This window comes from Cottoperca gobio, chromosome 4 (genome assembly GCF_900634415.1).
Source record: "Cottoperca gobio chromosome 4, fCotGob3.1, whole genome shotgun sequence".
Lineage (NCBI taxonomy): Eukaryota > Metazoa > Chordata > Actinopteri > Perciformes > Bovichtidae > Cottoperca > Cottoperca gobio.
The window spans coordinates 17,106,558-17,178,646 of NC_041358.1; the positions used below are offsets into that span (position 1 = coordinate 17,106,558).

The 72,089-nt window shown below is 39.6% G+C and overlaps 4 protein-coding genes across 7 annotated transcripts in view; 3 read left to right on the forward strand and 1 right to left on the reverse strand.

Annotated features, from left to right (window-relative positions):
- Nucleotides 1-3,558, reverse strand: part of camsap2a (calmodulin regulated spectrin-associated protein family, member 2a) — a 46,874-nt gene extending 43,316 nt beyond the window's left edge. For 3 of the 4 annotated variants that reach the window (XM_029429077.1, XM_029429076.1, XM_029429075.1), the window contains exon 1: nucleotides 2,937-3,558. In XM_029429077.1, coding sequence (XP_029284937.1) covers nucleotides 2,937-3,075 — 139 coding nt within the window. In that variant the 5' untranslated portion in view covers nucleotides 3,076-3,558. The remainder of the gene's footprint in view (nucleotides 1-2,936) is intronic. The other variant, XM_029429074.1, reaches the window with a different exon arrangement.
- A 1,112-nt stretch (nucleotides 3,559-4,670) lies between these two features.
- ddx59 (DEAD (Asp-Glu-Ala-Asp) box polypeptide 59) lies at nucleotides 4,671-10,033 on the forward strand. Its single transcript, XM_029429078.1, is given in 9 exon segments — nucleotides 4,671-4,772; nucleotides 4,774-4,863; nucleotides 4,865-5,518; nucleotides 6,416-6,598; nucleotides 6,700-6,789; nucleotides 7,072-7,323; nucleotides 8,632-8,784; nucleotides 9,493-9,621; nucleotides 9,721-10,033. Coding segments are annotated over 9 exon segments (1,914 nt in total). The 3' UTR covers nucleotides 9,982-10,033.
- A 646-nt stretch (nucleotides 10,034-10,679) lies between these two features.
- On the forward strand, nucleotides 10,680-29,431 carry kif14 (kinesin family member 14). The gene is given in 30 exon segments (XM_029430523.1): nucleotides 10,680-11,978; nucleotides 12,630-12,884; nucleotides 12,999-13,086; nucleotides 13,606-13,704; nucleotides 13,877-13,929; nucleotides 14,041-14,071; nucleotides 14,359-14,466; nucleotides 14,583-14,699; nucleotides 15,136-15,254; nucleotides 15,631-15,803; nucleotides 16,881-17,028; nucleotides 17,430-17,493; nucleotides 17,585-17,769; nucleotides 18,004-18,106; nucleotides 18,258-18,415; nucleotides 18,547-18,694; nucleotides 18,957-19,103; nucleotides 19,638-19,770; nucleotides 20,099-20,192; nucleotides 20,320-20,461; nucleotides 21,299-21,405; nucleotides 23,095-23,195; nucleotides 23,594-23,824; nucleotides 24,158-24,345; nucleotides 24,764-24,916; nucleotides 25,858-25,980; nucleotides 26,172-26,246; nucleotides 27,661-27,808; nucleotides 28,091-28,302; nucleotides 28,304-29,431. Coding segments are annotated over 30 exon segments (4,911 nt in total). The 5' UTR covers nucleotides 10,680-10,914; the 3' UTR covers nucleotides 28,448-29,431.
- A 1,382-nt stretch (nucleotides 29,432-30,813) lies between these two features.
- LOC115006963 (adhesion G-protein coupled receptor D2) lies at nucleotides 30,814-52,132 on the forward strand. Its single transcript, XM_029429594.1, has 19 exons — nucleotides 30,814-30,847; nucleotides 31,998-32,231; nucleotides 32,553-33,191; nucleotides 35,170-35,367; nucleotides 35,667-35,740; nucleotides 36,290-36,589; nucleotides 36,941-37,052; nucleotides 37,480-37,653; nucleotides 38,836-38,938; nucleotides 39,242-39,353; nucleotides 39,783-39,838; nucleotides 40,438-40,564; nucleotides 41,090-41,193; nucleotides 42,537-42,639; nucleotides 43,884-44,037; nucleotides 44,427-44,560; nucleotides 44,877-44,992; nucleotides 46,809-46,929; nucleotides 52,070-52,132. The coding sequence occupies exons 1-19, from the start codon at nucleotides 30,814-30,816 to the stop codon at nucleotides 52,130-52,132; spliced, it is 2,958 nt and encodes a 985-aa protein (XP_029285454.1).
- The last annotated feature ends 19,957 nt before the right edge of the window (nucleotides 52,133-72,089 follow it).

Below are 72,089 nucleotides of genomic sequence, written 5' to 3' on the forward strand. Positions count from 1 at the left end.
CCCATTTCATTCAGTCCTGATAGAAAATACACAGAGGATCTGCAAGGAATCTCGTGTTTGCTGGGCTATTACAACACCGTGCATGGAATAATGTGCTCAGGGGCTGCAGTAGCAGAATATCATTGTGTCTGCACTGTTCAGACCAACAGATCTGAATTGGGATTTTAGGGGCTGATGAGTTTAAACCCATATGAACATTAAGCAGATAGTATCATAATAACCATACTAATGAGGATCAAAATGAATAATAGAATATAGGAGACGGAACAGAACACAGAGGAATAATCTAATAGATAGATTGTCTTGGGTTTATTTAAGTCTTGTACTTTGCATTTATGAAGACAAACTGACTGCGTTACAGGAGTCATGGCTGTTTCGGCTGTTACCAATACTTTCAAACTGAAAAACAAAGTCTCCCTGTTGTTGATTTAACTTGGTTCAACAACTCCCTGATTTAAAAGTTATTTAGCTGTTTTTTCTGAGGCCCCTCACAAAGCCTCAGGACTCGTATTTAGATTAAAATCATTTCCACTTCAGTGCAAGTGAATAGAGCAAGGCCTCGTTTATGTCCAAGCTGCTGCTCATTTTTCAGTGGAGCATATTTTGTTACCGTTATGTATGTTTTGAATGATTTGATGCGTCTCTCCAAACATCAATCAAGTTTGACTCTTAAGCCACAATTATAACTTGGATTCAGATAAATGACAAACTAGTTTTTAGTTACTGTAGTGACAAGATTGAAATAAGTTGTATACAGTAGTGTGGGTCACATGTCTCAAGGATATACATGTCACATGGGGAATAAAAGCAAAAATTAGGAATCATCATTTTTGCAAAATTCGGCCAAAGTTTGAGCATAACAAATAATCTTTGAGCTGCTTTAGATGCTATGAGATCATGTATTGAGATATTCCAGAATTAAATATTTCACTGTGCTTAATGTGAACACGGCATCTTTATAACAAGACTGTAATACGAACTAAGAATCAGTGGTAACTGACAGAAGTAACTTGAATGTGTGAATAGCCAGGGGCCATGCAGTACAGCTTTAATTAGGCCTTTAGCTCTAGGGCTACGCATAGTCAAAGCACAATGCCAATCATCACCTAGTATAAATGTCATGTGTGGTACTTTCACTTGAGTTCTAAGGGACTATCCTGAAAAAGAACTGCACACTGCGATTTCATAACACTCCCAGTGCCCACTCATCGTATGTTCATTTTTAGCTGCTTTAAGGGTGAAAAACAATGCCGTGACCATGTGACAGACGTCATAACATAGCACATTTCTACTCTGAAGGCTAAGAATCTTCATTCTCAAGTATGTTGGTAGTGATTACTTCTATAGTAGACACTTATGTTGAATCCCTGCTGCTTTTATTATGAAAATGTGACTTATATGCGTGTGTCAGTAACATACCATCATAGCTTAAAGTCACACTAATATGAGGGCGTTTAACCGTAACAGAGATATTGGAGAAAGAGATGAGATAATGTTACTGTAAAACCATGTTGATGTAATTCCAACTGATGGACAACAGAGGGTGATAATAGTTATAAGCTATGTTACACAAAACAGCTTTGGTAATTTGTGAAAGAGCATATCCATCCATCCATCATCCATCCATCTATCTATCTGCGGTACAATCAAATACATTTTACATGTTGGATACAAACGTGTGTGTCCCATTTTAATTCTTGATAAAAGCACCATTTTTTAAAATCATTTAGAGTTTAACACATTTTGAGCGGTTTCTCTGCCCTTTGTATTATAGTCTAACAAAAACAAATAAATGTGAAGAAAAGAAAAGAATAAATCAGTCTCAGGTAAACAACCACAGCACTACATTGGCCCTAGGATGACGATGTATGAGGTGAGCCTCTGAGCCACCATGTAACAACCCTCCTCTCTGTCTATGTATTATCCATACTAGCCAGATAATCAGACTGAATTGCCATTTTGTTTTCACAGCACTGTTGGGTGGTGGTTCAGAGGCAAAGAACAAGGCTATATGCATAATGTAACCCCCTGCATTAACATTGCTTCTCTCGCTCTAAAATGAAAGTAGGTCTCAGTTTAGTTTAAAAATCAATTTATCATCACCATGTTAGTTCATTTTAATATATCTATATACATACTAAAAAGGAAACTGACTTCTGACTACTTTTTCAAAATAGATTTGGCCCATTGATATGACACTCAGGTAAATACAAAATATCATGTCATATATAAGAATCAAGAAAGTGATGCAAAAATAAATATGAATAAGGTCCATAAGGAAAAGCATTAACTAACATTTTTGAAAGTACTGTTGATTTTTGTTTTACGACGGTTACGGACCACAAATTACTGTTCATACTGTTCATAAGCAAATCATTTGTGTAAAATAAATAAATATCTTTCTAAATTTGGATGCTGCTCCCTGAAGGTGACATCATTTAGGACACCTTCTTACCTCCATGTTTCCACACTGAATACTCCCTTTCCATTAAGTAGGACAACATATGTATTGATCCCTGAGATCCAGCTCACCTTATCCTCTTGGGATAATATTGATTGTCTTTTCAAATAGGCAATTCATTTAAGATGGTCCGCAATCAGCAACACAATCCAATGTTATTTTGTGGGCCAAACACTCTGATGTAGAATCACTGTGATATTTTGTAGTAGAGAAATCTGCCTGAGGTAATCAATGATAACTCTATGGTGAATATCTGCAGTCTATGATGTCTCTGCAGTGTAAAGCAGAAAAAGGTTTTGTATTTGTTTTGGTGTCAAAGCCTTTTAAAATGTATGCTACTACGGGCATATTTCACAAGTAGTGCAACAGGGTTTATATGAATTAATTAAAATACTGACAAATCATTTCAAAAACAAAACTATTCATGCACAGCATGCAGATAACAGACTATATGCAGGTACAGTAATGCACATACCTGTCCCGTATGCTTTGGCCACCAGCCAGGTGAGGCTGCAACAGATTTTTGCTCGGGGGAAGTCATAGTGCTCAAAAGACTTTATTGCTGGAGCAACGAAGGTCTTCTTAACATCCCTGACGTCCTGAACTTCACCCATATTTCTCCCTGAACTGTATTCTTGAACCCTATGAAGCAACACAACCCGAAAGCATCCCACTACTGGAATTTCTTGGAAAACAATGAACGGCTGTAAAATGATGAGATGCAGCGTCTTTCAGCAGAGTATTCACGGGTCCTTTCAGTCATAAATTGATAGTTTGGCTGTTTTTTTGTTGTCTTATTGAGCCTCGTTGACACAATGAGTCGCTAGTCTTGGCGCTTTTCATCCATACTGCTGTCAACCAGTGGAAATGGGCTTCGTCAGACCAAGCTGGAAAGGTTTCCTTGGATTTCAGGGGAAAAACCGCTCTTCAGCTGGAATGGAAACAGAAATATTTCCATTCTTTGGGTTCTTTGAAAGCAGACGGCTTGTCCCTTTCATGTCCATGTATTATTGTATGAATTACCTATTTGTTTGGCATTCCCTCCTCTATTCTATTCCTCGGTGCCGCGGTGCGGTTTTCCTGCCGCACTGTGGCTCTTCAGCTCTCCAAGTCCAGCACCTTTCCTGCGCAATACGCATGCGCGGACGGTACATTCAAGGCTGTCAGGAAAAAACACTTTTGTTTTAGGAGCATGTTGTTTTGACCATGTGTTGTATTTTCATACCATGAGTTTAAAGTGGTTTATTGTTGAGGACTGCACTTTATCTCTCTGACATATTTACCCAACGACACTAAACTTATTCAAATAGCTAATTTAATGTCCTTATACCATATGACTCCTGCACAGTTTTGGTCGAATGATTGTTTTTCGATGAGCATTTGAATGTAGCATGAAAAGGGGAACAGCCTGCCTACAATTTACGAGAAAATAAAAAACTGGAGGTTTTTAAAAACATATATCCACATGATCTCAACTAGACAGACCGAACTAGTTTTTAAGTGACTGACTACTGCACTGTACTTATTCCAGCAGTTGAATTACCTTGTAGACAATCGGTTCAATTATTCAGCCACACCCACACCCACATTATAAAACATGACCCCAGTTAGAAGATTTAGAATTTTTATGGAGCTAAAATGTTTAATAATTGTGTTGCTGATTTAATGAAAAACACATCAAGAAGGTCTGTTACCGACAGAAGGGAGAGCAAAAATTCACTGTTCCACAAACCACATTTCCCAGCGTGCAAAGCAATAATACGTCATAAGTCTGCGTCGGTGATTGTTTTGAATCGTTGGACGCGTTGGAAGGAGGTATGTGTAACGTTGTTGCTGTTAGTGTATAAAACATTCAGCTAATTTATGTGTCAGGCCAAAGTGTGTTATGACAAATGTAAAATAAACGAAAATGCGACAGATTTTGACTTGTTTGCAGTAGAAGACAGGATTTAACTGTTAAATGTGTCTTCGTGAAACTGTAATCCCGTTACTAAACAAATGTTGTACACAATAGCATTTACCATGAGTTGCAAATGTCAAAAAAGACAGGCGAATTACCTCAAATGTGTCAGTTGTTTGAGAAAGTACGTCATTGTGCTGTACATGTCCAAGTCCAATAACTTTCTGTTACAATCAAAACTATAACCTCGAAATCATTTACATTATTTGAATTTGTTCTCTGATGTCCACAGGTTCGCAATCCGTAGACATGTTTATGCCAAGATCCCTTAAAGTAAAGAGACCTGCCCAGGTCTCTGGCCAAGTTGTGAATAAGAAAAGCAAGGTAGGTCAGGAGGAGAGAAAAGATCACTGCAGTTCAGCTGACACCTGTTCAAAACGAGGAAGTATATGAAGACACAAAAACACAGGATGAAAAAATCCAAGAAAGTGGAGACTCTGCAAGGTTTGGCAGAGAGCTCAGTGGGTGAAGATGAACATAAGTCTGCCTCAAGTGGTACAGAGGATGAGGATGAGGAAGAGGAGGAACCTGTCAAATCATTCAAAAAGAGTCAGAGGTGGCCAGAGCCCGGAGAGCCCGTCTGTGTGATGTGTGGTCGCTATGGGGAGTACATTTGTGACAGCACTGACAATGATGTTTGCAGTCTTGAGTGCAAAGCCAAACATCTGGTCCAAATGGGGATGGGGACTGGGGCGGATGTGTTTACCCGTAAGGACAACAATGGAGGTGAAAGGACTCAACCTCAACAGTCAGCAGTTGACACTGGCGGACTGGGTGAACGTGAAGCTGCTTATTCCTACAAGGACGATCTGTTCATATCAGGCCTAACACAGGAGCAGGTGCAGCGGATTAAACAGGAGCTGGGCATTGAAACCCAGGGGGATGAAGTCAGGAGACCCATCATTGAGTTTGAACACTGTGGCTTCCCGGCCACGCTGAGTGGAAACCTGAAAAAGGCCGGCTATGAGGCGCCCACGCCGGTCCAGATGCAGATGGTGCCTGTGGGTCTCAGTGGCAGGGATGTGATCGTCAGCGCTGACACAGGCTCAGGGAAGACCGTAGCCTTCCTGCTGCCAGTGGTAGTGAGGGCACTGGAGGTACAGTCATGCCTTTTCGTACCCAGAGAAAACTACTTTTTATCTGTAGGAAACTTCTACATTTTACGTTTTACCTAGAGAAAATACATTTTGGCAAAACAAAGGCAACCTGAATTTTATACAACTTGGAAATACAAACACAGCTACAGTCCAGCAGCTATGGGGATTTTTAGCGGTGCATTGGTCACTTAGGCCTACTGCTATTGGCATGGAATGGAAACATTTGCACACCATCACCATGATTATGAATGAGTTTAAATACAAGAAGAAATATTGCTTCTGTCTTTGACTCTCTTGCTGTTTTATCAGTGGCCATTTTGTTTTTTAAACGGAACATTTACTTAGGTAGAGGAAATGTAAAAGGAAACTCTAAACTGAAGTAAACTTTTGAAAAGATCAGTTGGAAGAGATTTACTAGCTATCTTGAGAGCTGCATTGTAACCAGTTGTTACAATATAATAATAATAATAATGCTGAGTTCTACCAAAAGGTTGTATTGGCTGTTTGTTTGCTTAATTTCTGCTATTTTATTTTTTCTTAATTTACAGAAATATGACAATTTCTGTAAGTTTCTTACAGTAATTAAAAATATTGTAATTAATGATCAGCTGTAAGGAATCAGGTCAGGTAAATGTATTGTTTTGGGAAAAATCAAAAGCAACCTACAAAGTCTAGAGAAATATAAAAGGGTACAATCCTTTAAGTGCAGAACAATAACTTCAAATGCAACATACAGAAACAATAGAATAAGAATTCAACCTTTATCTACACATTTTAATTTATTTTTATTCGTGGAGGTGCAGTCGATATAAATGAGTTTTCAGTCTGCGGCCATAGCTAATGTCCTTTGGGCTTGCCTATGTATTAAGATGCTGTATGTTTTCTTTTCTTTTTTAGAAACCAGCACACGGTGTGAGTAGCCCCATGGCTCTTATCCTGACCCCCACCAGGGAGTTGGCCATTCAGATAGAGAGACAGGCCAAGGAGCTGGTGATAGGCATCCCCAACATGAGAACCGCTCTGCTGGTGGGCGGCATGCCGCTTCCTCAACAACTCCACCGCCTCAAAAGCAGCATCAAAGTACAGTCTTATGTTTATACAGTCATTTCATCCTTCCTCCTTTTTTTTGAGTCTTCAACTTTCCAAAGCATCATGTTCTTCTTCTATTATTCCCTTTTCAGATTATCATAGCCACCCCTGGGCGGCTCCTTGAGATCTTGAAGCAGAAGGCAGTACAGCTGGACAAAGTGAAGGTTGTGGTGGTTGACGAGGTACGACGAACACAGTGCAATCCAGATTTCACTTGATGAAAATGTACCCACCAAAGGCAGTAATGTTTCAGCTCTTTGAGGTTCTCTGCAACCAAAGAATCAATAATAACATCCTACAGAAAACCTTCATTTGTGGTGATACAGCAGCAGTTTAAAAAAACAAACATGTTTATGTCAAAATCGGGTCACGTCATATCCCGAAATTGTAATTATTTTTATATGCTGTTAAGTGTGCAGAAAAAAAAGTCCTGGAACCATATGTATCTGTGGTGTGTCCTGTAGGTCGACACCATGTTGAAGATGGGTTTCCAGCAGCAGGTGTTGGAGGTTTTGGAGCAAGTTCCAGAAGAACACCAAACTCTGCTGGCGTCGGCCACCATCCCGACAGGGACGGAGGAGATGGCTGCCCGATTGGTTCGCGACCCAGTCCGTATTGCTATCGGAGAGAAGAACCAGCCCTGTGCCAACGTGAGGCAGATCTTGCTATGGTTAGAGGAACCCTCCAAGAAGAAGAAGCTGTTTGAGATCCTCAATGTAGGTTATAGACTCGACGTTGTGATTTCTAACAGTGACTTGAAGAAGTAGACTCCTTTTCGTCAGCAAGTCGGGTTCTCACTTAAAGTCTCAAAGAATGCAGGGTGGAGTATCACTTGAAGCTCACTTTCACTGCCAACATAGGCGTTATTTCATTAAAAGGTCAGCAGTTCTTGTGTAAGACAAATTGTACTCTTGAGAACCAGAAAGTGCTTTAGTTGGGGGAAAAACGCCGAACGTGGGTTATTATTATCTCAATTTGAGTTTATAGTGGATTTATCACTGAGTGTTGATACACACTGGTACTAGCTTGGTATTTTATGAACTGCCCGTTTTTAAAGGTGATAATTCCTCAAGCTCCAAAGACCAGTCTCCCCACTACTCCATATTTAGACAGCCATTGCTGCAGCCCTGGCTCCTGTTGGAGGAAATGGGTGGGCCTTGGGCCATGGCCCCACTCCAGGAATCCCAGCAATGACTTGCACCATTTATACAGGGCAGGACAGGAAGGGTCTGCTTTAGTTAAGCCAGTGAAGAAGTGTTGTTGGACCATTGTGTAAATAATGGGAGCTACTTCTCTAAGTAGAAGGTAGTTGTTTAGCTACGTTATATATATATATATATATATATATATATATGTATGTGACTGCTGTTAGTATGGTGGTATGTGGTCTCTAAACAGGGAGAGGTGGTGGATGTGGCAGGAGTACTGTGGGATTGGAAGGTTATTACAATGGGATGAGACACTCTCTGGAGTGTACATGACTCATTTCACATGTTGCAGCTCTCACAGCATGGTGTATATGAAAAATAGCTCAAGCTAAAGTCTGAAACTCGTAGCATTTCTATCTCAAATTGGAGCAGCAGACTTAGAACTGAGAGATCATTATGGCCTCACCTACCCTGCTGCTCTAGGCTGAACCACTTTATTAGTCGATGTGGGACATTAATTAGGTGGAATAAGGGAGCAAGTTTTAGTTGCAACTGAAATATAGCCAAACATAATTGTGATGTTTTTAGGCATGTCAGCCAGCTCTGTTGCTGAATGTTTTCTCCTTCAAAGTGTGGCTGGAGAGTCATGGCTGCCATCTGCTGGGCGTTCTTCACTTTTGCTACGTGACATACCCTACCTATTAGATTTTACATTCCCTGCAGCCTGTTAAGCAAATCATAAATCAAAGTTAAAAAAAAAAGTCAATATTCACAGTTGCTCAATTTGCATACAGAGTTATTGAATATCTTAATGTAGAAATATAGAAAAGTAAAGTGTAAACATTTTTTTAACAGTTTTCCCTTGTGGCTTTGCAGGACAGTAAGCTGTACCAGCCTCCGGTGTTGGTGTTTGTAGACTGTAAACTGGGGGCTGATCTATTGTGCGAGGCGGTCGCCAAGGTGACAGGCCTCAATACTGTGGCAATCCACTCCGACAAGAGCCAGTGGCAACGCAACCGCATCCTCAGGGTGAGACCAGTGGCAGCCAGAACATGCACTGTCAAGCGGATAAATAGCAGCGCTCCCATGTTTGGGGTCCAAGAGTGTTGATCCCGAATAACGTTCAGCTAGAAGACCACAGACACCTTGAGCTGAGACTTAACATAGATATATTGAATGCAAAACCACAACTACTGTGAGTAAAACAAGAAAAAAAGGACAGGGACAAAAACTATCCTGGTTTAATTTGGATGCCATTCAACCTAGTAAAACAGGGGGGAGATACAAGTTTCTTTGAATTTAGAAGGATTCCTCACTTGTTCCAGTACGTCATCGAAGCTATTTATACTGATATTTATACAACAGAGGGAACATTCAAGCTGATGTCATTCTTATATGGCTGCATCATTACATCAGGGGGTCTTCTGCTTCATTTTTCATTCTGGACCATGTTGTAAAATAAATATCTGTGGTGTTATTGTTTGTAAAAGTGGACCAACCATTAAATCCAGCAGAGTTTATAATTACGTTTGTTAAAATCCTTCAGCATGCCTTTTTTGTTCTCAAATATTTAATTCTAACCACGCTAACGTTTATGTGAAACTTTACCCTGTGAGTTCCACAAGAAACAAGTTGCATATTGGTGAAGATTAAGACATAATGTTGTCAGTCCGTGTAGGATTTTTGACCATGTTTAACATGTCTGACAGTGTAATATTTACACTGTTTCATCCTCAGGGTCTTCTGGATGGAGACTTTGAAGTGGTGGTCAGTACAGGTGTGCTCGGCAGAGGACTGGACCTAGTCAACGTCAGATTAGTGGTTAACTTTGACATGCCAAACACAATGGATGAGTATGTCCATCAGGTAAGTTATACCCAGAGTAGAACTGTTTTGAAATGTAAGAGTGGTAAAGTTCAGTTTGTGTCTTTTTAAAGCAACATCCCTTAATTTCATCCCATACAGATGGGCAGGGCAGGTCGGCTGGGACACAGAGGAACAGCCATCACCTTTCTCAACAACAATAACAAACGGCTGTTCCTAGAGGTGGTGAAGCGGGTCAAACCCACAGGGTCCATCCTGCCCCCTCAGCTCCTTAATTCGCCCCACCTCCATGAGCAGCAGAGGAGGGAAAAGCAAAAGGCCAAGCATGGGTCTGATGACACGCTGGTCACTAAGAACAACCTCATAGACATCATAAGGAAACATGACCGTCGCAAGAAATAGTCTGATCTTCTAATCATTCTGTTGCTGTCTATTTATTTGATAAATGTTTATTTTCTATTGAAAAAAATAAATGGGAATTTGATCTATTCTGAATAAATGGCTTGTGTAATTAATGGAAGACAATTTATTAAAATAGAGGAATTATCCTCTCAAAACCACCAACTTCAACCAACAGGTCTCATGTGTCTTTATTGAAGACTGAGGTCCAGTAAAAAATAATACTCCTTACATGTCGTTGTTTTATAAAGTGTTTGAAGAGTAGATCTTGATTTTAAAATATTTCAAAAGGGTGGTTCCAGGTCAAGCACTGCGAAAGTGCCTACCTCAGAATGGTCTGTAGTTGACAATGTTGAATCACTCTGACTTGTTTCTTCCAATCCAGTGTGGAAAAGTTAATTGACAGAAAATTAAAAAGCTTTCTCTAACGTTCTCAGTCTTCCTCAGTCTTCCTCCGCTGACAGAGTTTGATATATTTAGAGTGTACGTCACTTTTTTTAAACGGTAGAGAGCTAATTTTAGAAAGGAAAACATGAGCAGCTTTGGCTACATAACATTATAACCTTGATTATACTGCCTCCCAGCGTCAGCCTCATGTAATTACATGTCATGACCATGATGTGACGTCACAATTTCAGAGAATTCAGCCAATCATCTGTCACTGGCGGAGACGATTTGAAATTGAAGCGGGCGAAGGCGGAAGAGATAAGGGGACAATAACAAACAGAGCATTGCATGAACACAACTCGGTTTTTATCCGAATGGATTTATATTTACATTTAACCAACATACTGAGCTGTACTTGTATCCGCCTCACATGTTTTTCATGTCGTGTATTGTAACGTTAGGTAGCTAGAGCAACCGGAGTGAAGTTAACGTTAGCTAGCTAACCCGGTAAGCTTATTTGAACGTTTTTGTTTTTAGCAGCCGACTGTCATGTCGTTATTTAGCGTACAAGCGAGGAAGCACACAGCTTATTATGACCATTTAATGTCAACAAGCAGGACACCGGGCAGAGACCGTCTGGATGAGCGAAAAGTGACGAACACAACGATAACATTAAGCACAAATGAGATAACATCCGGAGACTCTGCGTGTGAAGACAGCCGGTCATCTGACAAAAGCCGACAGGTAAACAGGACTTATGTCGTCTCTGCGCTGTCAAAAAGCAGCAGCGGGCAGCAGACTCCTTACCGTGGCCGACTAACTCTACAGAGGAGGTCGAGAAGGAAGACCGGGTCTGAAACAGCGGAGAAAACGTTGGTTGAAAGCAGCCAGAATACGACACCGGTCCCGGAGAAGAGACTGACCCTGCAGCGCAGGACCAGGACTCCCTCAATGGGTAAAAGCGCACACGGGCAGCGTGGGGTGAGCGGCACTGGTCTGCAGTCAACTCCAAAAGTTCTCAGTGAGCCAAACGGTAGGGCAGCTGGTGTATTCAGGTCTACGAGTTTAAGAGAAACTGCCTGTAAAAGCAAAGGAAGAGAAGCTGCTGCTCCTCATGTAGAAACCCAGGGGAGGCCGGCGCACGGCAAGACGCCCTCCAAATATCCTTCCACAAGTAGGCAGCTAGAGGACCAGGCCCACACCTTTAAAACACCTACTAAAAAGACCCCGTTTGGGAAAATCGCCGCCAGGAGAGACGCGTTCGAGAGACTGGCAGGGAAAGATGCTCTTAAACTAGTGGCAGTCAAGTCTGCAAGTCTAGAGAGGCCCAAATCCCGAGCACAGCAAGCGGCAGGCACACAACCTGTCCCAGCTCCTCGGGTCAGCAAGGCGTCCGCAGGTGTGCACAAGCCTAATGCAGCGCTGCAGGTGAGAAAGACATCCACCTCAAGCCAAATGGGAGACGTGACCCTGGCAAGGACCTCCATTCTTCCTGCTCCACCTACCGAACAGCTCCTGTCCCGTACCAGCGAGGCTCTGAAGCAGCAGGATTCTTTAAAGATGGAAAACAGTGCAGTGACTGTTGCAGTCCGTGTACGCCCTTTCAATGCCAGGTTTGTAAACTCATTGTTTGTCTTAATTGATGGAGGGAGTACATGATGTCTGCAAACATTTAGGGTTCTGGGTGTACAACATTCTGGTGGTGTCATCTGCCAAATTCAACTAATAATGATACACTAGGGTGTAATTTATTCAGACCCTGTGTCATTACACCATTGTTTTTATTTGGATGTAAGCAATAAAGTGTGTTCTGGACAAGCAAACACTGTACATTTGATTATTTCTCAGAAACGTAGACAGATGAAACACCTTACATGAATAACTATTTTAATTATTTATCAATCGTTGAAGTAATTTTTTAAGCACAAAAGTTCTCATTAGTGAGGATTTTCAGTTTTTTCTTCCTAATGTGATAGTACAGTTAATATCTTTTAGGTTTTGGAGTGTTGTTTGGACAACAAAAGCAATCTGATATCCTTATCTTGGGCTTCAGGGAATTGAGATGGGCATTTTAAATAGACCAAATGCTTGATAACATTATTAGCAGATTAATCAATAATGGAAATAATCTTTAGTTGCAGCTCTATAGCACAGGATGTAGGACATTTCTGAGCTAAAAAAAATGACAACCAAACTATTTTTTGTGCTAGACTAAATCGGTATTTCTGAATGAAAATTCATAAATATTTCTGCTCTGTTTTTAGGGAGAAGGCAGAGAAGGCGTTGCAGGTCATCTTCATGAACGGTCAGGAGACAGCTGTCCAGCATCCGGGCTCCAAACAGAGCTACTCCTTCATCTATGACTTCTCTTTCTGCTCGGTGGATGAGTTTGACCCCACCTTCGCCAGCCAGCAAACGGTGTACGAGACACTGGCCAGGCCTCTGCTACTGAGGGCCTTCGAAGGATTCAACACTTGCCTGTTTGCTTACGGCCAAACAGGCTCTGGGAAGTCGTACACGTGAGTATTTTTGGTTTTAGTTTATTGCAGTCAAACCTTTCACCACTGAAACTTTGTCACCTTGTAATCAATCAACTTGTCACTTTCTTTCTTTTTGAAATCCTTGTTGTTTAGGATGATGGGCTTTGGAGAAGAAGAAGGGGTAATCCCACGATTCTGCCAGGAGCTTTTTTCTAGATTAACATCCATGGAAAATGAAGAGGTAAAGATCTCTCTTTAAATGATTTTATCCCTGGTTAAATCCTTCTCACGTATTTAATGTTCCTGTACACATTTGTAGTACATTAATTGTTAAAATAAATGTTTTGCATGTGTCATTGAAAGTGCATGAATTTATATATTTTATGCAAGAATAGAAATTGAAGTTCTTTTGATATTTTCTTTTATTTAAGTTAATGTAAGTCTTTACTTCCTTCACTGAACAGTCAAGCCTCTCTCTTATTTTTAATAGTTGTCTGGAGCTTCTGTAAAGCCTGCTAGTTCTCATTATTAAAATTCTCAGTGTTGTCACAGTAGTGAACTTTGATCTATGTCTCAAACCATGTTGGGTCCTTAACTTTGAGGGCATTGCGGCCTGGAAAGTCCTCGAAAAGCTCTTGAATTTGATGTTTTAATAGGGTGTGTAAACCCTGGGAAAAGACGAAGATTAAAATACTTGAATGACAAAAACAAACTATTTTCTTCTGGCTGTATAATTGATCATCGGTTTGTTAAATTTCAGGTCAAATGTCATGTGGAGATGAGCTATTTTGAAGTGTACAATGAAAAGATCCACGACCTGCTGGTGACCAGAGAGGAGCCAAACCAGAGAAGGATGCCTGTAAGTAATTTGCAACTACTGGCTGCTACAAGTTCCTCTATTAAGATGGCATGGAACATCTGATAATCGCACATTTTAGATATGGACTCTTGCTCTTAATGCTTTATGGAAATTGTTTTGCGGTCATGAGAATAAGTACAGTCAAGACAAAACTATTGATTTGTGTTTCCAGCTGAGGGTGAGGGAACATCCAGTCCATGGTCCCTACGTGGCCGACCTCTCTGCGTAAGAAACCTTTTTACATTTATTTTCCTATATTACTCTTCAATAAATGCCAAAAGAAGCTCCTTGAATGTTGAGATTAGCAGGATTGGTCACTTTGTTATTTCTTCACAGGAACATTGTGAGCGCCTACAATGACATTCAGGTAGGTTGAAACCGCCGTCGAGATATTTTCTTCTTTTATACCGTCGGCCTTCAGCTGATGCTCTTAAGAGTAACTTTGAATAAGTGAGCAAGTCAGGGTTCAGTGTCAAGTAGACTGAGAGGCCACAATGAAATGCAGACTATCAACATTTAATTGAATATTAATGTCTTCACAGCACGGAGAGAAGTATCCAAGGCCTAGCATAGAAAACAACAAATGCTGCTGATGATCACGAGAGATTTCACACCAAGAGATTCGGTCATAATTCACGTTGTCCTTCTCTTTAGGGTTGGCTTGAGCTGGGCAACAAGCAGAGAGCCACCGCAGCTACGGGAATGAATGACAAGAGCTCCAGGTCTCACTCCGTCTTCACCTTGGTTATGACCCAGACTCAGGTACGGCCTCTCAAAGGTGCCACGTTATAGTTCTAGAATTCTGCGGCGACGCACGAATACATTAAGCTCCGTTTGACACATTTAATAAGTTCTTCTGTGCGTGCGCTCGTGTACAGACTGAGTTTGTGGAGGGCGAGGAACACGACCACAGTATCTCCAGCAAGATCAACCTGGTGGACCTGGCGGGCAGCGAACGCTGTAACTCAGCCCAGACAAGTGGAGACCGACTCAGGGTACACACACAGACACACACACACACACACACACACACACACACACACACACACACTGCTCAATCGTTGAGAATTCATCCATTTCATATCATTATTTAATTGAACATCTGTGTTTTTTTTGGGATAATCAAATATGATAAGAGCTAAATATATTTGCTCACAAGTTATTCGTCATTATAAGTCTTCACTTTGAGTCATGCAATTTGTGATGACCATTTTTCATTGGGACATTTTGAATCCTAAACAATGACTTGCATAACAATGAGTTTTATCTTTAGGTTATCCTCAATTGATCAAAGGAGATTTTGAATATATTTAGTTGTATTCTAAATGAGATTTATTTGGTCCTCGATTTACCTCGTCGATTCTGCGTTTTACATTTTCAATCGGCATGTACTTCAAAACAAGAAATGTTGTTTTTACTGTGTCATTACAGGAGGGTGCTAGCATCAACAAATCCCTGCTTACCCTTGGAAAGGTCATCTCTGCCCTGTCGGAGCAGGCACTGACCAGGAAGAAGGTGTTCACGCCGTACAGAGAGTCTGTGCTGACATGGTGAGAGATCAGAACGCTTGTACACGTGTAGCTGTTGCAGAACACATTGTAAGCTTATTTTATTCTTCTAAGAAACATAAACAAAAGTGGTCCATATTTTCATGCAGTTTTGTGTGATATATAAGTCTAAGACTGACTTCTATGAACAAAGAAAATGCTTGCATATACAGACATTCACAGTGCATGTACAATGGAAAAAGGAATGCATTAACTGAAAAGAATAGATGTTATAAATATGGTGTGTATAGATTTTGTATAACTGAAAAGACAAATCTTGCATTTTTACATTTTCTCCAACCACCGTAGTAAAGCAGATCTCATTTCCAATTTTTTTGAAGGATGATTCTAAACCAAGTCCCATTGTTCTCCTCCCCAGGCTGTTGAAAGAGAGCCTCGGCGGTAACTCCAAGACGGCCATGATCGCCACCCTGAGCCCAGCCGGCAGCAATGTGGAGGAAACCCTTAGCACTCTGCGCTACGCCCAGCAGGCCCGCACCATCATCAACGTGGCAAAAGTCAATGAGGACACCAGTGCAAAGCTCATCAGAGGTCAGTCATATCAAAAATATCCCGGCTCAAAATGTTTGTCGGACTTGATTGAGCTCTGCCCTATATTTATTTAGACGTGGTCGAGGTGAGTTCTCGGCAACCATTGACTGTAAGGAAAATAAAACGAAACACCTTCCTGCCTTGAGAAAACAATTCAGTTTTTTCAGCTGTGCTCATGCATATACAACAATACATCATCTTTGTGAACCTGAACATGTGCCTACACTAATGGCACCTGTACGTCCCTATACATGAGCAAAACCAAAGATGGTCTTTCATTACCGAGCAGTGTTGTTCCCATCCTGCCATCACAGATGTGAAACGTTTTTGTACTCTTCAAGAAACCCGTAGTACGAAATGATGTTTTGAAGCAACATAGACAGGGTGCCTCGGTGTCTCAGTGGTTACAGCGCATGCAAAATAACCGCAACATCTTGATTCTGGCCTTGGAACCTTTCGTTGCATGTCATACCCCTCTCTCTCTCTCTCTCTCCCCCACATTTCTACACTGTCCTCTGTCAATTAAGGCGAAACAGCGAAAGAAAACTTCTGTCTGTCCATTAGCTGCTTCTTCATCTCTCTCTGTTTCTGTCTCACTGTCTCTGTCTGTATGTTTCTTTATGTGTGAATATCTATCTTTTGTATTTGTGTCTTGCTCTTGATCTCCTTCGCTCTCCTTCCCTCACACCCTCCTGTCTGCCTATCAATCCATCACCAGCTTATGCACTACCCAGTTCAATTAAGGCCCGGGCCTAACCTTGCCTTCAGGCCTTATTTATGCACTGTCAGCTGCACATGGCGGCTAACTGTCATGCAAGTATTATTTTTCATAAGATGATTGTGCTGCTGTTTGATGTTTTTAGCACTAAGGGGAGCTCTTGCTGTGGTTTTCTCTCGCATCACCTGTCAGTGTGTTAATTCTCAAAGTTAACATGTCTCAAACATTACAAAACAAGTCAATGTTTCTCGGTACGTTGTCTTCAATAAGGTATTCATTTAAGTGTATATTTGCTTTTTAAAGTGCATTTATATATTTTAGTTTTACAAATCATTTTGGACAAATGTTGTGTCGTTTAGAGTTAAAGGCGGAGGTGGAGAAGCTGCGAGCGGCTCAGATGAGCTCCCAGGGCGTCGAACCAGACAGGGTCAGGCTGTTCCAGCAGGAGATCGTCGGCCTGAGGAACAAACTCTGTCAGCAGGAGAGAGAAATGGTCGAGGCCAACCGGTCAGTATTACTCCAATAATAACTTTTTCATTTCATTTATCTGACGCAACGCACCCACATATCAGGAGTCTCCCTTTGTAAGGGTGTCAAAGTTAAAGCTGTAGCAGATTTCCCCGCTGTAGACAACCCGAGTAGCAATGTGATTTATGTTTTTGCTATATATTGTATGTGCAGATATTTATGTTTTCATACATGCATATTGCTTTTTGTTTTTTATCATCTTGCACGGATGCTTAAAAAAATAAATACTCATGGTAAACCACATTTAAAAACTAATTTTAGTCAATGAGAAGGTTTACAGGTGATTGTGTAAGGTAGGGGATACACCTGAGAGGATCATGGCAGCATTTAATCTGAGGTGATTTAATTATTTTGCTATATTTTATCTTATTTTCTGCCAGGGCATGGAGAGAGAAACTGGACCAAGCTGAAATCCGCAAACGCGAAGAGACCAAAGAGCTGCAGGTAAAAAGAAAATAATGTTTTCACCACGCTGACTCTTAACGAGATGTTCTCGTGTCCACACACGTATAATCTTTTCTTTTATTCTTTTTAGAAAGCAGGTGTGACGTTCAAAGTGGACAATCGTCTTCCCAACCTGGTGAATCTCAACGAGGATCCTCAGCTGTCAGATTTGCTTCTCTACATGATCAAAGAGGGTCGAACCACAGTGGGCAAGCTCAAGTCAGAGGCCAGGCACGACATCCAGCTGAACGGAGCCCTCATCGCTGACCAACACTGGTAAAACTAAATCTCTGGAGGGATTTGCAAATGTCAGAAGTGATTGCAATTTTACATAAATGTTAAATAGAAAGTGTCTTGTTTGCAGTCCTGTATGCATGTTTATTCAACAGAGGTGCAGCACTGCAGTGAGATTCTTCATGGAAAACGCTCTTTATTTAATCCATCTAGCCATCTTTCTATTCTAGCTATTATCTACTTTTATTTATTTATTTATTTTTCGTTTTATTTTAGTGTTATAACCAACTTCCAGGGCACTGTCGGCATCACTCCAATGGAAAACGGCAAGACCTTTGTTAATGGAAACCTCATATGTGACTCCACTGTCCTACACCATGTGAGTAGATCATCAGGATCTCCTAACCCATCAGAGGTTTAGCTTATTATGCTACGGAACAACTTATAGTAAAGATCTCCCTGCTTATTTCTTTATCCATTTTATTATGAATGAATTTAACGCTTCTCATCTCTATATTTATGGTTTCCAGGGCGATAGGGTGATTCTCGGTGGAGACCACTACTTCCGCTTCAACCATCCGGCCGAGGTGCAGTCTGGGATGCGGGTGTCATGCTGGACAGGCGTAGGCGATGGCCGCAAAGACTTTGAATTCGCCAAAAATGAGCTACTCGCAGCTCAAAGAGCTCAGTGAGTGTAAAAGACCAGATAAGAAAATCACAATATTACTATACCTTCCATCCTGGTCTTTTAAAATGTTTTAATGCAGACTAATAATCAAGATTAGACCTCATCTTAAGCCATCTTTGTGTGTACACCAGGCTGGAGGCAGAAATTGAAGAAGCCCATTTGAAGGCAAAGGAGGAGATGATGCAGGGAATCCAGATGGCAAAGGAGGTGGCCCAGAAAGAGCTATTTGACCAGAAGGCGCTTTATGAGGACAGGATTCGAACCCTGGAGAGAGAGCTGGTACATCAAACTTAGATTCTTGTTGTGTAATGAATAGATGAAACATTCCACTTTTTCTCCATGGTCTGCTTACCTGGCACTTCTCATCAAGTTATGATAATGTTAGGGTGTCATGACTATTAAGTGATGTCCATTCGCAGGAAACCATATTTCTGACCAGTGCACTCTTTGTACTGTATCGTTGGTCTGGTGTTCTTATAATGTACACTCTTTTGTACACCTTGTCAATTTGTGCAACCAATACCAAATCTAATTTATTCAGAACGAGGAGACTGAGCAGAAGCGTCAGCAGGAGTTGGACCAGCAGAGGGTGGCCAGCCAGATGGCAAAGCTGAAAATGGCCAAGCAGGAGCTGGAGCAGGAGGTGGACACCCACAAGAAACGCGTCCGCCTGCACATGGAGGCTCAGGTCAGGAGCCAGAACAACGTCTGGGAATGTTAACCCTTCAGACATTAACAAAGTTCAAAATGTTGTGCCGGACAGGTTTTGTTCATGATAAAAGAATCAAAGTTGTCTACTCCGCTTTATCCTGCTGTCAATTAGCTTTTTCAAAAAAATATTTAAATATGAATAAATGTACAGATCTCATTTATTGCTCTAACACTGATGACTCTTATTCTCATTGAAGATTATGTGTCCATCGTCAGTGATGCAGAGCTGTGGGCCGTAGAGCTGCAGTAGAAACAGATCTTATTTCATTTTCCCCTTTTTCATCCTCAGAAGTATTATTCCTGTAACTGTAAATGACATCATCATCTTTTATTTGCTCATTCTCATGATTTCAAATGAGCTTCAGAAGCTTATGGAAATATGCTGACACCTGGTTTTATCTTTAATTGATGGGCCATTCGGTTGTGTGTTTGGAGTTGCGGTGGAGCTTGGCTTCAGGCATAATGTCTTAGCCTGGTGGTTTTTAATATTCTACACATGATTCACTCCCAGGCAATGGAGGATCACCGCGTGTGTCAAGCGAAGATCGTTGACGCCCTGGAGGCGGAGAAGAGAAAGATCGGCAAAGAGCTCGAGGAGATGCAGAAGAAAAGAGCCTTAAGGGAAAACCTCACGCTCCGAAACGGTGAGAGACACACTACTGAACAATATTAGAGCTTGGAACCACAATGAAAATTCACACCATATAAGCAGAGTTCCAGATGGGTGGGGTTGTCCTTTTTTGAAGCCAGACACATTGTAGTAGAGAGAGTTTGCCAGGAGCCAATATAAACACTGGACTTAACATCCGTTTAATAGTAGCAGTGGAGGTTTAGTCATTTTTCTGTGTCAACTTTTATATAAATGGTGGTTATTCTACAGGTCCACTATACAATGTAGAGAAGCTAAAATGCTCTTTGACGCTGGGCTGTCGGTTGTGGGAAAAGTTAAGATGTTTGATTTCTGTATTGCAGTGTCTCCACAGTGGGATGCCATGAAGTTGTCCCTGATGATTGAGGAAGCCAATAAGATCAGTGCTAAACTGAAGAAAAACACAGTCTTCAGCAGGTTGGAAAATACAAGATTGGGTCACAGTTGACATATGATCTGATTTTTATTCGACGGATTACATCATAAGCAGGTATCATCGACATTAACGCAAGCAATTTCTTTTTATTTGACTCTCCTGTTGTAGACACGAAAGCTCTGAAGAGGAACACCTGAAGCAGGGCGGTCTGCTACAGGTGCGGGTTCAAAAGAAGAAGCTGGGCATCTCTACTTTCTGGAGCCTGGACAAATTCCAAAACAACATTGCTGCCATGAGGGAACTCGATCAGGTCTGACTTAAATCAGTTCTGCCTTTTCAAGTCAACACGTTGTTCAAGTTAATGAAAGTAAAAAAAGAAACAAATTGCCTTTTTAATTCTAATGAAAATTAGAGGTTAACAGCTGATGTGGAAAAACAGCCTGGACTTTCGTTATGATGGTTAAAACTAAATAAACATGCATCGGGTCCTCACAGGAAGGGGCTGGGAACATGTCGTCCCCTCTGTGGTTTAACAATTTCCTCCACCTGTATTGAAGACCAGTAATGGAAACTCCAAATTGCCATAAGGTGTGACTATCTATCTTAGCCCTGTCAGGCTTTTTGCTGTGTCAGTGTTTCCAAGTCTTCCAACAAATGTTCTTAAATCGTCTCCAACTACCTTTTGATCTTTATTTAGAATAAGGGATGCGGAGACTATATGGCTGGAAATTGTGTATAGAATCAGAACGATCATGGATGTCATATAATCATATACTTATTTATACTCTTAAGGATCTCCATGATGATGATGATGAAGAATTTGCAATGAGTAGACTCTTAATCAAGTTGATAAACATTGATAGGAAGCTTGTGCACACTTGATCAGTACTCTAACAAGCTGATGTATGATGCCTGTTGAGTGAAGCATATTCAACCAGCCAGCCTGTCTGTTCCTCATTCTGCATACTCGGGAGTGTGACATCAGCTCAAGTGCAATTGCCAATTTCCCAGACGTTTGACCTTATTTACAGTCCAGAATGAGTTGTTTTATGCCTGGCAGAGGGATGCTGCCTCACTTTTGCAGCGCTTTTCTCATTAAGTTGAGTAAATGAGACTGGGCATGTCAGCAATAGTTTACTCTCCACAGGGGGATTCCACCTCTAAAGATGACGATGTGTTTTATGACCCCAATGATGAGTGGGAGCAAGATATATCGGCCTCCTCTGCTTCCACCTCCTCCTTCTCACGCCGAAGGTAATTATCCAGCTCTTCCTCTCTCCTCCCATCCAACAAGCCGTCCTTCCACCACCTTACCTGCTGATTTACGTTCAATTTTTGGGGGACTTAATTGGTATTCTTGTCCAATTACTTAAAATGTGTGAGTAGGTAAGTGTTCAAAACACCCGGGGGGGGGGGGGGGAGGTGCAGTCACACAGTCGCTCTGCAAGTGTTCAGCGTTACTGTTGTGCACAGTGCCAGGGCTTGGCTAGACAACACTTGTGCCGTGCAGCGTGTGTGGTGCTTAAACCCACAGCCCTAAACTGAACTCATGTGAACACCGTGTCAGGCAAATAGATGTACTGTGTATACGGAAAGTTGAGCAGCGTGTGGGTGGAGCAAAGAAAATAATTTTTGTTCTCCCTAGTTTCCACCAATGTGATTTACAACCTGGCACACAGTTTTGACATTCAACACATCGTTCTTTCTCTCAAAAGTTGATGTGAAGTTGCTGCCCACAGAATATTTCCTTTATTTCCCCCCCCCCCCCCCCCCTCTGTAAAGCGTGGCCGGGAGGTTTAGAAAAGGAAAGGATGTTGTGAGTCCCTGTGTTACACACACTCACACTCACACACACACACACACACACACACACACACACACACACACACACACACACGTGGTACATGCAGAACCCCCCAACATTTTCCTCTCACATTGTTGTTATTCTTGTCGAGCATGTTTATGGCGCTCCTGGTGGGGGCCTGGACTACCAGCAGACCAAGCCAAATGACACATGGAGCAGACTGTGTGGTTCCTTCATGCATTCTCTCTCTGACTTTAAGCCTTATGGCCAAAGTCATAGCCGTTTACTGACCTTCCCTCCTCTAGGTTGTTCATAATAATGAAAATGTAAGTTTTCTCCTGCTGAACTCATTTAACCCCCACATAAGTTACACATGTATCCAAAAAAAACCTGCCAAACCCGTGTTCCTATTCCACACTAAAAATCAGATTACCATAACCATGTCCAGAGATGAAATGTAGTCTGTCTCCAATCCCCTCATAACAATGTCTGCAAAACGATATAACACTCAGGTCAAGTAAGGAAAGCCACTCAAATGAAGAACATTACAGAGAATAGAGTACCAGACTTTAACAATTGTCCGTTTTAATTAAAATAAAAAGTATTGGCACAACACACTTACAGACGAGCCTCGAGCTGCAATGTGTAAAAGGTTTTTTTGCACTCAATGTTGTAAGAAACAGCCTTTGAGCGCGCACCAAGTCATTCTGAATGAGCGCATCAACATGCCTAATAATGATATATATATATAATATATATATATATATAATATATATATATATATATATATATATATATATATATATATATATATATATATATATATATATATATATATATATATATATATATATATATATATATATATATATATATATATATATATATATATATATATATATATATATATATATATATATATATATATATATATATATATATATATATATATATATATATATATATCTATATATATATATATATTATATTATATTATATTATATTATATTATATTATATATATATATATATATATATATATAAATAAATAAATAAATAATAATAATAATAAATAAATAAATAAATAAAAAATGTTGGCCGGGTACTCAGGGCTTTTGCTTCTCCTTTGTCTGGCATCAGGAGCAGGAGCTTGTTGAAAAGCAGGAGAATCTCGGGGCGTCTCTACGAGATCAGGGTCCATCCGATTCAGAGCCTCCACAACAGCTCCTCACAGTCTGCTGGTAAGGCACCGAGCAACATTACTGTTTCAGCTTTCTGATTGACATGTTTTGAAAGACCTTGTGATGCCAGACTTACATTATTTTTTTGTAAACAAGTCATTGGATCTTATTTAGTAGGATTTTAATTTAATTTAAAACGCAGTGAAATTTAGGCTCTGCATTAAACCCATCCTAGTGTTAGGAGCAGTGGGAAGCTATTATTTATATTCAGCGACCGGGGAGCTGGGAGTCTGGTGCCTTGCTCAAGAGTACCTCAGCAGTGCCCGTAACTCTGTAGCAGTCCACATGCTATACCTGGTCCGCTGAGCTACTCACAACGCTACACTCCTTGATTTTCACTTTAGCGGTGTGTAAGAATGACGTCTACACACCCTCACTCCTCACTGTGTCTGTCCCAGGGTTGATGGGTGTGGCCAAACCGCCCTCCACTCATTTCACCAGCACAGACTCTGCCATGCCGGGCATCTGCAAGGAGCTGATTGGCCAGTCAGTGGCTCGTCTGCGTGGTTGTAGTGGGACAGAAGAAAGCCTGGCAGACAGGTTGGCCACTGATCTGCATTTGATGTATGTGGCGGTCCAAACCTTATCTGACCTCTACGACAGCCTGGATGAGGACAGCCAGGAGAACGGTGAGATTCAACCAAGAGTGGAAAGAGAAGCAAGCTGATGCTCTCGTTTCAATATTTAATTAGTTGGTGATTTAAAGTTCATAGATAACTATAGGTAAGATGACTCCTGGAAAAAAATTATTTTGCACAAAGAAAAATTGTTCATGGTTTTGGGATTTAATGCCAGTTCTCCCGTGTATTTAGTTTTAATTCACTTAAATAGTTTAAAGAAATTGTCCAACTCATTTGCAAACCATTAAAATGCCCAGGATCACCTTTTTTCTTCTTCTTCTTCTTCTGCTGCTTCACTGTGTAGGTGAAGCAAACTGTTTATCGTGGCTTTTTCTCCTGCAGTGTTTGTGTGTAATGTGGTGGCCCAGACTCAGCTGGTGAAGGCCACCACAGCTGTGGAGAGTGCCGTGTTTGTTACGATGCAGTGGCTGGCCAGCGTTAAACCCTCCTCCGGCCGGCTCTACACCATCGCTGAGGAACTCAAGAGCCACGTTAAAAAGATGGCAGGATTCTTCCAGCTCCTCGTTCAGGTAAACGCGATTGAAGGCCATTCCGTGACATTATATTGTGGCATCTGCAGTAGACTAATACATTTAAAAGAGTGCAAATTCTGACCTGAAATTTAGTGTAGTTTGAACAGGGGGGTAGGCTTATCAAAATGCAGCGCGTTAATTGACGTGTCTTAGCTCTGAGCTGTTTGAGCTCTGTCTATGGAAATGGCAAAGCGGAGGGAATTCTCAACCTTGAGCCCCAAACAGAACATGAATATATGGAAAGTAAATCTAAATTCCTTTACCAGCCTCAGCACTTAAACACACCATTTCTCTCTTTCGCTCCTGATTCTTTTCACATTCTCTCGCATTTTAATTTTGTTTGTGTGTTTTGTGTGTTTGTTTGTTTGTGCTGACTTGATGTTGACTGAAAATGAAAACATTTCTCCCCATCCAGGGTTGTGAATCTGAGATCACATCAATGGTGACGGAGGCACGGAGGAAGAGCAGCCAGTGCCTGGATGCAGCATTGCTTGTACTTGGCCACCTGGCGGCGGTGACGGGCATGCCGCTGAACGTTATGGAGCGGGGTGCCCAGGCCACAGGCAAGGTAACACCACCATTAATATGGCAGCAGCTACTATCTCTTATCAAAGCTCTGGGGTCCAATGAAATCAAGCCCTCACTCCACAATACTTGGGAATATTAGCTGTGTGGATCTCAGAGCAAGGAAGCCGGGGGGGGGGTAGAGGACTTATTGAGCTGGATAAGAATACAGCATTGTTTATTAGTTGATATGCAGATGCAGTAGTGGGATCTATGTTACGTGCATAGATCTCTGTTAGTGCAAGGGGGGGCGATGACGGACATAATAAGACTGTATAATGTTCCGTTCAGTTCACTAAGTGATTAGCATAGCGACACATAATTGTATATAAAGGTAACAAAGAAAGACTGTTGGAAAGGGACTTACTGAAAGAACTATTTTAAAACACACCTACTGCTGTAGATAGTTTGCCTGACACAGGATCACTGGGAAATGTAGTGACAAGATCACAGCAATGAGAACTAAAGGTCTCAAAAAGTGCGGGGGGGGGGGAGGACTTTGAGATTAACCAATTAAATCGGCCGGACCAATATATCGGCCAATATCAGACTGTTGAAGATATAACAGCCTTTGTGTGTATGTCGACCATAAGTAGCAAGAAATTGCAGTAGAGAAATGCCAAACTAGGTTTGATGTCATTTAGAAACAGTGTCACCATAACAACCAGTGTAGTTTTACACAAATCTAAGGGATCGGTTTAAAGGATTTTGTTTATGTTTTGTTCAAATAAAAATACTATTTGCCGATATATCGGGATCAGATTTCCTTTCTTCTCTAAAATATTAATATCAGACTATATGCCTCTCATACTCTTATTTAAACCATTTGGGGATCTCTTGTTTGTTGTGTTTATTGTATTGTGTAGCTTTCAGTGAGTGACCAGGGGTGTGTTATTAAAGATAAGACAATATGATTTATGTTATTATATGATTACATCTTTTCAGCAATCTGTTGTCGTGTGTCTGCTGAAGGGGACCGATAAGGGCGTCCACTCTCTCTTAGAGGAGAGTTTCACCATCACCAGAGAAATGCTGAGAGAGGCTCAGCTGTCCTACCCCAGGAACCCAGTAAGACATCATAAACCTGACCTGTGTCATTTGTTACACTGGTTTTTACTTTGTCTCTTTTTCTTTAAATCATCCTATCACACAAGTTGTCATGGTTATATAATTAGTTTGTGTGTTTAATTTCCCTGAAGGTGTAGGTTAATATTCTTGAAATGAACGTGTCGTCATTGAAAATCCATCTCTTCTCGCAGGTCCTGCAGAGCCTGAAGTCCAAGACGCTTGACTTAGCCTGTGCTCTGCAGAACTACATGCATTGCCATATCACGGTGAGTGTCAGCAGCACAGGAGTTATGGTAACATTGCAAAAAAAAAGGCTTCTAATTCAGAAATGAAAGAATTTGATCAATGGAATTAGCTATTGGCTCTCTGCAGCTTCATTACACAGTACGCTGTGGCTGAAAGACAGAATACATGTTCAGCAAAAGCTTCCCTGGATATTTGAAGGTTAAAAACAATCTTCCATCCTGACCCAGTCTTAAATGTTACAGATTAATACACACACACACACACACACACACACACACACACACACACACACACACACACACACACACACACACACACACACACAGCAGCCCCGTTAAAGATGCCACTCAGCCTTTATTGCTCCTGTAAAGCTCAATGCTCTGTAGGCTTATCTCTCTGCAGTCGCCCCTTGACGATCGTTCAGGTAATGAATGTGTTGAATGAAGTGGCATCAGTCACAGCTAACAGCCTTGTTTGCCGTTATCTTAGCCACACAAACTAGCAGTTTTTTTTGTTAAACCCAATCATTATATATGCACATATACGCGCTGGGGCATTTTGCCACCTACAATGTTATTGTTGTCAAATAAAGCTGAGTTATAGCCTGAGGAAACTCCTTTCATAGTGCTTTTGTTTTTTTAGCATGGACTGCTGCACATTGTAGATGCACATTGTGGATGTAAATTCATCTGTAAATGACTTTATAGTTTGCAGTTCTTTAGAAAAGGGCGATTTAGTGATTTAAAATGTTGGTATAAATAGGAAGGAACGTAGCTTTGTCTTGAATTGTCATTACAGTTAGTGAAAAGTGCAATTCTATGAATGTGTTTATATTGTTATTATTTTATTTAAGCAAAATGTAGCGACAAAGTCGACTTAAACATGACAATTGATAATAATACACAAGAATGTATATGTGCAGTTAAAGATGGTGACTTTAGATTAAAGTAACTTTGTGTACAGAACTGTGTCCTGGAGTGAAAAAGAATCTGCTGCACTGAACTGGGAAGGAAGCCATTAGGCTTATGTCATAGAAAATAACACATCACCATGGAAGCCTCATTTATTCAGTGACATCGTGTGTGTGTGTGTGTGTGTGTGTGTGTGTGCGCATCTGTGTGTGTGTGTGCATCTGTGTGATGTTTGAAGTGGCATTTGGCTACTTACAGAACTGGAACTGACAACTAAAACAATCCTTGGTTAAAAAATGGGTAGGGAATTATTTGTACGAGTTAATTTGTTGAGTCCAGCTCGGTGGTTAACAATTGATTGTGTATTTTTTAATGAAATGTATTTTGTCCATTGGTACGCTCTTGTATGGTTCTAGGTTTTTATGTGTTTTCGTGTTGTAATTGTTGATTTGTGTTACATAAGGTACTGTTTATTTGCTCTGTCTTGTATTCATTATTTGGGTGTGTTCATATGTTCACACAGGAGAGGGAGACTGACCCGGAGGAGGAGGGGGAGGAGGAGGAGGCCTCGGCTTCCAATTTGCAGACACTGAGGTCTACAGCGGCCAAGCTGTTCCAGCTGAACCACGCCATCAGACAGCTGCATTCCTGTCTGTCTACTGCCCTGCGAGGTTAAGATTCTGACACACACAGCCTGGACGTTGACCTAAAACTCCAGGTTTCACTTACATTGTACAGCAACAGTATACATCTCTTGGTCAAAAGCACTAGAAGAAACAATACGTTAGGAGCCAGTTGTTTCTGCCTTTTTGTCCTTCACTATACATACACTTCTCTTTATGGTGGCTTAAACTATACTTTTATAGTATAATAGTTTTGATGGTTGGCTAGCATGGACATATATTGTTGTTACAGGTGTCACTTCCCCTATCTGACTGTCCTCCTTCTTCCAGGTAAAGACAGAGACTCCAACCTCAGCAGCAGCAGCAGAGAGTTGATCTCCTCCTCTGCCAAAGCTGTTGATGAGCTGATCACTGGGCTGTCCAAGGAGGGAGCATTGAAGCGTCCCTTACTTCAGAGCGTCATGGCCGCCCGAGACAATCTCCACTCCGCCCTGCTGTCCCTGTCCTCCTCCTGCGACCAACAGGGGGCAGGGGAGAGCAGGAAGCTTTTCCGTTTCAGATAAGAGCGCAGAAGATGAACTCTCGATTAAAGAGACTCACAGTGCCGTTAGAAATCGAGTCGTGAGTAAGACGGTGTACTTCCTTCCTCCAGGTGTGTTGTCCAAAGACAGCCTACACTGGGTGTGAAGTGCATTTATAGTACGTGTTATTCTTTATGGTGTGCTCGCATCATGTACGATTTACTGTAAAAAAAAAAAAAAGAACTGCTGATACAGAGAAATCTTCTGCTGTTAACTCTACGCTCCGCTATCACCAACCTGGCATTACAGGCAGCAAACGCTGCACACTAAGTTAGTGTTGTCTTTATATTCACATACAACCAACTCTGCTTTCTAAATGAGCAATATATGCTCATTTTTACAGGCTATTGTTTTCAATCACAAATAAAATAATAAATGCAGCCAAGCAAACAAATTTGAAACTACAGCAATATTTCGTGTGTGTGTGTGTGTGTGTGTGTGTGTGTGTGTGTGTGTGTGTGTGTGTGTGTGTGTGTGTGTGTGTGTGTGTGTGTGTGTGTGTGTGTGTGTGTGTACTTTAGTCTAGTGATGATTTGCCACTCAGAGCTTTAAAGTATCAGAACAAAGACTTCAGTCACAATAATGTGTGATGGATAATCACTATTAGGAAGAGTAATTGGTTGTATGAAGAATGCTCACTTATGCTGTACCAGGCCTCTGTTGTACTGTATTTTATTTTATTTTTTGAGGTCATTAACTTATTCTTTGTTGCATTTTGTATTATTCAAATGTATAAGATTTCAATATACAGCAGCTCAGATACTGTGGTTTTTTTTTTTAAAGGAAATACTTTCTCCATACTATGTGTACGTGTGTGTATATATATATGATTTCTTTTCTTAAACAAAGGCCTGTTTTGTCCTCACATTTGTATGAAGATGTATTCGTATATCTTGTATAACACGCACTGCAACTATTTGCACTCAGGAGAGACTTGTATACTCTGTTTCTTTTTAATACGTGTGCTTTAACGAGGAAGCGTTTCATGTCCTTTCAGTCTTTTGTATCACTTGTTAAAATTTTGATGTCAATATAATACAGCAACTTTTACTTCTGCAAATAAATTCACATGGCTTGATTTGACGAGGAACTAGACTTTTCATATTGCATGTCACTATTCAGTAAACGGCGGGCTCCTGGTAAAGACTGCACCTACAGCATAACCAGTAGATTTTTAATTGGTTGGGAATTGGCACTGGAAGACTGGTCCAGTCTACATTAGAAGTGGGAAACATATTTACCAAAACATTAATATACACATTCCTTGATTTAACTGCCTCCATAGTGAGTAAAATACTGAAATTATATGACAAAAGTCTAAAGATGTTCACACACACATTGACCTCTATAATGCAATTTGTGCTTGGAATTCTTACCTGGTAGGATGTTGTAGGTGGACAGTGAAACCTGAAAATGAATCTCAGCTTCCTAATAATTAACACCGTAAGATGAATATGAAGTTGTGGTGTAATTATTGTATTATTAATGTTGGGGGAATTCCTGGTCGACAACGTATCCTATGTTTGGATCTGCTGCATGGATCCAAAGCTTTATCAGAAAGTTGTAGTTGATACACTTTAGGCTGCAATCATTAACTCATTATTTCAGTCAACTGTGTATTATGTCATTGTTCAAGCCTCCAGTTTAACTAAACCCCCTGGAACCTACTCGAGGGTCCCTAGAGGTCCTTGAACCATACTTTTGCTAACCCTCTGCTCTGCTCGCTGCAGCCAGGCTACACCCACTCCTCCTTCTCTGTAGCTCCTCTGCATCCTCCCTTCCTGCTCTCCGGAGTCATCTACCATCAGGGTTCCCTCTGTACTTTAGTGACGGACTGATAGATTACAGCTGAGAAGAAAACATACTGGCACAAACTTTGCATTTAGTGGAATTAAATACAAAAACCGTCACTTTAGTGGGTGAATGCTGCGTTCACAGACGCGACGCGATTGGAATGAAAAGACGCGCAAAAAAGTTTTTATCAAGACGAGTAATTAAGGTAAAAAATAACAATCGATTCGTTTTGCTTTTTATTTCTTGTCAATATAAGAAATCACAGTACGATTAAATTGAATTGAATTCGCTGCTAATGTGTTTTTTTCAGGATGCACAGGTTATTGTTCCCAAATATAGGCCTGCTGGTGAGTACTTATTCTTTGCATTTACGTTTTCACTCCTGTAGGATATTTGAAACAAACACATGTCGACCTTTAACTAGGCAACCTTTTTCCAGAGTTATGTAAAACGTCTATATTCCAATAGCTTGCATTTTCCCCGACTCATTTCTCTGGAAGACAATTGGTCACAAATGCAATGATGCTCACGGTTTGGAATGTTTCAGGCTTTACAAGCTCTAAATATGTAAAGAAAAAATATTTCGTTAATCTGTCGTGTATTGCCCTCATCGTATTAGTAAAGACTGTTATTTTCTTTCTCTGTCTTTTATACATTTATAAATGTTACATTCGACTTATGTTTCAGGTTTGTTTCCACAGCTGTATATCAGGTGAGTTACTTTCTATTTCTCTTTTCAGTTGAACACCATTTCACATTGAATCCTGTATTTTTTAACCCAGAAATGAACATATCCAAATCATGTTGTCAGTGGTAACCCTTTGAAATAACCATTTGTTTTCATGGCAAAGTTTGTGAAAAAGTGTGTATTATGGTTGGTCACAATTTAATTAACATTTCTCCTATGCAGTCACTGGCACTATACCTTCACTAGCCACTTTATTAGGTAAACCTTTCAATAGCTCATAAACACACATTTCTAATTAGAGGCATGGTGAAGATGATCTGCTGAAGGTCAAACCAAGCATCAGAATTGGGAAGAAAGGGGTTGGTTGTTGGTGCTTCACAGGCTGGTTGGGTATTCCCAAGCGGGGTTCTCCGGGTCTGAAAAGTGAAGCCAATCCAGAAGTACCTTAAACTTACATTCTCTCTAATATTCAGTAGGGGGAGGGGGGCGACTCCTCTGGTAGCTAAAATAAATCAGATTGTATATACATTATGCTGCAGAGCTAACCTGGACAAGTTGGTATATTGATAGAAAAACAAACACCTAAGGGTCACTGAAGCTCTTCAACCAAAGAGATTATACACGGCGGGAGACAAATATATACGATCTGTTTGGGCCAAACAAGTAGACTGTAAAGTTCTTAATATAAACACATGGTTTTTCATCGTTTTAAGGTTTGAATAATGCTCTTTAAATTATGTCATCTTGCTACACCTTCTTCTGCAATGGTTCAATGACACCCGACTGGAGAATTAGCGCCACCGACTGCATATCTTCGGCCAACCTCTAATATTTGCATACCAGTAGTGGACGGAAATGCATCAATTCCCATTTGCTTTTGTATTTTTTCTGCAACAAAGATTAGAATTTGCACTAGATTTGGATTGAGATTTGATTTGGCCGTGTGACTTGTTCTCACAGGTACCAGCAGTCAGTTAGGTGATCTACCACTGGTATTAATCCAGATGCTAAAACAGTGATTATAGCATGAAGTCTCAGATATGATCTCAACAGGAGGAGGATGTCCTTGGAACATCAGAATCAAATCAAACACTTGTCAGTGATTTTCAGCCTGATTTTTGTTTTTACCATGCTCTCTGTGGGGTCTCTCCACTAATTATTCTCTTTTGAACAGCCTTTACACTGGAAACTAGAAACCTGCCTTACGATGAGACCCACTATGAGTATGTGCGTGATCGCCTGCAATGGAACAATGCAGGGGAAATGTGTAACCAGCGCTCTGGGGCCTTAGCCACTGTCTCCAACCCAGAAGAGACGCAAGAGCTATCCAGCTTTTTAAAATCCTTGAACATCTCTCAGCCTGTTTGGATTGCCAGGAAGGTCACAACAATTGTAACAAGTAGGTTCAGTGTGCTATTTGTGTCACTTTATTTGAACATATTAGCACCTTTTCTTCCTTAAATAGTAGGCTGATTGTTTATCTTATCCAAGACACCTTTGCTCCTGCTCACTGGCTTAACAAAAGGGTTATAGAATATGAAATGGGACTGACAATGCTGCCATACAACACTCTTAGCCACTGTGAATACATATTTCTCAAGTGTTTACAGTAGGAATAGGACCGCAAAGTGGAAATATATGATTAGCTTCTATCCTTTCCGTGAGCTGTGGCAGGATCTTTCCTTCAGTAATGCTTTTTTCTTCCCCTCTGGGTGGCGTGAAACAAAAGGATCCTCCGAGACCCTGATTCTGGAGTTTACCGGGCGCTCGGACAGGAAGCATGCCCGTCTCCGGCACAAGTTCCCCTCCATGGACTCAGTGACTGTTTGCACCCGTCTCCGCTTTGATCCAAATTGCTTTGGAATTTCCACAATTTTTTCCTATTCCATCCAGTCATATATAAATGAGTTCCAGCTCCGCGCCAACCTGATCCAGGGCAAGCTTGTGCAGCTGGCTTTGCTGGTCCATGGCATTCATGGACCGTACCAAGAAGCCTTCTACCACGACGACTCCTGGCACTCGGTGTGCGTTTCTTGGAGCCAGAATGGTGGACACTGGGCACTATTTACTGATGGCCTTGCGATCTTTGAGGGTGATGGCCTAAGTTCTAACAGCATTGGCCCTGATGGCCTTTTTATTATTGGACAGGAACAGGACACCTTTGGAGGTTCATTTAAGAAGGATGAGTCATTCTCAGGGAGCATCACAGAGCTGCACATATGGGATCGGATACTGAACGGCAGCGAAATCTACACCATGGAAAAGGAGTGTTCACCCGTTTCCTCTGGGCTGGTATTCAAGTGGAGTAGAGAGGCCTTGGAAATAGAGTCCTCCCTTAAAAAGCTGCGGAGAGACATCCAATGTCAAGGTACATTTGTTTGGATGCAGCATGAGGACGGGAAGAAGCTGAAGGGTTAACCAGAAGCTAAATCTAGTTAGTTGTACAGGGATAGTTTACACATTAAAAGACAGATGAGAATCAAATCTAGCTGCAAGGTCCGGTGTTGTGGTTGAGCATTACTTTCAAATGTTGTTTACAGTTTATATAGTTTGGCACTAGAGCTGGGTGGGGTTGCTATGCAGAAAAAACAATCACATGGAGACCATTTGAAAGTCATTTTGGACTAGACACTTTTCAATTACATGCCAAGATCTGGGCTGGCCTGATGTGTTTAACCCCACCCATCTGGCATTCCGTGCAGGGTAAAATGAATGCTGATAATTAATTTCAGATACAACTAGACCCAGATCAGCTCTGTCTCTGTTTCATCTTCCTCTACACCCACGCTCCTCACATCTCTTGGATTTATTATCTCATTACACCCAATCATGATTTTCATAAATTTGGGTCTTAAATACTTTGAATAACATGCTTTATGTTCTTGTCCTTAACAGTGGGATCACTAAAACGGCTGTCAACTCCTCTAATTGGGAGATAGGGAAAGAGTTAGCTCGGGAAAAAGTTGCAGTGACGTAACACTCTAAGATTAAAGTAGTTCACAAAACCTTCAAAAAAAATACATCTGAAAAAAAAGTACATTAAGATATGAGCTCAAAGTGAAAAAACATATGATTACGAGTATGTTTTTTTTGCAAGATACCAAGTCCAAGAATTTTGCTTTGCTTTAGCTTTTTCTGATCTTGTTTCCAAAAAAAGTACCGTTCTGTAGCTTCAATTCCCCGGTGTTTGAAAAGACCGGTTAACACGCCATTCATTTGCCAACCTCAACATTCTAAATTCAGTGCTCGTATTGGTCCAAACTACCCTAGTTATTGTGCACTGTTAAAGCTGTGTTATGTAAGAAGTAACATTATTTAGGGCCAGGTATTGGCAGATTATTAAATGACTTGGATTGGGATCAGCAAAAAGCTTGGTCAGGATACCCCTAGGCTAATCCTTTCCGAATGTGTGGCATGCTTTTGGAAATCATATGTACACACAATAAACAAACACACTCCCATGCACGCACACATACACACACTTTTTTCTTTTTCAGCATTTAAGCCCTACTAAAAGTTTATTACAATTGAAGGTAAAAGGAAATCTGTCTTTTGCTCGCCAATGAATAGGAGAGATGGTGACCCAGTTGTAATTGGCAAATGGCAGGACTCTTGTAAATATTTTGTAAATCACGTCACTCTGAATCCCACCCTTCAAAACAAACTTCTCCTGTTCTGACATCATGCTCCCCGATGAGCAATGAGAGCCCAACGCACTCACTCCGCCTCCTGGAACTATACATGCAAAGAGGATAATGCACGTGCACTCCCTTAGTGACTATTACTATACTATACGACCCAGATGCTTATAACCACGCCAAGGTTTTTTAGCTAAAAATGCCACCTTTTACTTGTCTGTTACAGACCTTTCCATAACCAGGACCACAATTGTTTGATAACTTTGACCAAGTGTAAACATGTCCCAAACCCCAGACGCAGGTTTATACATACAAGGAGTTTGGCTTGGTGTTTTGGTGCAAGAGAAAATAAATATAAAAAAGCCAGAACTGCAAAGTCAAGAAACATAAATATAGAATATAAATATTTACAATAAAGATACATATAATTGTTTTGACTGTGAAGGAGTGTTGGTTTAACAATAACTTATGGAGATAATGTTAGGGAGGGACATGTGAAGGTTATTACACATGTTTATGACATCATACCTTGAAACCTGCCGGATTCTTTTGCCTTTAATTACATCATGATGACCTTTGACCTTGGAATAATTGAAGTGCAGCATTATTCACACTACTGTGACTGACATGACATTCAGTCTTGATGTTTCCCTCTTTAATTTTCAGGAACTTAACTTTAAGAATAACCTTCACCATTTCCTTCCCTAGGAAACTTCACCGTGTTAGAACATTCGATCTTGGATTCCCTCCTGGACGGAAATTATTTGCAGAATCAAACATTCTCCTTCGAGATGTTCCAAAGCCCCGAGTCTGATGATGAGTGTGGCTTCTTTGACCCTGTCATTGGGAACTGGGACCTAGCCAAGTGTGACTCATTCAAAGGTGCCGTCTGCCAGTTTAAGAGAGGTACCAATAATACTAATGTCAATTGATGATTGCTCTGCTGTATCTAACTTGTGTGTGACACTTCACACAGCTGTTGTCTCATTGGTTGTGCTTTGAAATGTCGGCGGCAAAGTTTAAATATTTTTAACTTGCTAGGTTCAAAATATTGCTAGTCGGGCGGCACCGCTCTCTCCATAGGAAAACAACGGCACAGCCAGCGCAGAGCAGTTGTTCCCGCTAATCATGTGAAAGCAGCTTCAGGCTGTTTGTTCTCTTGCTGTAATAGATTGCATTACATTTGTTTCTGTTTCTGTCTGCAGAAGTGCCGGATGTTATCAGTTTACCAAAGACACCATTCTTCAGTCGAATGAGCAAGGATCTTCCCACCAAACCTGTGAGTTGGACAGTTTAGTTGTTTGAACACATCATCACTTTATGATGGTACAATATGATCAATTATATCAACTCCTCATGGTGATGTTGATGCAGACGAAGCTCAACAACTGAAAAGAGTGATAAGTCAGTGCTCCCTTATATGGTCAAAAGATTAAAAGTTTTCACAACTTTGCAGCAACACGGAATATTTCTATCACGATGAAGTTTAATTTAGGCTTTGTAGTGGAGGAAATGTTGTCAATGTTTAAGGTAATGCCTTTCAAACAAATGTCTGACACCAAACATTCAATTATTTGCATGACGTAAAGGCAAAGTTCTCTCATTTAAAAAAATCATCTTCTTTTTTTAAGGATAATAATAACTTTTTCAGAGTAACGTCCCCGACACTGGATGTTTTTCAGAACTAACTTACTGGGTCAACAGAAGTGATAGTGATCCTGATGTGTGTAGGTAGAGAATTAGTGTATTAGCAGCTGCATTTCAACCACCACTTACCCCAAGAAAATAAAGTAAAAAGAAAAAATGAATGAATCATTCTTTTGCTCAGGTGACGGTGGAGCTGAGTGATGACACCTCCTTGGACAGAGATCTGGCCTCGCTGCAGCAGCTGACCCAGGCTGTGCTGCATGCGGTGGAGGCCGGTGGCTCTCACCTCCTCACCTCCAGTGATGTCCTCTACCTCACCCAGATGATTGAGACGGACTTGACTGCATTGGCCAGTTCTCACTCTGCTGGAGTTGATGCAGCAGAGGTCATGATGTCCATTGCTACCAACTACGTAAAGGTGGCGAGTTTGATGCTGGAGCCCCACATGGCTACACTATGGATGGGCTTGACAGAAGAAGGGGTGAGAGGGCCACCTGTGTCTATCTGTCCCGTCCCGTCCTGTCCCCCTAATTCTTTTTTTTATTCATCCCCAAAAATGACCCAAAAACAGCTGAAGTGTATCCTGGGAAGTTGTTAGCTATGTATAGTAGCCAAACAAACGGGACAAAGTTATAAAAAGAGATGCTTCTGGGTTGTAACTCAGATTCAACAGTCACTTTAATCTTTAAGAAAGTTCTCGCTTGTGTTTATATTTGGTCCCATTTTAAGGCATGGGTTACACTCATTTTCTCAACTTTCTCAACCTTGGAAAGTTGTCCTTTGTCCTCCTTGAATCACCATTTTTGTTGTTGGGTCTGTGTTTCTTGTACAGGTCAGCGTGGGACCATTCACTATTGTCCAGAGCATTGACACTCTGACTGAAACTCTTGCAGACATTCTATCTGCTGAGAAAAGAGGATTCACCCTTTCTACCAAGAACATAGGTAATAAAAACATTTATGGTATGGTACATATGGTATACGTCAAAGAAAATATTGATTATCTGTCAGTGCTTAGTTTAAAAACACGGGCGCAGTTTCAGTGGGGATCCAAGTTTATGGAGAAATTGTAGAAAGATGAAGCATAGGAATTCATAGCAGCTTTCTATGACACATTTCACTTAAAGAAAAAAGGGCAGCGTTGTTGCTATGTGGAGATTGCAACAATCAGTATTGTAATGTCATTTTTTGTTATTGTTAAGGCTATTCTGACTTTTTTAGTTGTATTGCATCCCTCCCTCTCCTTGTTTTTGGCAGCGGTTACATGTACATGTTATTGACCCTAACCTGTAAGACAGTTAAATAAAGAATGTGCTTGCATTTCTTCTCCTGGTTACTATTATTGTTATTCTCCTGCTGTCTTTGCTTCCAGATGTGTACATGAAGTGGCAGAAACTGACTGAAGAGAGCTGTAGTCAAGTTTTCAAGCCATCTGCAGTCAGTTCTCACACTGGCAGCAGCAGCAGCAGCAGCAGTAGCAGCAGCAGCAGTAGTCAGGATGAGTTGCTTATCCCTGACACTGAGCTCCAGAGGATATACACACTGGGTAGGAAACACACACACACACACACACACACACACACATGCTATGTATGCACATTTTACACGTGTATTACATGATTCGGTATACAACAAAACACGCACTTGTGCCCACACAAACTTATTCCTACTGCTCCCAATTACACATTGCAGTTCAAAGTGTGAATTTGTGTGTGAGGCACCAGAAGAAATGCGTGCCCGTTCATTCTTTGCTGACTAAATGAAGATTTCAAAAACTTGATTGTCGAATATTGACGAGGTACTCTTAATCTTTTTAGTTGCCAAACCATATCTATACATCAGCCATGTTGTTGTTGCCTTATGCAGAAAACACATTAAAAATAAATCTGGTGATGGGGTTTCTTAATGAAAGTACTGTAGCTACACTATGAGACATGCATATCGGTGGTAAATGATAATGCCTCCGTTAAATGGCTAAAGGATTTTAGAAATAAAGCCCCTGAACTCTACATCATTCAAGCAGCCGTAGATTTAATTGGTACAAATCATCTATTAATCTAAATCGGAAAATAATGTGTGTACTCGCATTTAAATTTGTATTTGATGCCTATAAAGGATTACAAAAAAATAACTAGAAGGGCATTTGGAGAGCGCAGACCTCCACCAAGGCCATTTCCATAAGTGAAAAATAATGCGTGTATCCTCCCCGTAATTCTAATCAGCTCCAAAATGTAACGGGTTCTTCCTTGGCTCATACTACACCCTTCCATGGAAATAGGAGTTTTCCTTAATCCTGCTGACAAACAAACAAACGGAACCAGGAAACATGACCTTTTTGGCGTAGGTAAAACATATTAACTGAATGATTTTGATACTGTTAATATCAAAAGTACTACATGTTTCAATAAAATACTGTATATACTGTAAATGTTACGCTCTTTGCTGTAGAGGTTTTGCTATTGGAACTTGTCCAAATGCTTCCAGAATATGTTGCTGTAGTTGGGACTACAAAATATGATTCAAATCTATCATAATTGACAGACATTTTTGAGAAGAAAGCTCCTTGTTAAAACTTAATGTGTTTGCATTAGGCACCTATTGGGTGTGACTGTTTGAAAGTGGTGTTTGAACTGTAACCGTATGAAACTGAAGTGATTCTCTGTGCAGTGTTTGGTATCACTTAAACATAAAAATAAATCTACTCTGCTTCTTTCCTGTCTCTGATTAGGATATGAAGAAGTGATGTTTATTCATACCCAATACAGCCATCTAAGTGAGATTGTGTCGGGAGCACAGGAGCCACCACAGAGTCACCAAGAGAAAGTAAAAAGGTTGGCTGCAATTTGCCTGTTGTCTTCTCTTATGTTCTTTATTTTAGATCTCATCTTTAAGGATGTTTTTTTCAAATGCCCTTGTTGTTAATAATAGGTTGAAGCAAACTAAATACAAAAATCAAATCAAAAAGTTAACTTGTGTGCTCTGGTTTCAACCAAATAAGATGTGCTTGCGCTTTTATTCAAATATTCTTTTAAGAGTAGGGATCAGTTGATACCTGTAGTTTGGATTTAAGTTTATTTTGTGTATTAATGCCTTTTTATATTGTAAGAGGTGGTAACCATTGTCTGCCTTCCCAGAATTTTCTCAGGTCACCTGGCTTCTGTTGTCATATCAGCCACCGTCCGTGATGCCTCCAAGGCTCAAAGCATCCCCGTGGCCGTCAAGTACACCCTTTCTTCATCACACGTGGTATGGTCCATCCAAGGGGGTGTCACACAGTCATTAAGGCTAATATATCAAGCATATACTGTATATACTTGAACTAATCTGAATATCTGACTAATCTGAGTGATAGAAATATGAGGTTTAGGAATGCTAATCTGGCTTTGCAATGTTGGACCACAAAGGGCAGAATTCTGCTTTGAAACTGAAATTCATGATGATAGCAAACATGTTGTAAAAAGAAACCATTCTTTTCAAATAGGTGCTTATAGTTAACGTATTGCCCTTTGATTAACTCACCAAATGCGATATGTCACAACACAAGAATTTTCATCCCCCAGCAAACAGCACATGTTTTTTGTTTTTTTTATCCATGTCACTTTTGACTGGTTAGAGTCCAAGGTAATATATTACAAGAGAAAGAAAACAGGTGTAAACATGTGTTTCTGCTTCTAGGTGGAGTATTTACAGCGAGTTACTCCTGTGTGTGCCTTTTGGAATTTCAGCTTAATGTAAGTTGAACAACAACACAGTCACATAAACAGCCCTGATAAAGGAATGTGTTATTGCAATAGCGATGGAGGCTGTCGGGAATATAATATATATATATATATAAATATAGTATATATAATATATATAATATATAATATATATATATATATATATATAATATATAATATATATATATATATATAATATATATATAAATATTATATATAATATATTATATATATAATATATATATAAATATATATATAATATATATATATATATATAAATATTATATATTTATAGTCAAAAGTTTGGACACACCTTCTCATTCATTCATTGAATGCGAAAGTGTGTCCAAACTTTTGACTGGTACTGTGTATATATATATATATATATATATATATATATATATATATATATATATATATATATATATATTCATATATATATATATATATATACATATATATATATATATATTCATATATTCCAAATGAGATATCCTTAAGATAGGAAATCCTTTATGTATATCTAATTCTTCATGTTTAATACGAAGTGTCTCTGCTCTCTGAAGCAAATTGATGAGGTTGTGTCTGTGCTTGTGTATTGTGCTGTATAGACATAATCATACCAGTAGCTGGTCCAGTGATGGTTGCAGAGTGACCTTTGCCGGCTCTGGTGTCACTTCCTGTCTATGTAACCACACCACCAACTTTGCAGTGCTGATGAATTACCTGGAGTCGAAGGTAACTCGCGGCATGTTTTGTGATGCAGTGAGTTAAATCCCAAATGCTGAAAAAGATGTTGCACGATGGAAAATGTTCAAAGTTTGACAGTCAGACCTCAAATTGAAAATGTGGTTAAGGTTATAAGTGGTGTGAACTTTTATGTTATATTGGTACTATGTGATAGTTGCTTTTTCCTTCTTCGAAGAAGTTATTTACATCTAAATCTAAATTCTTGTTGTCATCTTTTGACCTCTAAAAATGTGGATAGGATTTGTAGTACACATCGTTAACCAGCAGGTGTCATTCCTAGTGTGCATATCCTTTTTGAAAAATGCATTGGTAGAACTGTTTTCTATCCAAAGTACATAAAAGGTAGTAAAGCTTCAGAAATTGTAATTTTTTTCCATATAGCCATTACACAAATTAAGTGGTGAAGTAGGAATTCAATGTCTTTGAGACGGCATCAGATGGATCTAACCTGTGATCGTTTGACAACCTTCTCCTCCCTCTCTCCCTCACTACTGCCTATCCCTTCTGGCACAGTGGAGTCCTGAGGAGCAGCTTATTTTGACCAAGCTGACGTTCATCGGCTCTGGTGCGTCTCTGTGTGCATTGGTGGTGACCTTGATGCTGTTCACTGTGCTAGAGTGAGTGATTTTCCTGTCTCGCTTACCTACGATGCCAACACATCTGCTTTATTTCTGTCGGTTTGAGCCAATTCACACAACTCAGCCTCTCTGACCCTTATTTGTGTTTCTAAATACATTTAGCATGTATGCAAGTTCAATTTCTAATTATTGAAAAGCAAGAGTTGAATTACAATCTATTAACAATTATAGTTTTGATACTAATAACTTAGAAATTGTGTCAATATTCAAAGAATTGTATTCTTCTCAGGGAAAAAGAAGCTCTCAAAATCAATGAAACAAATATTTGTAATAAACAACAATGTGACACATTGTGGAATCTAGATTAGATAGAGTCCGTTCAAGGTGAGGGCTTCCCATTGACCAATTTGTTTATTTAATCTGGAAATTTGACTCTGAAGTTGATCCGCCAATCTAATGGCCTCGATACACTTTTTAAATAATAGAAAAATTTGTAAATGCACACTATTTTGTTCGTATGGATTAACAGATAAACTACTTATGGAGTTCATCGTATTTCTTCAATTTAGCTGAAATGAACACTGTTGTCTTTCAGATCTCCTCAGTGGGGTTTCATGTGACGCTCTTGGCTATACACTTAAAAGAGATAGAGAAGAGAGATTATTGACATTGTATTGCTTGTGCTCTGGTCCTAAGGCTGCTATGAGTATTGACTAGTTGACTAATCCAGTAATTACTGTGGTCTACATGTGAGTCCACTCAGAAGGTTTATGGCGGCGTTCTGCAGCCGTTAATTAACATTAGGGTCACTGAGGGATTACAGTCAGCTGGAGAAGAGCTGCCCTGATAATTTATGACTGTCCTGAAATCAGGGAGTGCAGCCATGCGTTTCACACACATGCTGCTGGATGATATACACGCATTTGTGTACTTAAATACACACACAAAACACACGGACATAGTAGAGGTACACATGTCCACACATGCGTAATCACACCATGAAATGATGGTGGTCACAATCAGTGATGTACTTATGAAATGAGGCTAAACAGGCTGAACCCATCAGGAGGCAACGAGACGCTCTTGAGTTAATTTGCCTCTCTGAACCAGATTCAGACATCCCTTTCAATTATATTACCTGAAATGAAAGTATTCAACCTAGCGATGCCATCTAGAGACAGTATATGTTGTTTGCATGTGATGGTGTGATGTATGACTATCTATCTACAAAATAAACATTTATCTATTACTAAGACTGAATTATTGTTAGCCTCAGCTTTGCTTTGAGAAATATGCTTGCTAACATGTTAATATTGTTATGCTAAGACAAGATCCGTCTTTGGAATTTAAAACTTGAAATTTTACCCCGTCTCTGTCCATAGTATCCCCAAATCTGACAGGACGTCCATCCATAAGAACCTGTTCATTGCTCTGATCTGCGCCCAGGTGATTCTGCTCTGCAGCGGCTCAGCCATTCACAACAAGGTACAAGCATCTGACTTTACTTACCAACACAAAGGATTTAATGTAGTTATACCATGGGGCGGACTGAGGATTTTCACAATAAAATGCGTAATATAAATCAAGATTTTAAAAATGTTTCTTAATATAACTTTCTCAATACCCATTGTTTCACTATCCATGCCATTAACCCACAGCCCTGTGATTTAATAGCTTCCTTAATGAGACTTGAAATCCAAATCCATTCTGGGGGATCATAGTAAAACAAATGCTCTGGCATTGGATGTTACATAAGTGGCCACTAATGTTGTATCCATCAGCTAGAAGACATGGTTCTGTCTCTCAGTAGTCACCCAATGGCCTGTAGTTGGTTTGACCCCTGGTCCTTTGACCCCAGGTCATGTCAGGGTGGGCTTTACCCCTGGGGGCAAGTGGCTGATTGTTGGAAATTCATCAAGTGGTTTCATTATGTGTGTATGTATATATATATATATATATATATATATATATATATATATATATATAATTATAGACCAATTAATTGGTCTGAAGGCCTTCAATGTTTTGCGAAGAATGCTTCAATAGGATAAGTTGTTGATGCATGACATATTTGGTAGTTGCAGAGATTCCTACCCTTACACTAACCCTAATTGTTCTATTTCTTTAACGGTCCATCAACATGTTTAGTTATTTAACCTCTGACACTTTGTCTGTGTATGTATGTTTCAGAACAGAAGCCACTCCTATATTTTATTGACAATTGAAAAGTGAAATGCTTCACATCCACTGTTCTATAAATTGTTCTTGTAGAAGTTGAATATTGTAGTGTCAGATGAGTCATTTGCAACATCCGGTGTCTGCTGCAAGTCCCCAAATAATATTGTTAATAGTTTTAATTTTCCAAAATATAGGTCTTGTGAAAAATGAACCTTTTTATATGTGTAGATCCTAGATGCATATTTCTGAAGAATATACAGTCGGTCAGCTAAACCTCCTTTTGATTCCCACAACCATCCATGTGCTGTGCACATTTGGATTGGATTTTAGCAGGGAGAACATTTTCCACACAAAACTGACCCTTGCAAATTAAAGTCCAGAGTAATGTGCAATAAATCAATTCTCCTTCATATGCACCACCGAAAAGGGCACTAAGGTTGGTTTGTGACATGGAAATTGACATTTATAATGGCGAGTATGTGATCAGAATCCTAATCGGAATGCTTGAAATGTGAAATGTAGCGTTTATCTGTCTGCATGTCTGTGTTTAGGTGGCGTGCACACTTGTGGCGGCACTGCTCCATCTCTTCTTCATGGCAGCATTTAGCTGGATGCTGGTGGAGGGTCTGCTGCTCTGGAGCAAGGTGGTCGCAGTCAACCTAAGCGAGGAGCGTCACATGAAGTACTACTATCTCATCGGCTGGGGTACAACGGCTTAACATATCCAAATCACTCTCTTCCCTCGTGCAGTGTGTGTCCAGGATTTTGTAAAGGATATTTTAAAATCATGAATGTAAGAGTTAAATTGCCCATTTGATTTTTATTTAATTTTGTTTTTAGACATAAATCTGATGATGTAAATTTATTTTATTTACCATATTTGAAGGAAATATAAGATAATACTTTTCTGAAACTATAATAGATTTTTGCCTGATGTTTCTGACTACTTTGCATCACAATGGTCTTTTAATTTGGCTCCACGTTCCCCTCCCTCCTGCATTTTGCTCCTATCCCTTCCTCTTTTATTCCTCTCCTTTAAGCTCCTCTTCCTCTCTCTCCCTCTGTTTTTATTATATTCCCCTCCTTCCCTCCAGGTCTGCCGGTGCTGATAGTCACCATCACGCTTGCATCAGCCTCAGGCAAATACTCGGCCGACGGCTACTGTTGGCTCAGTGTCCAGAATGGCGTTATCTGGGGCTTTGCTGGGCCCGTCATCTTCATCATCATGGTCAGCAAATTAAATCCTAATCATACCATGTAGTCTATTGCTAAAATGCTTAAAATACAAAATACAAGGCTCATTCAGTGTACTTGTGATTCTTGCCTGTAGTACATAAAACAGGAAACAATGTTTCCTTTTGATATTGCATACCATTTTTTTTTTTTTTTTAAAGTCGTCGTTTGGTACACGTGTGTCTATTTATTTCCCATAATCTCAAACCCATAGTTATGTCAACATGCATGTCTCTCCTCCTTATGTTTCTCTGCTCATCTCTCTGTCACTTTGCCTCCTCTCATTTCTGTATCCCTCATTTGCTTTTCAGGTGAATATCTTGGTACTGACCAGGGTGGTGGTTATCACCATCTCCACAGCCAAGAGAAGGTCCATCATGTTGGCCATGGGCACCAGTCCTGTGGAACAAGCCTATGAGCAAATCAGGTACAAACCACAAGGAGGCGCAATTTGTCCGCTTTTTTTTTTTCTTTTTTAAAGACTATTCACCCGGCCACAGGCCTTGGAGCAGAAAAGCTGTAGTCAATGGCCGTCAAATAAAAAGCAGCTGGAAGATTTTATATTGGATTTGTCATTTTAAAAAAGCGGGCCTCATTTATCACACCATATACAGTAGGAATACAGTTTTGAATGGATTGCATTGCTTTTCATATAAAAAAAAGCTTCACAAACTTGAAATGTTTTAAATATATCGGATCTCAGTGTTCTTGTATCTCTGTGTTGACAGAATACAGAAATGATTCAGATATGAGTTTTCTGATGTTTTAAATTTTACAGCTCGTTTTGAACTGTCTTTTTCATTTAGTTCCAATGTTTTGACTCAGTATTATTTCTGAAACTTTGCATCAACAGTTTATTAATTATAGGGTTTTATCCTTATACTGAATTGCTTGTAAGGATAGGACAGTAGCAGTTGTAGTGGTGTTATCACAATCAGAATCAGAATTTTGTTTATTGCCAAGCAAATTTGCTTTGGTGTGTAATGGTGCAAACATAAACACAGTAGGAGGAATTTAAAATAAGAGCAAATACAGAATTTTAACACTTTAAATATTATTATATTATTAATTAGTATTAATATTAGTATTAATTAATTAATATTATTGAAATTATTATAGGGATTGTGAATTTTAGGGGGAATCTCCGAGAATGGGTTGAAGATGTATAATATAAATGAAATATCATCTCTCAGCAGCTGCAGTTTGGAAATTAGCAGCACTTTTACTTTCTTCAAGAATTGATCAAACCCTAATTCAAATATTAATATTATAAAATGATCTCTAAAATATATATATTTTAATACTTGTATGAAAGATTTTCTTATAGCTTGCAATGGTGGATTGCAATATATAAATAAAAAAATATTATTATTATTTAATTATCTAAAACTTGTTGCTGCCAAGGGTTGAATGATATTGAAAAAAAAACAATAAGCAAACTGCAATATTTTTGTTTTGCAATAAACAATTAAATGACATTTTTTTTGTATTTAACTTATATTACTCATCAGAGTGAAACTCTGCGGGTGATCCAGTAGATTTCCCCCAGCAGGCTTATATATGATCCTATCAGTTAAAATGATGTTAAAGTGTATATGTTTTTTCACTACCTCAGCACACTCACTCACAGTAGGTGCTTTATGAAAGTTCTCAAAGCAGGCCTTGAACCATTTGGCACCCCTGGGTGGCAGCCGTCTCGGAAACTTAAACACATTCCTCCGCTGAATAAACTAGGGCTTGCCGCCCGCCATGTCACACACACACACACACACACACACACACGAACACACACACAGCTGGTGCGGTTTGGCGGTCACCTGAGCGGGAAGATAATTCCACTCTAAACAGAATTAAGGCGGATTTAAGGTGGGAAGTTGTCACCCCATGAGCCTTTCCAGCGGCACGGTGTTGTATATGGAACAACCAGTCTGCCAAAGCCGCTCAGTTTTGTCCAAAAAGAACTAAAAAGTTGAGAAACCCGAAATTGAGCTCAGGACGATCAGGGAGGAAGTACAAATTGTATGGAATACTTCAATTAATTGTATCTGGTGTGGTGTAGGTTCAGCTCGGTCAGTCAGTCAACCAGTTCAGACTTCTAATGGTGTTTGCTTAATAATAATTGTGTGTTTGCAGATATCTATGTATATATGCTAACATTCCTGTGCTTTGATTTGTGTGTGTGTGTGTGTGTGTGTGTGTGTGTGTGTGTGTGTGTGTGTGTGTGTTTGTGTTTGTGAGCACAGGGCTGCAGTGAAAGCAGTGTTGGTGTTGCTGCCAATCCTCGGATTGACATGGCTGTGTGGTGTCTTGGTGCCTTTCTCCATTGTCATGGCTTACATCTTCATCTTCCTCAACTCCCTGCAGGTACACACACACACACACACACACACACACACACACACACACACACACACACACACACACACACACACACACACACACACACACACTGCCAGAGTGAAGAGAAAGAATAATACTGGTCATATGAAGGCAAAATAGCTTGTCAAATGTAGACACCAATAGAATAATATGTGATCCAAATGTTAACGTAAGGGTTACCTCAATACTAAAATTCATTATACGCATGATGATTTTAGCAACACTATGGATTTATTTTAATACAAGGACTAATAGTAAGGCAAACTAGAAAAACAGGAGTAAATAGGCTTTGTTTTTTTACAAACATGAATATACTTCTGATTGCTGTTGCCGTCACAAATGACTGACTGGGCTTTTGAAATACCTGAATCCAAGCATGCGTCACTCTCTCTCAGAGGTAGACACTATTGGTAACAGATATACAACTTGAGTTTTGCAAGTCAGCCATCTGTTGTTATAAAGTAGAACAAATGTAAGACTAAATAATGCCACGGTTAAAAACTTATGAGCAACTTCAAATAAACTTCAACAGTTTATAGACCTTAAACAGTTTTTTTTCCGTCAATGAGAAACAGAAAGGTTTTCCATTATACATTGTAATTCTTCCCTTCTCTCGTGGTGAGGCTACACAGACTGTCAAGGTTTTTATTTGTCAGTGACAAGGCTGAGGCAGAAAGGAGAAAAAAAAGCCTTGGTCTGGCTTGTGTTAAGCAGGTGCTTCATTTTAACAAGGAAAGTTGATTTGTATTGCTTGTTTGATTATTTCCGCTTTATATATTCAGAGGTCAGCATTATTGTTGTTGTTTGTGGCTTATCAGCGTTGATTTTCTGCTTTTAGTGCTTAAATTTAGCAGGTCGTTTGGTGAAATATTTTGAGAAAGGAATACTTTTTTTATAGGCACTGTATAAATACAGTATACATATAAAAAATGATAACAAATTCTTCCACGAGTAGTATACCTGTAGACATCACAGCTCCATTTGAAAATGGCCCCAATGTGAAATATTGGTTTTCACATGAAACACAGAAATACCCTTTGTAGCCTATTTTTCCCACTGCTCTGCAGTGATGAAAGAGAAGTAGAGGATGAAATCATGTAATTCTCTGACTGCGGCAGGCAGCCCCACATTACCCAGCTTCCCCAGCAGGTCCGCTGCTGCGATTTGTAGTCGTCTTTTAATCAGCTGTATCTTTAATTGAGCTGTATATTTAAAGAGGAAATCAATAGAGGTTTTTACTGCAGTCTGATCATTAAGGCCCCTCGGTTGCCATAAATAGTTTCTGTTTCCCCCTCATATCTAATTAGATTTTTTTCATGTCGACAGTAATTAATACTGAAGGTTTTTCTGGGCTTTTATTATACGGCTCCACTGCTTCACATGGTAAAACGTCATATGGATTTCTATTCTGTTTCATGCGTCTGCCTGTGTTCATTCAGCTGTCCACCTGTCAGCATTGGTCTTTCTGCCAATTAGTTTGACTCTCTTGGTTAAATTGTAACAGTGCAAAACAGCCGTGTTGATTAATCATTATCTTCTCCTATGCAGTTCGTCAAATCACTTGTCGTAATCCTGGCATTACACATATTGCAAATACAAGTTAGAAAGATGGTGATGCCCGTGCAACTCTGGTCTCCTTTTAAGATTTGGTCCTCAAACATCTCTTTGCGACACGACATTAACGACCCAATTTTAAGAAAATACCAACACCGTACCCTGTGCTACCTCTTTTTTATGTTGTTGCATAGCGTATTCCATTCTTTGGTCATGCATGCTGCACAGAACTAATAAAAAAAATAGCCCCAGATCATTTGACATGTGTTTTGTGTGTGTGTTGACTGGGTAGCTGCAGGAGGCTTCTGGTAGTAACCAGCTGCTCTGGCATAACAGAGTTACATAGCGTGTCTTTAATAAGCCTCAACAGGTCAGGACACAACAGAAACCCTACCAGGCACCAAGCTGCTCCAGTGACACACTGTGTTGACCCCACTGATCTCTGCTCTGCATGGGGTGTAGCGACACTTGTAGTGGCAGTCCTAAAGATCCTTTGTGTTTTGGGAGAATTTGCATACACCTAGAGCTAAAGTACTTATTGCTGTGCCGTGGCTGTGTTTCCGTTCACTAATTGAAATAGTGACAGTAACATTCTCCCTGGGTTTGATCTAGCTATGACATTTCAGATCAAAATCATATCGTGGCAGACTCTGTGATATCAGTAAATATCGTATTATTATACAAAGAATCGATATAATATCGTATTGTTATGAAACTTGATATTTACAACCCCTAGAAATTCATGGTCCCCAGATGATGAGACCGCCATGAGATTGACATTTGTGGTTAAAAGTGAAATATCTTCTTTGATGGATTGCTACAGGTAGTCCAGCAGGTCCAACTTTTGAATTCAGTGAAATATCTCAACATCTAGAGTGAAATATCTGGAATACTATGGGATGGATTGCTGTGAAATTTGGTCCAGAGATGCATGTCCTCTCACAAGAATCCTTCTGAATATGGTGATCTCCTGTCTTTTCTCCCAGTGTCACAATGAGGTTGACGTTTATGAAATGTCTCACCAGCTATTGGATAGATTGCAGTGGAATTGAATACAGACATTCATTATCCGGTCCCATCAGTCTCAGCTGTGCTTTTTAGGTAGTGCTAGCATGCTAACACGTTAAACTGAGATGATAAACATTACAACTAAAGCATTATTGTACCCGCAATATTATTTTGAGCATGTTAGCAAGTGCTGTTAATGATCCAATACATTAATTAGAACCTGCATTACAATAGAAGACCGTCTTCAATGCCATTGATCCCTTTGGGGGAGGGAGAGCACAGCTGAACAAAGTCCCACCATAATGGCTACTCATAAAGATGATGAAATGCGTGAAACCATAACAATAACGCATGCAAAACCTGAACTGGTAGGCAGGAGATAAAAAAATAAAGAAATAAAATAAAAAGGCTCAAGTTTTTTAGGAAATCGTTTTTTGTTTGCAGCTGTTGTATTTTCAATGGGGCCGGGCAAAGCAACATAAAGCTTAAGCGGCAAGCCTTTACTGTTAAATCAATAAAACAGATAATGTTGACAAGCCTTTTTCATTGCACTCCCTCATGCCCTCCCTACTCCTCCTCTCCCCCCTCCATCCTGACAACACTGTCTGAAGTGTCTCTGCTGTTGCTGTTATTTCTCTCAATAGAGACCTGAGCAGGCCGTTTTGATAAAATCCACTATGGACCTGGCATATATGCATGTCTTCTGCACTGACCTCAACAACAAACAAGCATTTTATTTGCGTCTATAGTTCATGCAATAACATTAAAAAGACGGGAAATAATTATTTCTCCAACATCCATGCATCTTTGAAATTAGTGGGTTACGCAGTAATACAGTAATGTCACGTTACACTTCAACCAAGATCATCAAAAACACACAACTGTGCATGCAGTTTGCGTCGGACAGCATGAACGAGGTGCATACAAAGTTTTGCGTAGGTATGCTGTTCCTCTCGAGTCGATTCTAACTTCCTAATCTGAGCCAGTAGTTTTTATGAACATCTTCACCATAAATACAGGCATGCCTCATCTGCTTCCTTATCAAGCTAGAGATAAATAGTGTGTGTGTTTGTGTGTGTGTGTGTGTGTGTGTGTGTGTGTGTGTGTGTGTGTGTGTGTGTGTGTGTGTGTGAGTGTGTGTGTGTGTGTGTGAGTGTGTGTGTGTGTGTGTGTGTGTGTGTGTGTGTGTGTGAGTGCGTGCGTGAGAGAAGAGGGACAGGGGGCTCTTTGGGTAGCCCATAAATCGCTCCACTCTTTGTCATCCAATCTCTGGGCAATGTCATTCAAAACCCCCGCACTATCCATTACCTGGGTATAATAGGCTCCTGGCCATGCAGTGTCCATCTTATTATTAGCCCATAACTTTAAACTATCAATAACTTTGAGCTGCAGAGAGAGGCGGTGGGGGGAAAGAGAAAGGAGGAGGGGGAGAAAACAAAGTAGGAGAGGTGAAGGAAGTTAGGGAGTCGGAAAGAAAATGTTAGGGTAACGATCGTCCTCCGCAAGTTGTTGAGAGTGCAAGTGAGTCCCCGCGCTTTGTTTTGGTAACTTTGCAGGCAAGTTATTTGTCAAGAATGTATCCATTTATTTCTGTTATATCAGTTTGCCGCCTGTGGAGGGCAACCCTGTGCCTTGTCATGACAGTGTGGAAATATAATGAAATCAATGAGAGAATTTATCCGAGCCGCTTCCTTCATATCGCATTAAAGTATTTTATATCACAGGAACTGATGACAATATTGTTTTCCTATTTTTTATGAAATGAACAGACTGGCGATTGGTAATGACATTTTACAGGCATTCAGTAAAGCTTTAGAAGTGACATTTATCATTTCACTCAGGGTTAAATCTGGCTTTTTAAAACAGAATATGTGTATGAAGAATGCAGTAATTGTATATTACTTTATCAGTAATTCAGAATTTCAAAAGAAAATGGTACACGGTGTTGACCTGACATCACTTTCTGATCTCACCAGCTTGAAGTGGTTACACTATTTTAATAAGCATGTTTTGAAATAACAGCTCTCTTTCAGGTTTACATAGGACCTTTAAAAAAATAAAATTGTCAATAATTTTAATTATTTTACACTCCATCTGAAAGTTTCTTCTTTAAAATGTACAAATAGATTTTTTATTTGCATTACATTTTGTTCCATATTGCGTTCTTTTCATTTCCACGAGGGTATCTGTACTCACAAATTGAAAGTGGGGATTTAAATAATGCACCGATTCACATCAGACCATCCAAAGCCAGATTAGGCACCCAGTAAAGCAAAGAAAGATTGACTGGAGAAATGGTAAAGCCTTTCACCTGAGGCATAGTTTTAATGCAACGTAAGGCTTCAAAATGAATATTATTTCCATTAAAACAAATGCAGAGCCCCCCTTCTTCCATAAACACACACTCACACACTTGGCTAGTGGAGCAAGACATGAGAGAGTGTCCAAGATATAGATATAATCAATACAGTGTTGCTCTGCTTATTGATTTGTGTCATATGGGAGATTTGTTGTGTGAGTAAGCAATGCTTTTACAGCATCAGAAGTGATTGTTTGAGAAGAGGGGATTTTTCTTTTTTGTCGGTCCTGTATCTCAGTTTCTACAAAATGGTATTGGTACTACTAGAGTCAGTGGTTCTTATCCCAGTAAAAAGCTTTTTAGTGCACAAAGCATGGCATTATCACTGCCAGATAAAAAAAAATCAAATTGATGAACTGCAAGGATTTTACTAGCCTTTTATTACATATTATATAATGGCAGGCAGTAATGCCAACAACCTCTGATATCACTGACCACTGCGGGAGATAAAATGTAATCTTTAAACATTTAGTTTATCATGACATTTTATTTGGGTGGGGTGAAAATGTGATATTGTTAAGTGGACTTGTATTATGATGATCAATCATGTTGACTAATAATCAGGCACAAAAAATGTAAGAAAATGTGTCGCTGAAGTTTTTGTTTTACATGCAAGACGTTATTTCTGATGTGCTGGGTCACCCTGCTTTAAAAAGCTGATTTGGTAACTTGAGGAATTGTTATGTCCACTTGCTCTTTCAGAGGCTTTTCTACAATATAGAAATTGGGGGGAAACTGTCTGTTTTGGCATGCAACTAATCAGCGCCAGACGGTGTCAGCCCTCCACGTCCAGCACATATTTCATTTTATTCCTGCTTCTCTTCTAATTATAGGATTCATTCAATATATTCTCATTAAATATATATATATATATATATATATTAAAGCAAATTTTACCGATGGCCAGGAGCATGTACACATCCTTGTTGTGGTTTGCAGTGATTTGTAAGCCATGAAATAGCTACAAACTAAAATTAAATCATCTGAAAAATACTAAATGAGCTAGTTTTTTTAAAACATTTTTGCTCTATGCTTTTGCTTATACTTCCCTTATGTTGCGTCAGTGTATTACAGACTACAGCCCAGTAATATACTTGAAATTAGACCACTCTCAGATCCATCTCAGGGACAGAGGTGGTCTGCACATTGGATTTTATAAATGTTTTAAACAGCAAGGGCTTTGTCAGGCCTGGGTAAAAGAAAAGTGGCTTATTATATTCATATATACAAATGGAAGCTTATGATTGGGTTAGATGATCACGTTACACAACAACGGCAATAACACCAAATTATCAACCGGTTCATAACAAAGTTACAGTACTTGTCCTAAAGAAAACCGGTCCCCTATAAAAGACATATTTAGTATAAGTGAAAGAACAAGTGTTTAGGTTTCACACAATTTTCTCTGATTGCTGCCTGAAAAGTACATTTTGTGGGTGCTTACTTATGTTGAATATAGATAAACAATTGCTAATGACATGCCTCCATTTGTACATGTGTGAGAACAAGTCAGTGATCTGTACGTGAATGCTCTTTGTTTAAATGATTTTGTTTCTCAGGCTTTGTGAACAGAGTACAAATAAAACATCTGTGAATGAGGCCTGAAGATTGTTACAGGGAGCTCCTATTTAGGTATTTAGGCCTTAACAGGTAGGAGGCAAGAGTGAAAACTTTCCTTTATACTGTAAGTGGGAGAAAGTGTTCCCTTAATATTACCTTGAGTCAACCTGCAGTTTTTGAGGCTCTTGTAAAAGCCGAAGTAAAGCCATCTCCATCCTTGTTGTTGATCTAGAAAAAAACTAGATGAATCACATGTAAGTGGATCCGTATTGGGGTCTCTGTTTTGCCTAACACTGTCGCTTATTAATCAGGTGTGATTTGCTGTTGTTGCTGTCTCGTAACAGTGTGGTACCTGCGTCCTAACAAGCAGGTGCATCGAAAATATTCCACCGACAAATTATAATTTCAACCTTTATTTGATCTCTAAGCCCATACTGTCCAATATAGAATGAGAGAGCATTCACTGTTAAATGGGCCAGGTAAGTAAAATAACTAGCAGAAAATAAACCAGTGGATGAAAAGAGGTTTTGGCCGGTTTGTGTTGAGCATAAGCCAAAAGTCTTCAAGGGTTGATGGTGGGGTTTGTGCATCTGTGTCTGTGTGTGATCCTGTACTTCCAATCTTATAAAGACCATCTTGAATTAATGTAACGCCCTCATAAGTGTGTGTGTGTGTGTGTGTGTGTGTGTGTGTGTGTGTGTGTGTGTGTGAGTGTGAGAGTAACCACTTGTCACCACTACCCACAACCCCCTACAGACCAAGGAGTTAGAAGTTATTTTAATTTCTCATTTGGCAGAAGAAACAAAAACAACAGAACTTGGATCCAGTTTCGCAGTCAGTCATCTCCAGTCCACTCCTCTGGACATGCACAACCGCTCCATTCAAAGCCAAATTTTTCCTTCCCCGCTTCCCCCTCCCTATTACGTTTTTCCTGCTATACCCGTTTTTTTGAAGATTGATAATAATACCTCTGTAAATAAGATGCAGTGGATGATATTTTTCCAATACGTTGTGTTTTAAAAAAAAATTTAATTTACAAGGATTCCCCCACAATGTGATTGCTGACATGGTGGAAAAGCCAATGAAACCTCATTTAGACCATCACGGACCAGAAAACTCCCCACTGGAACACAGAGCAATGTTATTTATAAATCCCCTTTTTTCTTTTGAATGAATTATTTTAGGGTACGCAGCTGCTTCAAAAAAGGTGAGCCAACACAAAGGCAGGAGGAATATGGTTACTACCAGTAAACAAGAGATGTAAACAACAAATATCATGAAACAATGAAATGAAAGAAAGACAAATGCAAAAGAAATCACATTGTTTGCAGGTTTTAAAGTTGATAGCTAATATTAAAATCATCAAATTAAATTTTTGTGAAAATTGGATTTCATGAATTTTGGATTAAACATATTCCAAAACAATTCTCAGACGTGTAAGGAATATAATGTATATCATTTTAATGTGAAAATCCACTAGGATTTTATACACTGGATTATAGTAAGTGAAGTTACCACACAAGGAGTATTCTATGTTATGTAATAATTATATAAGGAGGTTATTTTTCATATATATTTCTTTATATCAGTGCAGCCTCAGCTGCAACACAGTCCTTGTCGCCTACTCACACACTGTCCATGTATACATACACAGCCGGGGACACGTGCAGGAGCGTACACACGCACACATGGCCAACCTCTCACCGCACAGATTAAGGAGGGAAATGTTTTTCATTTTAGATTGTTTGAAAAAGCAGGAACCGTATTCCCTTGACGTTCTCTTTCAGAGTCGGCTGTATCTCGCGTCACGCAATTTAAAACAACGGCCATCTCTCCCAGTGGAGTAGAGTTTACTGGTTGTGCTGGGACAGTAAGCAATTCTGGAGAATATGTTATTGTTTGAGGGATATCTTTATGAAAAGCAAAGACGCATTTGTGCTGTTTTCTGAGGCTGCTCCTCTTCCAAATTGATTAAAAGGACATACATTTTCAAATTAATACATTTAAATAGTCTATTTATATACTAGATACATACTCTTATGTTTTATATACTTACACAGCATAAACACTAATAATTACTTTTAAAAAATTAATTAAAAATTGAAAAATACAACACAAACAAACCTTAGAATTAATCTACACATATTCTATTTCACATTAATATTATCCTTTAATTACACACCAAATGCTTATATATTTTATGTATTTTAAAATACATAAATATATAATATAATTAAATAAAATGATCGGCAACAATGCTTCAAGACAAAAATATTTAAAGAAGTGTTTGGAATTAGAAAGAAAAACGAAAACTGCGCAAGGGGTGATGAAAACTTTTAAGTTAATGTAGTCATAGGTAAAAACATGGAGATTTATTTATAAATCCATATTTTAATTAGTGTTATAATTATGAGGTGGGGTTGAAAAACAAACAAATAAATGCACGACATGATTGTTTGCATTACCATTGCCTGGGAAAATAACTTTCCCTTTGAAAAAGAGTCCACTGTTTGCGTTGCATTCTCAATTAACAGCCGCGGCATTAAAACAATATTCAAACAGGATACCAAGGTCAGCACTGACTCCCACCACGCTTCTCTGAGATGGCACTTATAATGAGGATGTAGCACAGCTTTTTTAAGTAGAGTATTTATAGTGTGTTTTGTCTCAACTTGTACTTATTTTTTCCCTTTTGTCTCTTTTCATCTTTTGCCATATTCGTAAATTTCTTTGGTTTGTTTTTTAAATGTTTGAACAGCATGAACATTAGAGCTCTGTTGCACCTTTCACAATGCTGTATGTACACCTACTTGAAGGGAGGATTTCTTACACATAGAGGCTTAATTCAAGATATTAGCATCAAGGTTTTTGTAGGGGAAAAGCCCTTTTAAAAATGGTTACCTAAGTACCCTTGAAACTAACTGAAAAGGAGTCAGTGAAAGAAGCTGTTAAAAAAAAATATCAACCTATATTTTCTTTTACTGTAAATATTAAGTCTGGAAGTGAAGAGAAGGACAAGCAAAAATGAGCAAGGAGCGGCTGTAATTCAGACGAAGAAGGACTGATTTTTTTGGGGGGGGGGAGATGAAATACTATCGGAGAGATCAGTTTAAAAAAAAAAAAAAAACTAGCCTCTGAAAATAAAGCGGTGAGAATAATAGGCTTCCTGTCAAAAGAGGCGAGAAAATTCCTGTCATTGCTCACGCCGGCACCTCTAAGACCTCTCCTTGTGTTAAACCCGCTGGCATTTATTTGCCTTAGAATTACCTGCCAGCTCAATTTAGTAATAGCCTGTGTCATAAGAAAGCAAACCATCCCCTTTGCCCCTGCCCTACCATACCTTTATATCTGCACTTCTGTGTGTGTGTGTGTGTGTGTGTGTGTGTGTGTGTGTGTGCGTGTGTGTAATTTTCTCACTTATTGCACTTTTGTGTTTGTGTTTTCATCGGTGCATTTAGCGAGGCGTGTGTGTTTCTATGATTTTATGTTTGTGTGTGTGTGTGTGTGTGTGTGTGCGTATATGCATGTCAACAGGCGTGTTATCCCATCAGCTGACTTCAAACTTCATGACCTCACCTCTCCACATCCCCTCCTCCCCGTCGTCCAAACCACACAGGAACAACCACGACAACCCGAAATTACCCATGTCGAAACAATGACCGTTCTATTTATAAGTTCACCGCCTTGCCTTTTGTATTGGCTGACACCACTTCACATGTGCCCACACACACACACACACACACACACACACACACACACACACACACACACACACACACACACACACACACACAAACTCACATGCACACGCACACATATCAGTCATGGCTGGTGGTGACTAGGTTAGGGATAGCCCTGGTTTCCCTTACCCTGCCACGTTGCAGCAGATCTGTAGATTTGCCCGGCTTTGATGTATACTTTGTGGGTAATTAGTGAGAACTGGGTCAGCACAGGGCAAGAAAGCAAAACCCTGTTGTTCTTCTCGTGGGTGGATGGCAGGGAGGTGGTTGGATGGGGTGGAGGAGGAGGGACGATGGTGTCGGGAGGTTAAAAGGCTGTCAAATATCAGTTCAAGTTTACATGTGAGACGTTTTCTTTTTGCTGCATTAAGGTTAAAGCAAATAATTGCTGCTGTCTCTCTTCACTTTATAAATGATTTCAACATGGGATTGTGTTCTGCAGCTTTTTATCACGTTAGATTAATAATTAGTTAATTGTCTTAAAAACTGGTTTATCAAATGAGATAGGCAGTGTAGTTTAACTAAACACATGCTTGCCATGAGCCATTCTAAGACAAATAGAAGCGGCTGAATTGATCCCCATTAAGTGAAGGTCTACTGTTCTCAAATGCCAAATTACTCAGTGTTTATGGTTTTCATATTCAAATCTACCACAGTTCAAAATTAAATTAATATCATCGTTATAATTATATATTACTCGATTGTTTATAACGAATATACTCGAGACAAATTATACTATATACTGATACTATTTATTAAATTAATTTGAAAACTTCATTAAAACTTAATAAGAACTTTATTTAGGCTTGATGAGCTGGCCTGTTGGAGCAGTTGTCTCTCTACAATAATGATGTATTTCTTGACTGATAAAAGAAAAGTGGGATATAATTCTTACTGTACATATAGAAATGTATAATGTCTCCAACAATCTTATTTAGTCACTATGATTCGGACCTGCGTAAAACACAGCTGGCAAAACAAGTGAGATAATGTTGCTGTATAAGAGATTTACATTTGTTTTCTTTTTACTTTTATTCCCATTGATGAATGAAATGGTGGAACCTAGGAGAGGTTAATATGTGAAATATTATCCATTATCCAGACAGCTGTCAATAGCATAAATTAAGCCTATAGAATAGTCACAATATTAATTCCTGATTGACCGAGTTTGACAAATGATGATGATGTGTACAGTATATCACGACCAAACTCAATCATGATGGGTTGAGTGGTAATTTCTGAAACACACACACACACACACACACACACGTACACACACACGTACACACATGTCATCTATTGGAAAATGCCGTTTGTAATTTTACCAGTCAAAATCCATTTAAACTTCACATGGGCCCCTTAAACACGTTGATTTACGACACTAGCGTTGACTATAATCAAGACAACCACCTGTAAACATGGGCAGATCATTAGGAGACCCTTTAGCACAATGTAAATCCCACGCAGGGATGATTTATTGGCAGTGTGTGGAGGTGTCGGAGGAGCAGGGCGGCTACCTGTGTATTTTACTGCCATTACAGCATTGTGTGAAAGTAAACAAAACAGTGGCGATGGGAGCTGGAGAACAACAGCTCTGGCAGCAGGACACTGATTGGGATGTTGATGTTGATCGTCCCTAACTGGCCTCTTGCCCTTCCTGCTGTGGCCCCTGGCTTGTCCCCGACAGATACCTTAGGTCATTTCCCATGCGCGTCAACGCACACAGATATACACTCTTCCCTGTGAGTGTTTACAGACACATGCTGATTCCTATTAATCTGCTTCTTGTCGGGACAGGGTGGAGGGAGGGTCCTGTGGGTTTGTGTTGGACTGGGAAGCAGCTGAAGGTGGGTAAAACATTCACACACAACCTGAAAGCCCCCTCTGACAGATTGCACCAGGCCTGGACTTCTTTTTACACTGAGCAGATGTGGTCTCCCACTTGTTTTCCTTAGTAATTATCCCTCATTAAGTGAAAGCATGTGCCAATCAAACTGCTTGGAGAGTGAGAGCAGGGCCTGGGCCAGGGCAGAGAGAGCGAGAGAGGGAGGGAGGGAGGTGGAGAGACCTATAGCCTCATCTCCACAGCTTTTGAAAGCAAAGTGTCATTTCAGAGTCATTACTAGATTAAAGGCAAGCCTTGCCGTGGCGCGAGAGCTGCAACACTAGCATTATTATGGCTCATTTGACTCTTTAGTGGTTACCAATTTGATGATTATCACATTTAACACTTGCCATGTTCAATTATAGCTTAATGCCATGGAGACTTTTCAATCTTAAAATGTTTTTCTGCCGTCATTATCTCCATTACCATCAAGGCATTTATTTGATGTTAAATGTGAACATGTCATCAGTATTACACTTAGTTGATATTGAATAGGGCCTTTTTCGTTTGTAAATATATTTATATATGTATCTATACTTACTTCCTGTAATGTGAAAGCGTTGCTATTTTTGTCTTAGTAAAAAAACAACTGTTAAGTCTTAACACAGGTTTTGGTTTATCGGTCCATTTATCATTTTATTAGTTTTGGTTTGGTTGTTTTAACATCGATTTTTTTATTTTATTTTTTTTATTCAAATGCAGCCACTCTCCAGAATCTCACCAAAGATCATTGCACATTAAAAATTTGCGAAAAATAAAAAGGGCTACAATGTGAGTGACTTAAAAACATTGGACTTCTTTGACAGGTGGCACCGCGATGCTCGTCATTCTGTTTCTGTTTGATTGTTCTGATTGGTGGAAGGAAATTCTTTGTTAAAACACGAGTCAAATGAAGTTGATAAAGTGATAGTACCTTGACTCATTTTGTGCCCTCTAGTGGGCACACAAAGCCTAATGCAGCTTTAAATCCGCCACAACTTCCCTAATACATTCCCTATCTCATATATATATATATATAAATATGATCTTAATTATGAATTGTGATTGGAAACATGGGGAAAGGGAACCTCAATTCCTGAAAACCTTTTTATGCAAACTGTCAGACGTGAGTAAAAACCTTAGAGTTACTGATTTTAAATTCCCTGATAGAAAATGATGGATGGAATAGATTTGATTTTTTCATGTGTCCCACCATGCATTTCAGACAGTGACAAAAACACAAGTGATCCTCAAAACAAAAGGGGGGCGCTGGAGGAAAGAGACAAGTCTCCTCCAAAAAAGAAAAGAGAAAAAGCAAAAAAGAAACGAAGATATATGAAGTCTTCATGTCGATGAACTACCATTCATTTTCACTTTGAAGTCCTGCGAACCGTAGTGAAGTGTGATTGCATGTGACAGTTGCAGAGTCTGCCGGTTTATCATGATGGATACACCCTGCCACCATGGTGGTGCTGTAGCACACATGTACGCACATGCACACGCTCATGTACGCACGCACAGATACAAAGACACACAGAAGTGGGTATATGTACACCAACACAGACATTGAACCACACATACGACCTGAATCTTACACTTTCAAACTCGCATGCAAAGAAAAGTTCATTTCAGGCGCTCGTTCAAATTGTACGTTTTCGTAAGTTTCAGGACATTTTTCTTTCTGTTCTGTCGTTTACATTTCAGTTTAAAAGTTTTCTATATTATTTTCATTTCATTTCATTTTAGGAAGCTTATTGATTTACTTACATTTAGATTTTTTTGTTTTGTTTTGAAGGTAGAACGTGTTTTGGGGGGTAATTTTGACTTGAAAAGCTACAAGACAGAAACAGATGCTCCTGCATTGTGAGTATATTAAGCGATAAAAGGGGTTAATCGTTCTGCCTTCAGTTATCTATTAACATTTCAATGACAGGTTTACTGAATATAAAAAATGATTACCACTCACATTTAGAAATCATTTTTGATTAAAGTGCATCATAACTTAATAGCTATATCCTAACATTTACAAGATTACAGATACAGCACACTAATGTATCACGAGACTCACCCATTCACATTCACACCACTAAATAAGCAAAATATACTTTCTGTATCTTTCTCTCGCTCTCTCTCTCTCTCTCTCTCTCTCTCTCTCTCTCTCTCTCTCTCTCTCTCTCTCTCTCTCTCTCTCTCTCACATCTTCATGGACACACATCACACACACACTTCTTGATCTTGACACATGCCATTAACCTCAGCTCGACTCACCTCAGCTGGGAAACAAGAGAGCATCCGATAATGGTAGCTGGAGCAATCTTTTTCCTGTTTTGTACCCAAAAGCAACTTGTTCAGACTTTGCATATTGCATCCATTTGTCATTGTTAGTCAAGGGCACTGCAACACAGTCTTGTCAGCGGTGCAATTTTAGGTGTTCTGTTCAAACGTTACTGTGCATGCGTATACGGTGTGTGTTTGTGTGTGCACATGTATCTGTCAGGTAATTTTGAATTTGTTTTTCATGGCTACGAATGTATGCATATGAATAACTGGACACACTGGCTCAAAAACAATAAACCAAGGGTAAGCATCCCATTGTTCCCCGAGCAAAGCTTACACTCTTTATGCAAAAGACATCGTGCCACCTATTTGTCTCCACAGGTTAGGAACATTTGCATTGCAACATTTGAAGCTGAGGCTCTGTTGGCATATACTGTAGGTAGCATAGGGACACATTTCTTACCATCACACAAATCTGAATTTGATTCCTTGAAACTGTACCTTTGTCTAGATTGTGCATTCTTAATAATGTAAGTGTTTGCAGGTAGGAAGCCAGTGAAGCCAATGGTTTCTTGCGGGGGGGATAGTATGCTTCCCACTGCAGCTCCTCACTGCCACGTGAAAAAGCACGGTTAGCAACACCATAAGTCACAAAGACAGCACATTTCTGTCTACAGCCTCCCGTCATAGCGTCAGTGGCCGGCTAGCAGCTGTCTGTTATTATTCAGAACTCCCCTTAAACTCCCAAATGAATAACCTCACATCAAAAGCGTCATCAACTTCATCTGAGTTATCCTTGTCCCTCGATCCTCTCCCTCTCTTTCATGCTGTTTTGAAGCTACATTGGTTATTTGTTTACCCTTTGCTGGCTACCTGCCATGTGCATGCCGCTGTGTGCAAAAATATACAAATGAAAGTTGTCATAAATTATGTCATTTGTGCACACTGATGATCAATTTAGCGTGAACATTGCCTATTGCATATTATGAAAACATGATCTCAAGCATTTTAAATGGTCATTTGTAATTGGGAAAAGTTCGACTTGTCCACCTTGCTTGCTTGGGATGACGTCATTGTAACCAGTTGACCGGATTGATTCTTGTTTAACATGGCTTAGGTTAATTATGGATTTTGTATGCTGCAAATATACAGCATGGTGTAAGTGTGTATCAGGCTAGAAGTGTTTCTGGATCAATTTATATTAAGACATCTGAATTTTGTATTGTATTGTATAAATATCTGTGTGTATATACACTGACTATATATGTACCAGGGGTCACTAACAGGCGGGCCGCGGTCCGAGTCTGGACCCAGACGCCGACCTATCCGGACCCGGACCATCAATAATTTTCTATTTTAACCGGCGCAGCTTTTCTCGTTTTTACGGCACTGGTTTAGCGGTTCAGGAAACTCACAGACCAATTACATGCGAGTTAAGCCATCTCACGTGATGCTACTCAGCCAATCAAATCTGTGCATTCCAGGTGGCAAACATTGCGACTCTGAATACAGACAGATGAGAGGCGAGTGACAGACAGAAAGACGAGTTAGCGATACAGGAAGAGAAGACGGAGAAAGGGAGAGAAACACAGACGAAGAGACGAGTGAGCGGCAGACAGGGAGAGAACAATAACTACTCATGGCGCTCTCCAAGAAGAGAGAAGTCAACAGAGCTTTCAACCCAGAATGGACTCATTCATGTTTATCCTTCCCACTGGGAGCACAAAACCAGCATCTCATATGTACACAAATAAGCACTCAGAACTCAATGTGATTTGGATTTGTGACAAAATAAAGCAAACATGCCACCTGTCAGCATCATCAGCCACAGAGAACAGTTTAACCCAGGATGAGCTAGCCTGGGTTAAACTGTTCAATTGTTAAGATGTGTTGAGACTGATTTATTCTAACATTGGTTGAGAGTTAAATCACAATGTGAAACAGTTAAAGAAAAAGGGAAACTCAAGCTGCTGCTACACTTTATTTTATTTTTCTAAGATTAAGCACTTTAATTTAAGATGCACAATTTTTCAAAAGCTATTTTATTTATTTTCTTAATTTTATTTTTAAATGCAGCCCGAGAAGACCATTATACATATCTACAGTATTATATATATATCTGTATAGTTCAATGTTAGGTGACAATAAATATTGTCTAAATGTTTTAAATTGTACTTTGTTTATTAGATTTGACAGTCAGATGTTTATTACGTGCAGACATTGATACTAGGCTGCTTCAATATATCTCACACTAATTCATAACGCACGTTAGACATGATGATGCTCCGGACCTTTGCTCGCGGAAATTTTCTCTTAACTGGACCTCTTAGAATTTTAGTTGAATACCCCTGATCTATACAGTACATGTGTGTGCATGCATGTGCGTCTCCATGTGTACACTTCCTAGCAACTAAACTCTGTCCTCAGCTGCTGCTTCTCAGGGATTTTTCTCTTCCACCATTTTCTTCCTGTCTTGTCAGTGGAAAACTACGCAATTAGAAAACACCCTCGGAGATTGACAGTGGGATCACATACAATTTGACAAGGGGGCGCCACAGAAAGGCCCGTTGGATACATAAGTATTTTTAATTAAACAGCGTGCTAACCCCTAACCAGTTCAAAGACTCCTGCTTTGACCCATGTGTTAAAAGTTTGTATCAGTTTTCCATGGCTGTGTTTTGCTTGGCGCCTAAGACACGCAATCCTAAATTGTCTTGTTTAAAAGCTAGTTTGTTTACAGTTCACTCTCTTTCTCGTGCTCTCTTTACCACCCTCCCATTACATTACCACATGTGTGCAGTGTGATCAGGTTCAGGGCGTAGTTACCCTCTCCCAACAGGCCCGGTTTGTGTAAACGCTTCAGAATTGAGTAAATTTTAAAGAAAAAAAAGAGTTTCAAAAAATCGTGTGTATTAGCAAATGGAAAGATCGGCTACACAAGTCAACCCCTTCATTCCCCCGTCATTCTGGTTTATTTAAACGTTAAAACAAGTAAAATGAAGTGCTCATCTGTTACTTGGGCGCTTCATCAATAACATTTGTCCGTCTGATGTAAAATCGATATGACATACACTGACACAATGCCAGAGCAATGGCAAATGTGCCATCATTTGTCATCGACTGGCAATAAAGATATGTCAGAATTGATTTTAGCCCATTTTTCCCCCTCTCTGTCTCTATCTCTCTCTCTTTCTCCCCTCTCTCTGCCCTGCTCTTTTGCAGTAGCGCTAATAGAAAAAAATAAATGAATGTTATTATGACTGAGACATGGTCAGCCTTGCCAAACTCAATTAATATTGGAGCAAGGGGCTGTAATGATTTGAGGGCCTGTGTGTTATGTTTTCATTGAAATGCCCTGCTAGAGTTAAAAAAAGAAAAGAAGAGGGATAGATGGATGGATGTTTGAGTGGGTGTGTTCTCTGGGGAGAAAGGTTTTGTTTTGGCCAACGCTCGATATAGATGTTTTTAACAGACTTACAAACTATTCCTTGTTTTATTTCTTCTTTTTATACTTTTTCCTCTTAATTCCATTTCAGGGTTAGCTGCCAGAGTGTTTTGTGCTCCTCCATGAAATTTTTTTAAACCTTGGATTGATAGAGTTTATGGATCCTTAAATCATGTTCAAACCGGAGGGGAAATGCCCAGTAAGTTGTGTTTGTATGTTCGTCGTCAGGTGGCGTGGCTCTTTTCTTTTTTCTTTTTTTTTTGGGATGTTTTATTTTAATTGAAGATTTTGAAGTAATTGATTTTTTATTGTATTGTGCTATTATGTTCAGTGACATACTGCACTGGTGGCCAGTTTCATTCAACCCTTGGTCAAACTGACATCACTGATAGAAATTCTCTTTAAATATGTTTGATTTATTTTAAAAGCATTAGATGATATATTAGTATTTTTTCATATTAAATAACTTGATACATTTAATTTAAACCTCAACAATAAAATCAAAAACAAGATGAACGTCAGATTAATAAAATGTCAATTGCAATGCAAATACTGTAAACAGCACCAAGAGTGAGCCTTACAAATCATTACCTGTGTGCATTGTGTACAACTTATGCTTTTATGGACATTTCTGGCGATGCTTTTTTTCCCCCTTGTTCATGCACTTTCTGTACAGTTTCATCATGTGGTATACCTACAGTATATGCGTGTGTGTGTTACTCTCTGTGTCCACTGTGTGTATGTTTGTGTGTCAGATTTGCCATCGCGGTTTGTTGCCGCTGGGTTGTGTGTACCCAAGTTGCGCCGGTGGTAGCGAGCAACATCTGTTTCGGGGTTGTTGTTCCTCTTGGCTGCTTTTCAATTGGATTTCCTCAAGCAGGGCCAAAAGCTGTCACCTCTGCCAGGCTCTGTTAGCAATCACTGCCGGCCCCTATATTAAGTAGGTGGTTCAGGGCTAAGCTAATAACTCTCCCTCCTCTCCTGAGCCATCACACACCAGTACTGGTGTTGCTGCCGGCCTCATTGTGTGCCTGTTTGTGTGTGTGTGAGTGTGTGTGTGTGTGTGTGTGTGTGTGTGTGTGTGTGTGTGTGTGTGTGTGTGTGTGTGTGTGTGAACACTCGGTTTTCCCCTTTAGCTATACACCCTGTGGAGGCAGGCTTACTTGGGGGTCCCCTCCTCAATGTGACAGCCCAACTGACTGACTGGATGTGTGTGTGTGTGTGTGTGTGTGTGTGTGTGTGTGTGTGTGTGTGTGTGTGTGGGAAAGAAACAGGGAGAGTCCTAATAGCTCTTCTCCAAGAATGACTGATCCGCTTTTCCTAATAATGTACAACAGGACGGAAACAGGAAGAAAACTTTGACCCCATCCCCACCCTCATACACAAACTATATTCTGTAATGCATCGTTGTGAAGCGAACCGAATAAAGACTTTAATGATACAGGATGGACACTAGGGCCTGTGCATTGTTTTGCATTTTAAACTTTTGAAGTATTAGGAATCAAATTAGACATATATTAAAGATTAAGTTGCAGTTTGACTATAGAAACGAGGATTTATAGCATTCCTTGTTGCACAAATAATGAACACAGCATTTTTCGCATGGGTTAATTATACAGTCATTTATAATGTATAATATACAATATATCCGTGTAAAAAGACCACAGCTGCACTTATCCATTATTATGCATGTTCATATTTACTTGAACAGCATTTTTACTTGAATGTTTATTTGGTCAATCATGACTTCAATGATGTTCATGATGTCATCTGGACTTTTTTTCAAACCTGTTGACAGAATAAAAAGTTGCATTGAATTTTTCTCAGTTTGGTTTGTATTTAGTTTTTCCACCGAAAACATCAAACTGTCTTGACTCCCGCTTGAGTTGAGCAAAGCTTCGCTGGGTGTTACAAAGCTTTTATTGGGAGGTGTTTACCTCATCAAACTGACAGAGTGACAGGCTGCCCCTCCACCAGCCTGTCTGTCTGCCTTCATGTCTTATTGCCAGCTTCTCTGGCCAGCTGGAGCAGTTACACAGAGCTGGATTTGAACTGAGGACCTGCAAAGTATCAACTCCCTGTTTCACAGCTTTGACAGACACTTTGATTTGACATGCCATGAGCAGTTAAAGTGAAAGTTATGTATACATGTTAATTAAACTGTTTATGCGTGGAGGGGTCAGAGACATTAGCAAGCCCAAGCGCAGAAGTGTGAATTTCTTTCCCCCCCCCCCCCCCCCGCCCACCATCACAGCGTTTTAACCTCTTCTGTCTCTCATTTCCGTAATGATTACCAGGTGTGAGGGGAGAATTTTTCCTCCCCTTTTTTTTTGCCAAGTGGGGATGCAGATAGCTCTATTTGTGAAAAGTGTCTCTGTGTGTTTGAATTTAGGTTGGGATATTTGACGTTGGGTTCAACTTGTTCAAATAGCTCTCATTTTTTGGCATTGGGGGACACTGAAGCCTGGAATTCTCTAAAAGGATATGGAGGTTGCGGTCTTCAGCCACTTATGAGAAAGCTGTCGGCCCAATTGAAAGATTGTATTTGTGAAAAGTATATCTATTTAGATTTTTGATGTAGAGTTAGACAAGTATAAAATCATTTTTGACATTGAGCAATGGCACTGACGTTCTCCCAAAAACTGTGTGGAACATGTGGTTTACAAAAACTCTCACGAAAGTAACGAAACACAGCTATGTAATTTATGAAAGGGTTTATTTAGACATGGAATGCTCAGATGGAGTGAAACTCTTTACTTTATGCCATACCAGTAAAGGAACGATTCTTCAAAACATGTTTTTTAGTTTTAGTGCTTGCCCTAGAGCAGGGGTGTCAAACTTATTTTAATTCATGGGCCACATAAAGCACAATTTGATCTCAAGTGGGCCGGACCAATAAAATCATAGCATAATAATCTATAAATAATGACGACTCCAAAAAAAAAAAATGTTCAAATTTATTGAACTATCTTTTTACAAAACATTCTAAACCTGAAATTTCTTAAGAAAAAAAGGTGCAATTTCAACAATATTGTGCCTCAGTTTATCATTTACACATGTGCATTACAACTTACTGATCACAGCGTATCTACAAAGGCACAACACATTTTGCCAGAGGTATCTGGAACAGTATTTTACTTTATGATCAAAACAACACATTTTTACACTTTGCAAAGTCATCCCGCGGGCCGGACTGGACCCTCTGGCGGGCCGGTTTTGGCCCCCGGGCCGCATGTTTGACACCCCTGCCCTAGAGCAACTTAATTTACGACATGATAAACTTGCCTAAGTTTCTTTGCCGTTGTATGTTTGTAAATGTGGAATTTATTTCCCCCTAACAGTCGATGTAAAGCTTGAGGTTTACCATGCCTGTCTTTTTGAAAGTTTACACCTATTTACTTTAAATCATATAGATGTTTTTTTTTAATGGCTAAACCGAATCCTAATGAGGATGAGGCCAAAGTCACACAGCTATGGGGACATGGAAAGTAAACTTTGAGCAGTAACCGTAGAGGTGGCTGGTCACAAAACACTGAAGGCCTGTAAATAATGTAACTAGAGACTTGTTTTGAGATCCATATTTGGAAATAAATGCATTTCTGGCAAAAGCACCATGGATACATTACCGAACAGGCCAACGTGTACCAAACATAAGGGCCCAAGGGATGAGTGGTCCCCAAAGCCAGAATCCCTGGTTTAAGTGGTTTTATTAACATTCCTTGTTGGAGAGTCTAAAGGCTCAGTCAACTTTAGAAAATAACCTCCAGTTACCCTTCCTGCACTACTGGATTGCCATTGAAGATATGTTATTGGATGTGACCATACATGGGTACAAGCCCGACATAAGTGTAATGTTTATTTTGATAAATGGAACTGATGAAATGATTATATTGCATTTTAGTCATTAGAGTGACTAATATAGATTATTTGGCAAACCAAGGGATCAGTTTTTACATGATTATATTAAACACTTGTCTCTGAGTCTGAGTAAAAGTTACCACAGGAAGTAGCCACCTGCGGCCATTACGGCAAACTGTATTGGCTAACTGGAGGCTGGCACAGCTGGCCCCTACGTACATGTACAGCATATCGTTTTGCACAAGGAAAGACGCCAGGTTGAAATAAACTGGAATCATCCTCAAACATTTATTGTACTTGCCTTAAACCCCCCCCCCCCCCCCCCCCCCCCCCCAAATAAAAAAATGCACAAAAGTCATTATACCTCTTAATATTTTATACCTCATGTTAACTTTTTGTTTCCCCCTCATACAAAAAGGAGCGCTAACCTGACAGGAGCAATATATTCAAAGAAAAAAAGAGAAAGCTGCCCTGCCAGTCGCTCTCTCCTTGCCAAGACACTGCCCTCCCTCCTTAATCATAGTTTTCATATCTTTACATTGAAAATTTGTTTCCCAAGGACAATATCATAAACTTGCTGGATTCTGAGATTTTTACCTGCCAGCGCTGCGATCCCTAACTTTACACATTTAGGAGGTTGGTGTAGAGGAAATAGGGGTGCGGAAAGGTAAGGGAGGGGGGTATATACAGAGGCTCCGTTCACTGACAATGTGTTGTCCTTTGTAACACAGCAAGAAAGGTGGAGTGAATAACACTGTTGATGTGCATTTCATTGGTACTGCAGTAGAGCGTCAGTGGGAGCACGTACAATATAAAGCAGGGCAGGTGAGCTCCCCAAATTAAATGAATGAATTGATTAAATAATTAATTAAATTAATTTCTGATGATTGTTATACTAATAAGAAGATGGGACATTTTTTACATAGAGCCACTATATTGTGTTCACTGTCAATATAAGGGCTATACTGTATATGTGCTGTGGAAGCTTGGGGCTGATGAATGGGCTTTTGTTAGGATCGATCAATGCACAGCAGAGCTTGTTGTGCAGGTTTGTGTGCTTCATATTCAAAAGTGAAGTTAGCCCTGACACTTTCTCTGCCAGAGCATATTGCTGTCACCTTATTTCTCTCTCTTTATCACATGTGACTATAGTTATACTGTATGAGGAGACCCCATGTGATTAAACTATGTATTAACCACTGACATTTGCTGAAATTAGTTTAACACACAGTTTTCCAGCAATACTTGTACACAATGTTTGCAGAACCTTCATTATAGCAGGGTTATTGAATTCATGTTTGTATAAATAGAAGACGGTAGAATAAGTTATGTACACACACCTGATAAAAAAAAAATATATATATATATATACATATTCTGGATTTTGTTATTTTTATATATTCTATTTTTTTGGCAGATTAAAATGGCGTTTGGTGTTTTGTAGGTATTACGAAAAACACATTTAATTTTGTTGTACGTGAAGTGTGCTTAAAAATAAGTTCTAACTTTACATCAGTGGTTAGAAATAGATACTATATGCTGCTCATTCATTATATGTTGGTTTGGTGTATTCTGACAAGTACTTCCATCAACAGCCTTGTTTTCTGTGGAAAGTATCCTTCAGATAAACACTGAACTCCTTCAGACTCATTTACTTGGTCTCCTTATAACATTATATGAGTAACTATATGAAAGGCCTCCAATCAGTTCTGCTATCTGGCAACCTAATAGTACATGAGCTGTCAATCTAAATAGACAGGATATAAGAACCTCGCTATTAACTTTTGACATTTGAGGAAAGTAAGCCTTTTAATTCAGGTTTTGCGATTTCACATATACAGCATTGAAACTATTAAATAGACACATTTACAACACTGAGATAAAGCTTTTATTAGTACCTACTAGTAGTGGTTGGTGGATCGCCCAAAACATTTAATGCACTCAGTTGATGCTTTTAGAAAAAGTGAGTTACAAGGACAGCAGAGGAAGAACATGGTAAACTTCCAAGAGAAGGTTGTAAACACTACAAACAGCCAGTAAGACAAGAGTAAGAACCACATCCCCCTGGTTTGAGTGAATTAACTCACAGTTCTTTTAAGTAAATCGATCTCTTTGATTTGTTCTCTCTGCTTTTCTCATTCAAACAAATGCTACATGTATTTTCTGTCTCGCATTGCAGCATGGTACATAACTCTGGGGTAATAATGTTTTCGGGCAAACACAGTGTTTGTTGGCTTTAACTTTTTAAACATACAATTGTTCACTAATTAGCTGGATGCTCATTAATTTATGCTCCCCTGTTTGATGTACAGTATAGCAATACTTTGAAAGCAACTGCATTCATTCTTTGCATAAATTTGTAGCATTTGCCGCTGAGTTCAAAAGAAACAAGACTGGGTTTAGAAAAGCACACATGCATTTAAATAATGCGCCCCATTTCTGTCTCTGTTTGTTTTTAGTGGGAATATTAATGAATTAACATTTTAAACAATCCATCATTATTGTTGTGCTGCCACTTATTTTTAACTCAATTATATTTTAATAGATCATTTTTCCTAATGTGCACAGTATGTTCTCCCCACTTTGTTCACTACACAACAAAAGATTAATTACACATAAGAGGAATGATCAAAAACATGATAATCAAATTGCAACAATAAGTTGGAAATTGCAATTCTAATGCAATACAATAGGGTATGTGTTGCAAATGAACCACCCACTGTCTGTTATTGTATGTGTGCGCTTGTGAACATGCATGTGTTTGTGAGTATATGACAACAGCAGTATGTTACAATGCACTGTATACAATATTTGCTTGTGTTTCTTTTCTTTCTTTTTTTTATCAATATACATTATAGGTTCAAGGATAAAAAATAAATAATCCTATTTGCCTTTGCAGTGGCCTTACTCCATTGTAAAAACCTGTTTATTAATCTAAAGAATAACAATTAAACTCTATTGGTAGCACTGTATTTATCAGGATGCCTTTGTAAGACCTTGTTTGTGCTATGTAGTTGTGTGTGCCTTTTACATTCTTCAATGGATCATTTTAAAATGTACTCTAAATGTAATTATGCCAGTCAGTGGCCTGTAGCTGACTCAACAATAACATCACATTGTAACAGCAGAGGAGTCAGTTAACAGTTGGAAATTGGAACAAAGATGATAGCATGCCATTTAACAGATAATATGTCCTCTTGTCCACACAAATGAATAATACCAGCTTTGGCATTGATAGTTTTAGCAGGAGAAAAGGGCTTTTGTAACCTTTTTCAGGCAAAGCTATTTGTTACATGGTGATCGTTTTTTTATTCTTTTTTGAGCCACTGTGGCTTATGAGGAAGAGTGGACGCCCACTAATCAGACGGTCGGTAGATGGCTCCCTGGCCCCTGCAGTCTACATGTCCAAGTGTCCTTGGGCAAGATACTGAACCCTAAATTGCTCCCAATGGCTGAGCCATTGGTGTCTGAGTGTGTGTC

Coding starts and splice junctions, on each gene's coding strand:
- LOC115006963 (XM_029429594.1), top strand. CDS start 30,814: ATGTTTCAGGTTTGTTTCCACAGCTGTATATCAG. Junction 33,192..35,169: donor GAGAGACATCCAATGTCAAG/GTACATTTGTTT, acceptor TTCCTTCCCTAG/GAAACTTCACCGTGTTAGAA. Junction 37,654..38,835: donor CCAGAGGATATACACACTGG/GTAGGAAACACA, acceptor GTCTCTGATTAG/GATATGAAGAAGTGATGTTT.